This window comes from Primulina eburnea, chromosome 10 (genome assembly GCF_022965805.1).
Source record: "Primulina eburnea isolate SZY01 chromosome 10, ASM2296580v1, whole genome shotgun sequence".
In the NCBI taxonomy this organism is placed as follows: Eukaryota; Viridiplantae; Streptophyta; class Magnoliopsida; order Lamiales; family Gesneriaceae; genus Primulina; species Primulina eburnea.
The window spans coordinates 15,126-87,214 of NC_133110.1; the positions used below are offsets into that span (position 1 = coordinate 15,126).

At 38.8% G+C, this 72,089-nt stretch overlaps 3 protein-coding genes and 1 pseudogene across 4 annotated transcripts in view; 1 reads left to right on the forward strand and 3 right to left on the reverse strand.

Annotated features, from left to right (window-relative positions):
- Positions 1-8,370: 8,370 nt before the first annotated feature.
- LOC140803981 (uncharacterized) lies at positions 8,371-19,760 on the reverse strand. Its single transcript, XM_073159827.1, has 11 exons — positions 19,654-19,760; positions 18,778-19,270; positions 17,961-18,035; positions 17,408-17,461; positions 11,339-11,417; positions 11,128-11,255; positions 10,931-11,014; positions 10,639-10,722; positions 10,271-10,422; positions 9,983-10,133; positions 8,371-9,297 (listed from the first exon to the last, which is right to left on the reverse strand). Exons 2-11 carry the CDS (start codon positions 19,159-19,161, stop codon positions 8,890-8,892), a joined length of 1,599 nt encoding a protein of 532 aa, XP_073015928.1. The 5' UTR covers positions 19,162-19,270; positions 19,654-19,760; the 3' UTR covers positions 8,371-8,889.
- A 1,146-nt stretch (positions 19,761-20,906) lies between these two features.
- LOC140803982 (uncharacterized) lies at positions 20,907-32,055 on the reverse strand. The gene is made up of 11 exons (XM_073159828.1): positions 31,930-32,055; positions 31,053-31,545; positions 30,236-30,310; positions 29,683-29,736; positions 23,874-23,952; positions 23,663-23,790; positions 23,466-23,549; positions 23,174-23,257; positions 22,806-22,957; positions 22,518-22,668; positions 20,907-21,832 (listed from the first exon to the last, which is right to left on the reverse strand). Exons 2-11 carry the CDS (start codon positions 31,434-31,436, stop codon positions 21,425-21,427), a joined length of 1,599 nt encoding a protein of 532 aa, XP_073015929.1. The 5' UTR covers positions 31,437-31,545; positions 31,930-32,055; the 3' UTR covers positions 20,907-21,424.
- Positions 32,056-32,801: 746 nt separating this feature from the next.
- On the reverse strand, positions 32,802-36,658 carry LOC140803625 (uncharacterized; annotated as a pseudogene).
- A 35,208-nt stretch (positions 36,659-71,866) lies between these two features.
- LOC140803538 (protein DETOXIFICATION 42-like) overlaps positions 71,867-72,089 on the forward strand; it is a 3,429-nt gene continuing 3,206 nt past the window's right edge. For both annotated transcript variants that reach the window (XM_073159444.1, XM_073159443.1), the window contains exon 1: positions 71,867-72,089. This exon is cut by the window's right edge and continues 114 nt beyond it. The gene's annotated coding sequence lies outside the window, so the exon portion shown is untranslated.

A 72,089-nucleotide genomic window follows, 5' to 3' on the forward strand; every position in this document is an offset into this window, starting at 1 on the left:
GTCATTTCATGATATCCTGACTTCCACCGTCCCCTCGGACGGCCAAAAAAAGCTTTGATGAGTTGCACAATTCAATGAATGACATGCATGTGCCAACTCTTCGGAATGGAAAACCGGGTATCCTATTCCCGGAAAAGGTAGATTTCTTCCCTGGCAGAACCTTTCAAATTTGCTCTGGTTGGAAAAATTTCAGGTAATCGATCTCTAGTTCCAAATTCTGGTATTTCTGCGGCTTTTGCTAAATTGGGACTAGTTAGATCTTTTGACTTGAAGTTCATGCCTAGGGGTTTTCTTGTTCTCACACTAGCTTGTGAAGAAGACTATGCGTTATTTTGTACTAAGGGAATTATGCAGGTGGGACCTCTGTCGATCCGCTTCTCTAAGTGGATGCCAGAGTTTAATCTTCAGGAGGAGTCACCCATAGCACCTGTTTGGATCCGTTTCCCGGGTCTTCCCCTTCATTTATTTTCTAAGCAAAGTCTCTTTGCTTTGGCTAAAATTGTGGGGAAACTGGTGAAAATGGATGATCATACTGCAGATTCTACTCGGGGTTCTTTTGCTCGAGTCTGTGTTGAAATTAATGTGCTGGAACCCCTAGTCAAAGACGTTTGGGTGGGTTGGGGTGATCATGCTCAAGAAATTGAAGTCATTTATGAGCGCATCCCCGGATACTGCACGGATTGCAAAATGCTGGGTCATTCGACCAGTGTTTGTTATTCCCATGGAAAAAACCCAAAACCCATTCGTCCTAGGCCTGCTGACCGTGCTCCTGGTCAGTCTCCCACTTCTAAAGAGCCTGCCCCACCAGGGGGTGTTGATCCTGGTTTTAATTTGGGGACCCAGCCTCAGCTTCAGAAAACTGGCACGCGTCCCAGATGTAGAGGGAGAAAGAGGCCAGTTCGGCAGGTTCTTCCAAGAAAGAATCCTTTGAGGTGCTCTCGCATGGGCAGGATGCGGAGCCTGATCCTGTTGGATTATATTGTGTTGATACGGATCCTCCATGTGGTAATCTGGAGGATGCCGGTGTTGGGTCTTCTGGAAAGGATCAATTGGAGTCTGTCCTTGTTGAGGGTGTGATCCTCAGTGATGAGGTTATTGATGGAGGGTTACAGTTGGATGATTGTGTGGATGGTATTGGGGTCCCGTCTACTTGTGAGTTGCCTGTGTTTGGTTCTCTGGGGCCTTGCATTTTGAATCACAGTAGTCATTCCATCCCCTCTGTTTCTTTGTCTCCCTGATGATGCTTCCTCTGCGGTAGAGGAATTGGTTGCTAGGCAGGGTCCTTCTGTCAGTGAGTTGGTCTTCCGGCTGGAATCTGCTGGGGATACTGATCAGGAATTTGATCGGCATTCTGAATCGGGTGATGGCTGTAGGTCTGAAAGTCGTTTTCTGGATGCTGATATGGGGGATATTAAGAAAAGGAAGGAGAATGCTTTTCATAGGTCGCGTAAAAAACGACAGGGCGGTTCTGGTGCCCATTCTCCATGAATTTTCTTATATCGAATGTCAGGGGGCTCCGCAGCTCGGAGTCTCAATAAAGGCTACATGCCCATGTTAAAGAAAAGAGAGTCAAGATCTTGGCTATTTTGGAACCCATGATTGATCTGGATGTTCGTTTTATAACTCGTCGTTTTGGTTTTTCTCGAGTTATATCGAACTCCTCGGGTCATATCTGGGTTTTCTTTGCTGAGGATGTGATGGTTGAGTGTCTCCTTGATCACACTCAATTCCTTCACTTCCGAGTTTCTGCTACTTTTTTGCCGACCACTGTCTTTTGTTCCTTTGTTTATGCTAAGTGTGACTACATTGAGCGCAGACAGCTTTGGACTTCTTTGCTTCAGGTTAAGCCTGCTCAGGGTCCTTGGCTTGTTGGTGGCGACTTTAATGTAGTTAGAAATTCGTCGGAGTGTTTGGGTTCTTCTGGTGGGCGGTTGCTTCCCATGGAAGAATTTAATCACTTTATTTTGGATTCTGGGTTAGTGGATGCTGGTTTTGAGAGGTCTTCGTTCACGTGGACGAACAAGACCATTTGGAAGCGTCTTGATCGGGTTTTTGTGTCTGTTGATTGGGGTGACCATTTTCATTCTATTCGTGTGGAGCACCTCATTCGTACGGTCTCTGACCATTGTCCTCTTTTTGTGTCAGTCCCGGTCTTTGCTAGTGGGCCGAGTTCTTTTCGCTTTCAGAGCATGTGGCTCAGGCACCATGGTTTTTTGCAGACGGTGAGGCTTAATTGGAATTTGCTGTGTCATTTGAATGGCATGCACCGTCTTTTCGTGAAATTGAAGCGCCCCAAGAGCCATCTGAAGTGGTGGAATAAGAGTGTTTTTGGTGATCTTTTTGGCAAACTTGCTGAGAGGGAGCAGGCTGTCCGGATTGCTGAGGCAGATTGCGAGGCTGATCCTTCGGATTTGCATTGGACTAGTTTGTCCAATTGCAATGCGGATCTTGCTAGGGTTACCGCCATGGAGGCGGATTTTTGGCGGCAAAAAGCCGCTTGTAGGTGGTTAGAGGATGGTGAGAGGAACACCAAACTCTTCCACAATATGGTCAAGAAAAAAAGGGTGGCTAATAAAATCTTCCGTATCTGGGATAGTGGCTCTTGCCTTACTTCCCCTGAGCTTATTCAGCAGTCTGGGGCCGTCTTTTTCAAAACCTGCTTACTGGGGATCCTTTTGTGCTTTCTTACCCAGATTTTTCTGATTTCCCCTTGGTGATCTCGGATTTGGAGAACGCCAATATTGCTGCCCCTCCTTCTTTGGATGAGGTGCGGGCGACTGTTTTCTCCATACATCGTGATAGTGTGGCGGGGCCTGATGGTTTCTCTTCGGCCTTCTTTCAGCATTGCTGGGAGATTGTCCATCAGGATGTTTTGGATGCGGTCCTGGATTTCTTTTGGGGTAGTCCCATGCCACAGGGATTTACTGCCACCACGATCACATTGATTCCCAAAGTCATGGGTGCTCAGGCTTGGTCGGACTTTCGTCCTATCAGCTTGTGTAATGTGACTAATAAGATAATTTCCAAACTTTTATATTCTCGGCTGAAGGAGGTGGCGGAGAGGCTTGTTTCGTGGAATCAGAGTGGCTTTGTTCCAGGGCGGGTGATTTCGGATAATATCCTCCTTGCTCAAGAGCTCACTCATAGTCTTTCTCTCCCCACCCGTGGTGGCAATGTTAATTTGAAATTGGATATGGCTAAAGCCTATGATAGGGTTCAATGGTCTTTTCTGTTGGATGTTTTGAGGCATTATGGCTTTTCAGAGCAGGTAGTGTCGATGATATCTGCCTGCATTTCTCATTGCCAATTTTCAGTTAATATCAATGGTTCACTCACTGGATTCTTTGGATCCACAAGGGGTCTCCGGCAGGGCGACCCATTGTCCCCACTTCTTTTCATTCTGGGGGCTGAGTACCTTTCGCGTGGTCTTGATCGTCTTTATCGTCAGTATCCTGCGATTAGGTACCGATCTGGTTGTGATCTCCTTCTTTCCCACCTGGCATATGCTGATGATATCATTATTTTTGCCAATTGTGGGACTCGTGAGATGAACAGTCTCATGGATTTTTTGCATCACTATGAAAACTGCTCGGGGCAGTTGGTGAATGCAGTTAAGAGCGTCATTATTTTGCCTCCGAGGTGTTCTGGTCGTACTCGTTCCCGTCTCCTTCGTATCACTGGGTTTGGGGAGGGTTGTCTTCCTATCAAATACCTCGGAGTTCCTTTGTTTCGTGGGAATAGAGTTTGCTGTCTTTTTTATCCCCTTGCGCAGATGGTGAGAAAGAAGTTGGAGGGTTGGGAGCTTAAAACTCTTTCCCCGGGGAGCCGTATGACCCTCCTTATGAGTTTCCTCCTTTCGGTTCCCATTTACATGTTCCAGGTAGTCCAGCCACCTCTGGCAGTTATGGAGAGGCTTGAGAATGTTTTCAATGGTTTCCTGTGGGGATCTAGATCCTTGGATAAGAAATGGCATTGGGCGAGGTGGTCTCGTGCGTGTCTTCCTGTCTCTGAAGGGGGTCTTGGATTTCGCAGGCTCAAAGATATTGTGGAAAGCTTCTCCATTAAATTATGGTTTCGTTTTCGTCAAGGTTCATCCCTATGGGCCAAATTCATGATGAGAAAATACTGCCAGTTGGTGCATCCAGCTTATGTTTCATCTGCTGGGTTCATTTCTACCACTTGGCGTCGTTTGCTTAAGATTAGGGCTCGCGCTGAATCTAGCATTCGATGGAGAATTGGGATGGGAGATGTTAGTTTTTGGGATGACATCTGGTGTGGGGATGATCCCTTGTCTAGTCAGGTGCTGGTTAGGCACAATCGATCGGTTGCCAGAAATTTTACCGACCAAAGCAAACTTGAACGGAGCAGCTAAAGATGAAATAGTCTCATCCGAGAAGTGAATGCTCGGCTTACCGAAGCTACTTTCTGCTATCTCGGGTTTGACCGTTGACCGTTGACCGTTGACTTTCCGGTCGAAGTACCACCGTGGAACGGAGCCGATGCGATGAACACAGAACCGGTACCAACCGGACGGTGGAAGGATCAAATCGGAGTGAAAAGTAGCTGGAAATTGAGATGAAATTGAAATTTGGGTGTTTCCGGCCACGATCGATTTTTCAAAAATTGAAGATACAGGGTTCTTACCCATGACTGGACAATCAACCCGTGAAGCGGAATTGAAAAAATACGCCAGGGCGACGCCGAAAATCGAAGACGAAGAAGACTTGAAGATCGCGCCCTTCGCTGGAATCGTAGATCTAAAATCGCCGGCGACTGAGAACGTCGTTGGAGTTGAAACTGGTGCCATTGTTATCGTCTGGGGGTGGGCATCACAGATCAGGTTTATGGTTTAGGGTTTCGGGTTTCGGGTTTAGGGCTTTTTTTTTCCGGAAAACACCGCCGGATGCGGGGGAGGTTAGGCAGACCCCTACCTGTATATTCCACAAAATAAAAAATGACAGCAGAAAGAAAAGCTAAAAGAGGAGGGGGACTATACCAAGACCTCCTCAAAAAGGCTAAAGCAGTAGAAACATAAAGACAAAGTAGCCTAGGGACATAAATACATACATAAGCAAAAATAACCCTAGACTACGACAAAAAGTGCGTCAGAAACTAATCAAATACGAACAGCGCTAAAGACCACATGTTGAGGAAGGCAAAATGATGACTGCGAGATGAAAACAGAAGCCATGCAGAAACTCTCATCCCATAGCCATCACCCTGGTAAATCCAAACTGTCAAAACGAAACTAATCTGGTAATATATCTGACTAGAGTAGCCATCATCCTGGTAAGTCCAATCAGTCAAAATCAGGGTTCTGCCAACTGTACAAGAACCCATGAACCAAATACTGTACGGCTTGGAAACCACTGTGCAAATGCAGTCAAAACACAAGGAGGGTGCAAATGTCTGGGCCCACTTGCACATCTTCAATATATCTTACTAGAGTAGCCATCATCCTGGGAAGGAGTTTTGAATATCGAAGACATATAAAATATTGGAAGCTTATGTAATATTGTATTTTCATCCCTACATTTACCTAGGTTATGGACATGAATCCGTATATGACTCGTACGGATCATTTAGCTATCGGTTATCGATCATCCTTTATTATTTATGATTCATGTGATATATTATAAATAATCAGTATGTGCGTTATTATTAATATAATAATAAAGTTGCATGAATCCGACAATCATACAAACAATCATGGCATGAGTTTTTAAAATTAATGATGAGACAAAATTTTAAAATTAAAATCCCTCATTTTGGATGAGATCTAAAATTTAAATCAAGCTCATTAAAAGGATAATTTAAAAAATTAATAATTCATTTTCTTTCATCAACGGTGGTGGCATGATGAACGCTATCTGCGGTCAGTGTCTGGCTCATATTATTGGGGAGCCCTAGATGCCGGAAAGCTGTGACTTCCACTAATATATTTGATGTGAACTACGTGGAACTCCTATTACTTCGGCTTATATTATTGAGGGATCTCATTACGATCGCCCACTAAAGTTCGACATTGATGGGTCGGGCTCGACACGTGAAGAAAAACCTCCTCAAACGTGAGACAAAATTACATAAAGGTTTCAAGGAGTTGCAATTGGGCTCAACCTTTTGGAAATTGTGATTGACTTATTATTCGGGATCATTATTTCGAAATTGGCCTTCTATACTCACTAAAAAAATTGGATTTCTCGTTTGCATCTTGTACTCTTAGGCCATCTTCAACCATAGAATCTATTTTAGTTCAAATTTTGCACTAAAATAGTCCAATTTTTGCACCAAATACAACATTCATCTTCAACTCATTTACTTCAAATCTTACACCAAAAAGAATATTCTCGAAATATTCTTTTTATTTTACATATATTAATTATTATATTTTATTTAATATATTTTTAGTTATGACTAATGCTTTATTATATATAAATTTAAATAATAATATTTAAGTTTATAATTTAATTATATAGCTTTAATTAATTAATATATAATATGTATCCCAATTATGTGTTTCAAGTTCCATTTGATTATCCTTTTGAATTTAGTTATGAATTTGTATTGTTATATTAATTTTTTGTATTTGTATTAAATTATATTAATTAAAAATGATAAAAAAAAATTAGTTTTAAAATATTATAATTAAAGTAAATAAATAAATATTTTTAAAATGAAGAATTATTATTTTATAATTTTTATGATTAAATAACTAATTATTCAAATAATAAAATTAATATTATACTATTATTTAAATAATATTTATAATTTTAAATATAAATATTTATAATAAATATAAATAAAAAAATCAAAAATAAAAAAAAAATAGAAAACCCCTGCATCGTGTTTTGCACCATTTTGGTGTCGCTTTGGAGATGGCCTTATTCACAAAAAAGCACATCATCCCCCTCATTGTCAGCCTTGAAAACTTCTTTTGGATTCGTAAAGTCAGTGTCTTATAATAGATTCCATCTACAAAACATTGTTGTGTAAAGAAAATGGGACAACTTTCTCTTACAGAAATTAGAATCTCGAAAATGAATATCCACATCCTTAGTAGCATCTCAAAGATGTGAATACATGTACCAAAAACCCAATAGGTTCTTAACCTCGCAGAGTTCATACATATGATACCATCGTGCTTCCAGAATCAACAGATAATGTGGGATGTCAGTTCAAATATTTAGGTGTAGGTCCTCAAGAAGTGTATTTGTAAGCTCTAACCGAGTCAAATGAATCTTAAAACATAAAATCAAAACAGAATATATCACCTCAACGTCAGCAAAATCATCAGTCAAATAGAGCTCCCTCCTCAAATTATGACGTTGTCTTCCTGCGGATGTCTCTTCTGGAATAACATACCACCATGCCCGGAACCAATAATTACCGTCCACATCTTTCCACAAACTACTCAACCCCCAAACATCATAAATGAATACCATAGCAAGTAAATTTCAAAATTTTTACAGTTAATAAAAAAAATGTTACGTACCTTTCAATATGAGCAGCCCACATATCGCTCGAAATTAGCTTTTCCCTTGCAGTCCTAGCCCTCTTTTTCCCCCAAGGCGGCTCCGGGAACTCCACCTTTTTCCGTGATTTCCTCGCCTCCCAATAATTACATATCCAACTTCCCACTGGAACCAACTTGTCTAATTTAATATTAAATTTTAAAATAACCCAAAATTTATGTGTAACGATCTCGCGGATCTATTTTGTGTGACGGATTCCGATCTGATTCATGGAAAATATTATAGTTTAAGATAAAATATTTCTTTTAATTTAAATATGGATCATATTGATCCGTCACACGGTAATAGATTTGTGATATCATCTAACAAGAAACCTACTATTAAAAGATCATAGAGTTGTATAATTTAATTCACAAAAAAATTTTGTGATAGTCTCATGGATCAATTTATGACATGGATATGTTTTTTGACTCGACTGATGAAATAATATTAATTTAATCTTTAAAATATGATTTTTTATTCTAGATAGATCTATTCGACCGGTCTATTTAATTTATATAAAGTAGATTACTTCCAAATTTTATTATCTTTGGATAAAGTTCAATATTTATAAAATTTCATAACAAAACTGTTATTAGTTCAATTATCTTATGAGCTGTGCTATCATTTTTATCTCGACTTTTTTAACTTAAGAGGAAAAAATTTAAATCCAAATACATTGGTACCGCAATCAAACCAGAATTGAAATCAATAGGGTTATAGGGCCGAAGATTGGGTTTCATTTGAACAAAAACCGAAACAAGTGTTGATTGGATTATATACGTTGGTGGTTTAGTGTCAAACTCGAAATATCCACTGATATAAAGGTATTCTAAATAAGTTTACTTAGTTGGAATAGACTGATTATTTTTTAATAATAAATTGTTTGGTATCAGTATAATATTACATTGCATTTGCCCCGTTAAAAGTAAATCATACCTACGAAATGCTTCCACAATCACATTAGTATTCTTAAGCGCCAAAAGTCCTTTGTTCGGCTTTCCCGTCATCATTCTTGGGGTATTATTATTAACGTGTCACATTTCTTTTTCTCCAAGTTTCCTGTCAAGGCTCCAGAAACAAAAACAAATACGCCTAGCTGTTTTTAAACCATCACAATCCATACATACCACATGAGGCCTAACCGAGATTGTATCAAAACTGTCCGTCAGCTATTACGGGGTCATCGATCTCAGATTTCTCCAGGTGTTGCTCCAAGTTGGCATGTTTAATCTAGCGCATTGCATTTCACGAAAGAAACAACCATATTGACACTTGTCACTTGCTACCAGCACAAACCTCATTCGTATTCAAACCAAATCAACTTGATGATTCCTTGATGCCCTAAATATGTTGTCCTCAAGCTGTCGCAACCATTTTAGAAGATAAATGACTTTCTTGAGCTTTGAGACACCATGCCTTCACTGGAGACCGCAGTCTCAGTATGGTGTGATATAACATTAAGCTTCACGCGTTCTTTCTGCAGAGATTCCTCGTCCATGCTCTCTGTTCCTTTCACTTTAATCTTGACAGGTTTCCCAAGTTTTGATTTGTCTTTCATTCTAGAAATCTCAAGTGCTCTAGCACAAACAGGAAAGCCTTGGTCGTCCCATGAGTCCAAAATCACACCAGATCCGATGCAGGTTGAACCTTGGTAAAAGGCGGTGAATTGCCCAGCAGCCAGACCTTGATCATCTTCAGATAATTTGACTATTGCAATTTCATGGCCATTTTTATCAATTTCTATTGCCAGATCACAATTGTAAAAACCAGGACCATGTCGGACCTGAAATGGTTCAAAAGTCAACTGGCTGCGATGATATCTCATCAATTAGAAAATATAGTCCCAAGCTTGTCACAAAAAAACTCATGTATTGAAAACAGCCACTCTAAAAGAATAAATTGTCATGGACTAGTGCGCGGCCACCACTCCGCACATGTAACGGAATATACACAATAATCAACTTCAAGCTAAGAAAATCATGAGGCCAGTGGCAACTAGTTGGCCAACAAAAAGAATTAAGAAAATAACATTAAGGGATTTGATAATAGTTCACTTAATTATTTTAATACTGAACTAAATTACACATAGCTTTCATAAAACTGGCCTACTTACTAGATCACATCAAAAAATTAAACACAAAATTTAAAAAATAAAATCTTATAATGATCGAAATAATCAAATAATAGTTTTTTATTATATAATCCGACAAGGTCCTTATCAGTTAATAGTTTTCTGAAAACAATATTAATTAAATGATTCTAACATCATGGGATTATGAGAAAAATCAACGGCATTTATATTTTGGATTATATTTTATAACTCCACACGATCTCTGTTAATCCTTAAAAAGTAGTCCTGTTCATAAAACATTGACACACAACACTAGTGACTGATCTTTGATGTTCTATGAAGGGGACTGAGAACATAATGCAGATAAAATGTCCAAAAAACTGACAGAACATTGTACCTTGCATCTGAGTTGAGGGATCTGCCTTGAAGGAGAACCATTGAACCATCTCAAGGATCCTACACGAAATATGCGCCTTCTTTTGTCAGCTGAAAAGTAGTTTCTCGACACAAATACCACATTATTTTTTATGTCTTTCTCCACAACATACCTATATAATAACCAAACCAATTTTCAGACCTACTAACTTTACGTGAAAGGAATATGTTGTGCTGGTGTTACAATGTAAGCACAATACAGCACTAATCTAGGACATGAAAGTAGTAAAATATCACAGAAAAGTTATACCAAGGTCCACCAGGAAGTCCTAATCCTTGACGTTGGCCAATTGTGTAGAACCAAAAGCCTCGGTGTTTCCCAAGGAAATCTCCTGTCTCAGCTTCCAATATCACACCTTCTTCTTCCCCTATATGCCTAGCAACAAATTCACTAAACTTTATCTGTAACCAAAACACAGATGAATATTTAGATGGCAGAAATCAAACACCGTCAAAAGAGTCAGAACAGCAAGTCTGATATATAGAAATATAGCAAGAAGTTTTGTCAGAGTTTGATGAGTTAAATGGTTAAGGCTCAGACAATTTAAAGCCCCATCGGTTCTGAAGCTATTTTACATATCATCATTCACTGCCATGTTGGGTGGTGGCAAAACAAACCTTTCCAAGAAAGCATATCCCCTGTGAATCCTTTCTATCTTGATTTGGTAATTCAAACATTTTGGCGAGTCTGCGGACTTCTTCCTGAAAAATTGACATTGAAATGAATTTAAGACCTGAATATACATCTATACTAAAGCAATTGAAGGAATCATAAGAAATCTGATCCATAGACACTAATATCCCTTATATCATATTTTCCAACAAACATGGAGAAGGATAGACAGTTGCTGGCAAAAAAATGCACCAGCTTGCTCTTGCATTAAATTATTCATAAAAATCCCCAGCTGACCTTTGAAATACAACCAAGAGGGAAAATGAGTCCTTTAAGCTGGGACTGAGAAAGGTGAGAAAGAAAATAAGTTTGATCCTTGACCTGAAACATCATAATCGGGTGGTTTCATGGTCATTCAAACAGCAATGAGAATATGAAAATAATATTCAAAATGTCAGAAACATAAGAAAGAAAAAATGATGCTGCTTATGTACCATATCTTTTGACAGTTCCAAAGTACAAGGCTCGTCTTTACTACCACTATCTGGATGGACAACCTTTGCATAGTGTCCAGAGGCAACAAAGTCAAATTTCCTGCCACCAATGGCATCCACAAATGCACCTATCACCAAAAAACAGACAGCAAATATATGACTTACACAATACGGCCGAAGAGAATATCTGCTGAGGATTTAAATTACTGACCAAATTTGATTCTTGTATTGCAAAGGACATCTGGATTTGGAGTTCGACCATGTCGATACTCCTCGATGATATATGATACCTACAACATCAAACCAGAAATCAAAAATTCCTTTGCCTGGAAATCAATTTACCTTAGATATCTATATCTTAAGTTTATATTTTTCCTGTTGTCTGGGAGATAGAAACATTTGAAGATGAGAGGTGGCAAGTGTATAAACGACTCAACCGAAATTTGAATTTATGATGGGTAGATAAAACACTGCAAGTAGATGATGATTGATAAGTGCGATTTTTGCACTAAAATTATCCTATGATTTAACATAGATTAGGCTAGATGTTGAGCGGATTTAAGCATTTGGTAGTAATTATGTCAGTTTGCAGGAATCAAGCCATAGCACATAACTTGCGACCGAAAGAGAGTGCCATGGAATGGAAATGATGAGCCGAGGAAAGGAAACCAAGTCCAAGCTGTAAGAATGAAGGTGCATGACAGCAACAAGTGCGCAGCTGTGTGATGTCCTTGCGCAACCGCGCGCCCTGAGCTCCCAAGATGAAGCAAAACACAGTGCACAGCCGCACGGTTTCCTTGCGCAGCCGTGCGCACACGATGAAGCAGCGTAGCACAGGAAGAGGCGCGCTGATGACGTGCAGCTGCGCGGCCTGAAGAAGATGAATGCACAGAACAGAAAGATGCGTGCAGCTGTGCGTTCTCTGTTTGCACCCGTGCGCGACGCAGACCTGCATAACCAGAATTCTCGGATATAAAAAGACGAAGCCCTAGCCTCACAGGAAAGAGAGGAAAGCCGCGACCATGCCAGATATAGAGAGCGATGAAGAACAAAAAGCGAGGAATGAAGATGAAGAGCGCCATTGCTGTATACTTGCAGGTAAGCAAACCATGGAAACAAGTTTTTGGCGCCATTGTTGTGGAGTGTTTTATTATCATGCATACCCGAAAATATGCCTGAAAGTACTAAAGGATACTGTGCTACATGATTCATGCATAGCCTTAACTTGGTTATTATCATTGGCAGTTAACGAGAAAAACAGGGTAGCACATGAGTTGCGTGAATACATTCATGCTATGAGATGGCTGGTTTTATTATCATGCATACCCGAAAATAAGCCCGAAAGTACTAAAGAATATTGTGCTAGATGATTCATGCATACCCCTAACTTGGTTATTATCATTGGCAGTTAAGGAGAAAACCAGGGCAGCACGTTTGTTACGTGAATACATTCATGCTATGGGATGGAACATTGATGATATAAAAAGAATTGAACTCATAGCGATGGAAATAATGAAGGAGATAGTCGTGGAAGGGCAGGAGGAATGAAGGAGATAGTCGTGGTATGGCAGGAGGTTACACCATGACACAACATGATCCACCTTTAATATAAAGGGATAGTCAGGCCAACGACTTTAAAAAAAGCGCTATGTGTAAGGCAACCCACTAATTTTATTTTATTTTTTCCTGTAATTTTTGTTAGATTTTCAATTTTATAAAAACAATTACTTTATTTAGTCAATTACATGTTTTCAAGTCAATAAACTACGATATTATCAATTTCTGTAAGAGCGGCAGATGAAAGTTAGGAGTTGAACAGAACCCCATGGAAAAAGATTATGAGAGCAATGAATTATGATTTTTCAATACATTGAGGGTCATTCATGTTTTAAGTATGGGGAGTAGTTTAAAAATTGTGGAATTTTAATGTTTCAATTTGTGAAAAAAATTTGGTCGTACAACAATGAGAATAATTGCGAAAATTCGGCTTTAAATCAATTTATTGAGTCTGCGTGCATTGTTACAATTGTTTAAGAGTTCCTATCAATTTATGCACTATTGTTAGGATCATTGATACTCTCGATAAGGAGAGAACATATATTGCATGTGTGATGATACTAAATGGATGACCTAATTTTGAGACTTTTGGCGTATTGAGATGTGTGTTACAAGCACAGACGTGATCTAGGCAGTCATTAAATTTATTTGGGCCTGTTTTATTGCTTATATGCTATAACTTGACACCTGTTGAGCCTAGATGAAAAAAATACATGAGATGTGTATTCTAGAATTCATTCTAAACAAGCCATTCAATTTTTTTTTTTGTGTGCACTTGGTCAGTCCGTAGCAGAACTTCGTTTGGCATTCTTCAAGGCAAAATACGGATATTGTGTGACTTAAGGATAATTTAGGCAATCTTTGGATCTGTTTGAACCTTTCGAACCAACCAACTGCATCAAAATTACCCCTATACACTAAATCCTACCGAAAACTTGAGAAAAATAAGTCTCTTGTGCTTTGAAGACGACAATAAATCCTAGATGTTGACATGAAATGAAATTTTTGGGAGGTCAAGTAAATATTGAAAGAATTGAAGGGGGATAAAAAAAAAATTAGGGAGAAAAAAGTGTATGATTTAAGATTTTGATGAAGTGAAGAAATTCTTGGAGTCAAAGATAATAATAATTCGATAAAAAGATAGAATCGAAAGCTGAAGTAGTGAACTAAACAAAAATCTGTTCATTTTCTCTCTTTTTTTTTAACGTCCATCCTTTATTGTGGCCATGAGTCGTAGCCAATGTTCTAGATTGCGGCCTTGGCGGCCGCCTAGGCACTAGGCGGAGGCCAGCCACACCAATAAGGTGCTAGGCGGCCAGCCCAGGCACTAGGCGGGCCTGGGCGTACCTAGGCAGAGGCTGGATGCCTAGGTGGGCCTGATTTTTTTAATAACAAAAATTGGGCTTCTAAAATTTAATAATCTGAAACCCATTTAAAAAAATAACTGTTGAAGAAGCACGAATAAGAATGGGCAAAAAATGGGTGTTCGATTATGCCAGATGCATGGAGTGATAGAAAAAGAAAAAACATATTAAATTTGTGTGTTAATTGCAAGGAAGGTACTGTATTTTTAGGGTCTAAAGAGTCTTCAGACGAGGCACATACAGCTGGACTTATTTTTGAGTATGTTGACAAGTGTGTTGAACAAGTAGGAGCTAAGAATGTTGTTCAGATCGTAACAGACAATGCCACCAACAATATGGATGCGGCTAAATTGATGAAAGAAAAGCGAACTGGGATTTTTTGGATTTCATGTGCAACTCATATTGTTAATCTCATTCTTGAAAGTATTGGCAAGCTTCCAAGATTTAAAAAGATTATCGACTAAGCCAAGTCTTTTACAATTTTCATTTGCTCACCATAAGACTTAGTCATTGATGAGAAGTTTTACGAAGAAAAGAGACATAGTCCGGCCAGGAGTTACCAGGTTTGCATCAAACTTCCTCACATTGCAAAGTTTGAATGAGAAAAAATCTTGTTTAAGGGTCATGTTTACAAGTGATATGTGGGAGAACTGTAAATGGTCAAAGACAAAGAAAGAGAAATTGGCTTACTCTACTGTAAGGAGCATGAGTTTTTGGAATGGTGTGACACTTTGTTTGAAAATATTTGCTCCTTTGGTAAGAGTTCTCCGATTGGTTGACGGAGATAGAAAGACATCCATGGGATTTCTATATGGGGAGCTTCTTCAAGCTAAAGAAGATATCAAGGTGGCCCTGAACTATGTCGAATCAAATTATCAACCTATCATAGTAATTATTGAGTCAAAAACGAAGGATAGACTTGATACATTATTGCATACCACAGCCTTTTTGTTGAATCCCTACTTCTACTACAAAGATATTTCTATTGCTCTTTATGGAGAGGTTGCGGCAGGGATTTTTGAATGCATGGAAGTTTTGCATGCCGGTGAGTTTGAACTGCAAAATACAATTACTAACGAGGAATTTGCAAAATATAGAGATAAGACTAGCTTATTTGGGAAAACATTGGCTGCAAAAGCATGTGAAAAAAATGACGATACATTTTATCCATGTACATGGTAGAGTACCTACTGTGCTCACACACCCAACTTGCTAAGAGTGACATTGAGGATTCTTTCACTAACTACAAGTTCATCTGGGTGTGAAAGAAATTGGATTGTGGCCTTGGGCAAACTGCCTGTGTCAAACTCAGTGCAAAGAAGATGGCCAAGATGTGCTTTATGTCCGCAATGGTGCACTTTATGCCAAAACCATGGGGAAAACCAGGATCACTTACTAGTACATTGTTCTTTTGCGCAAGGAATATGGATAAAGGTGATGCAATAGTTGAGTTTTCAGTGGATCTTTCCGAGAAGGGCAAGAAACATGTTCATTATTGAGCCCGGATTTCCAGCAGGGGTCAAAGATAACATATTCTGGTTTTTGATCATTCATTGCACTTTTTGGTCGATATGGCTTGAGAGAAATAACAGAATATTAAAAGACGAGATTGCGTCCGCGGAAGAAGTATGGGAGTTGATCAAATTCAGGGTTGCGACTTGGACAATAAAACACAAAGCGCAGCCGCTCGGTTTCCTCGTGCACCCGTGTGCACACGATGAAGCAACCAGCACAGGAAGAGGCACACACCAGCACAGCATTGACGCGCAGCTGCGCGGCTCGAAGAAGATGCATGCACATAATAGAAAGATGAGTGCAACTGCGCATTCTCCATTCACACCCACGCGACGGAGACCTGAAAAACCAAAATTCTCGAATTTTGCGAGCTTTTCATGGATATAAAAAAACGAAGCCCTAGCCTCACACAAGAAAGAGAGGAGAACGACCACACCAAATACAGAGAGCGAGAAACGTGAGGAACGAAGACGAAGAACGCATCTTCCGAGGACGGAGTCGCAAATTCGGATTTGATCTTTAACCTTCTTTTCCTCTTAGTTTTATATTTGAGTAGTTGATATTGAGAAACATGGTCTATTATCGTTGTTATTGCGTCGTAAACTAATTTAATTATCTAGGAGACGTCATCGAGGCTATATTTTTTAATCGTTGATTTATATATTTAATTCACTTCTTGGTTTGTGTTTTCTTGAGTTAACTGCGTTCAATTACTTGATCACTAATTGAATTGTGATATTTATTTGAAGTATATCACTCTAAGAGAAGATTTTGAACAAGACCATAGGAAAATACATCGTTGGTGTTTATAAAGTCGGGCGGCCTATAACTCCATTGAAAGAATTATTGTGCAGTTTAAATTATTTGATTCAAAATAGGGATATTGAAATTGATATCAGATGATTAATATCTATTTATCACTTGGGAAAAGAAGTAGGAAGAATTGAGAATTCTTGTTTAATAAACGGGTTGAATTTATGATTATAGATGTCAATAATAATTAACTAGAGCGGAAACTAAGTGAAATCGCACCTCTAGATTCTTTCTCTTGTGGATTTCTCAGCGTTTGGTGTGCTCGACTTTATTTTATTTGTTAGTTAACAATTAAATCATATCCTTATTGAATTCTTTAAATAAAGTGCGGTTATTCTAATTACGATACTTAATATAATTTTAAATATCACTTTCTGTGGGAACGATATGTGTACTAGATCCATTACTAAAACTTGACACAGTACACTTGCGGGTAAGCAAAACATGGCAACAATGATCAATCCTAGTTTCATGGGCGTATACTGCACCTGGTACAGTAACAATCACTTTGAAGAGAAATGACTAGATAAATGACATATTTCATTTATATGGTTTGCAAGTTAAGGTCTTATTACATCCATGGATAAAGGCAGGCACAAGAACTAGTTTGAAAGCACAACTAAGCATAAACATTTGGAATTGGAAACCTATGAGGCTGTTGTTTCAAACACGAACACGTACCAGACAACCCGGTAAAGTCAGAAATCTCACCAGTCAAAGGAGAAGACAAGCAAACCAATTTGATGAGCGGCAGGTAGAATAATGAGAAGTGCAAAGTGTAAAATATTGCATTTGTTCTGTAACAGATTCTCTAATTTTATTTTTTCCCTTCCAGCTTCCTTCAACCAGCACCAAGCTGAACAAAAGGATCAGCTGTGTTTTGGGTATGCCTCAGTTCGATGGTTAAAAAGACTTTAAAAGTGGATGGCAAGGCCAAAAATGTAATCAAAATCAAGATTGAAGTGTTTAGAATCTCAGGAAATATTTATCATGACAATCAGTTGAGCTGGTGAAAGCGAGCAAATAGTTACCACATGACTCCAGTATTCATCTGTCAAATGCACAATTTCAAGAGGAACATCAACCTGCAATAAACTAAATGATTAAAATTGGTGTCATTCTAAATTAAAAACTGAGTTGAAACAATCGACCTCAAACTATATCAATAGTAGCACAAACACTGATGGGATTTGTTGGCATTGATTGATAACCGACCAAAGGATGACCAAATGTGACTTTTTGGGCCCCAATGGGATACTTCAGTTTCAACACCACGGTTCACATTTAGCATAATGAACTTATTTGATAACCATTGAAAAGTTATTCCATCATTTCTTATTAATATAGTTATACATTTTCTAGGTCAAGTAGCATATTGAATTGTTCATGTTGTTGATATAATACATCCCACTACAAACAAGGAACCATTCAAGAATGGTCAAATTTCATAAATTGTAGCCACAAGCAGAGTATTCAAAGAAGAACAAATTTATTTTCCAGTAGCATGCGAAGGACAACTTCATTTCGTTGGAAACTTGGGAAAATTCTGAAGATGCACAAATTCACAAATGGAAAAGGTATAACCTGATGACAAACAGATTTTGCATACTTTAAATCTTCTTCCCATGGGCATTCAGACCAAAAGTTCTCAAAGTCTTCCTACAATAATGTAGTGATCACAAGATAATTAGAGTTTACAGTGTTGAATATCGAGCCCAAAAGAAAATTATGATTCCAAGCTTTTCTCTGCATTAAAAGTTCTGATGTAAAATTTAGACAGTTTCTTCCTCTCAGAAAAACCCTGTTCGTCCTTCAGATGTATGAGACCATCAAGAGATTCAATCATTCTTGACCGACCAACAATACACAGGCATATCATTTACATATGGTAAAATAATGAATTTGTTTACTTTAACAGATATAACACAACTGAGCAGCAGTAACACTAAAACTCATAACAGGTTTCAGTCAAGCTTCTGTATAAGAGAACTGCTTATTATCAGCAGGTTTTATACACAATCTCTCTCTTTTTGCAATTGAGTCTATACTTAGACACTTGTATACATGGAAAACTTATTATGGTTGCATTTGGATTGAATGATTTGAATTTGAGAAAGAACCTATATTTTGAAATCCACGGCAGTGACTCTGAGTATTTGAAATCAATTCTCGTCCAAAACAAACCAATAAATTTGTTATTATAGAACCAAATGCAACCTATAACTATTTTCACGAACAACCAAGGGATAGATAATTGGATCACCCCTCTTTAATATTACAATACCTTAACAATATAGTTACAATGCCTCACACCATATCAATTACCACAATACTGAACTAGCTGACCCACCAAGACACAAGACCACCTTAAATAAAGCATAAAAAAAGAGAGAGAGAACACCTGGAACCAAATTTTAAGATAGAAAGCCGTGCAGGAATGACCGGCGGCGTGGAGAAGGCGGAGGGCGACGCTACTGTCGACGCCCCCACTGAGAAGTAAGGCCACATTGAGCGGTTTCTTGTCGGGTAAGGAACACGACAGGCATCCGGGGACAATCGTCGTAGGATTCCAGGCACAGGGAGCAATTAGCGATGAAGACAAAGATTCTGAGCTGGAGGATAAAGAAGAGAGCGGCCTAAGTGTCGCGTAGAGAGGTGGAGATTTCTGAGCAGTGAGAGAAACAATTAGCCGGATAAAAGCAGCGGTGGACATGGATATACGGCGGCGGTATGGCTTAGGTGGAAGGGAGTAGAGAGCGGAGGGGAGTGTGCTTCTCAAGAGCATGTTTGATGTTCCATTCAAGGTTTAGGTCCAGGCTTAACTATTACGAACCGTGAATAAAGTTGCATCGCACTCACATGAGACAAAAAAAAGTCGCCTTTACTTCAACAACCTGTATAAAATTGTTGGATAATTACATCAAAACAATGATGATAACGATAATGATAATATCAAAAATTACGGAATAAAATAATCAACAAGAACACGAAGATTTATATGGTTCATCTAATATAATTTATGTCCATATAGCTACCACAAATCTTTATTGTAAGGAAAAAATATTACAATTATACATCAGTCAAATAGAGCTCCCTCCTCAAATTATGACGACGTCTTCCTGCGGATGTCTCTTCTGGAATAACATACCACCATGCCCGGAACCAATAATTACCGTCCACATCTTTCCACAAACTACTCAACCCCCAAACATCATAAATGAATACCATAGCAAGTAAATTTCAAAATTTTTACAGTTAATAAAAAAATGTTACGTACCTTTCAATATGAGCAGCCCACATATCGCTCGAAATTAGCTTTTCCCTTGCAGTCCTAGCCCTCTTTTTCCCCCAAGGCGGCTCCGGGAACTCCACCTTTTTCCGTGATTTCCTCGCCTCCCAATAATTACATATCCAACTTCCCACTGGAACCAACTTGTCTAATCTCTTACTGTTTATTAAGGCTGAGTAGGTTAGAGTAACTTCTTTGGTCTGTTTTTTAAAATACCTAAAATACCCTTCACCCCACTCTCTACATTATAATTATATATATTAATAAAGTGTTAAACAATAAAAGCAAGTCAATGTAGTTTAGTGGATAAAGCCTATGTTTTTTAATCATGAAGTTGTAGGTTCAATTTTTGCTTGGGTCTTTTTTATTCTTTTTTAATTATTTTTAAGTTCATTTATCAAAATTATAAGTAGACACTCATTATTTTTTATAAATTATTTTGATCATAATTTAAATATTAAATCAAATAAATTTAAAAAACATATCGTACAAGCACGCAACGCGTTGCGTCGTTGTACTAGTTTAATATTAAATTTTAAAATAACCCAAAATATGTGTAACGATCTCGCGGATCTATTTTGTGTGACGGATTCGATCTGATCATGAAACTATTATAGTTAAGATAAAATATTTCTTTTAATTTAAATATGGATCATATTGATCCGTCACCGGTAATAGATTTGTGATATCATCTAACAAGAAACCTACTATTAAAAGATCATAGAGTTGTATAATTTAATTCACAAAAAAATTTTGTGATAGTCTCATGGATCAATTTATGACATGGATATGTTTTGTGACTCGATTGATGAAAAAATATTAATTTAATCTTTAAAATATGATTTTGTATTCTAGATAGATCTATTCGACCGGTCTATTTAATTTATATAAAGTAGAATTACTTTCAAAATTTATTATCTTTGGATAAAGTTCAATATTTATAAAATTTCATAACAAAACTGTTATTAGTTCAATTACCTTATGAGCTGTGCTATCATTTTTATCTCGACTTTTTTAAATTAAGAGGAAAAATTTTTAATCCAAATACATTGGTACCGCAATCAAACCAGAATTGAAATCAATAGGGCCGAAGATGGAATCGTATCAAAGCAATTGGGTTTCATTTGAACAAAAACCGAAACAAGTGTTGATTGGATTATATACGTTGGTGGTTTAGTGTCAAACTCGAAATATCCACTGATATAAAGGTATTCTAAATAAGTTTACTTAGTTGGAATAGACTGATTATTTTTTAATAATAAATTGTTTGGTATCAGTATAATATTACATTGCATTTGCCCCGTTAAAAGTAAATCATACCTACGAAATGCTTCCACAATCACATTAGTATTCTTAAGCGCCAAAAGTCCTTTGTTCGGCTTTCCCGTCATCATTCTTGGGGTATTATTATTAACGTGTCACATTTCTTTTTCTCCAAGTTTCCTGTCAAGGCTCCAGAAACAAAAACAAATACGCCTAGCTGTTTTTAAACCATCACAATCCATACATACCACATGAGGCCTAACCGAGATTGTATCAAAACTGTCCGTCAGCTATTACGGGGTCATCGATCTCAGATTTCTCCAGGTGTTGCTCCAAGTTGGCATGTTTAATCTAGCGCATTGCATTTCACGAAAGAAACAACCATATTGACACTTGTCACTTGCTACCAGCACAAACCTCATTCGTATTCAAACCAAATCAACTTGATGATTCCTTGATGCCCTAAATATGTTGTCCTCAAGCTGTCGCAACCATTTTAGAAGATAAATGACTTTCTTGAGCTTTGAGACACCATGCCTTCACTGGAGACCGCAGTCTCAGTATGGTGTGATATAACATTAAGCTTCACGCGTTCTTTCTGCAGAGATTCCTCGTCCATGCTCTCTGTTCCTTTCACTTTAATCTTGACAGGTTTCCCAAGTTTTGATTTGTCTTTCATTCTAGAAATCTCAAGTGCTCTAGCACAAACAGGAAAGCCTTGGTCGTCCCATGAGTCCAAAATCACACCAGATCCGATGCAGGTTGAACCTTGGTAAAAGGCGGTGAATTGCCCAGCAGCCAGACCTTGATCATCTTCAGATAATTTGACTATTGCAATTTCATGGCCATTTTTATCAATTTCTATTGCCAGATCACAATTGTAAAAACCAGGACCATGTCGGACCTGAAATGGTTCAAAAGTCAACTGGCTGCGATGATATCTCATCAATTAGAAAATATAGTCCCAAGCTTGTCACAAAAAAACTCATGTATTGAAAACAGCCACTCTAAAAGAATAAATTGTCATGGACTAGTGCGCGGCCACCACTCCGCACATGTAACGGAATATACACAATAATCAACTTCAAGCTAAGAAAATCATGAGGCCAGTGGCAACTAGTTGGCCAACAAAAAGAATTAAGAAAATAACATTAAGGGATTTGATAATAGTTCACTTAATTATTTTAATACTGAACTAAATTACACATAGCTTTCATAAAACTGGCCTACTTACTAGATCACATCAAAAAATTAAACACAAAATTTAAAAAATAAAATCTTATAATGATCGAAATAATCAAATAATAGTTTTTTATTATATAATCCGACAAGGTCCTTATCAGTTAATAGTTTTCTGAAAACAATATTAATTAAATGATTCTAACATCATGGGATTATGAGAAAAATCAACGGCATTTATATTTTGGATTATATTTTATAACTCCACACGATCTCTGTTAATCCTTAAAAAGTAGTCCTGTTCATAAAACATTGACACACAACACTAGTGACTGATCTTTGATGTTCTATGAAGGGGACTGAGAACATAATGCAGATAAAATGTCCAAAAAACTGACAGAACATTGTACCTTGCATCTGAGTTGAGGGATCTGCCTTGAAGGAGAACCATTGAACCATCTCAAGGATCCTACACGAAATATGCGCCTTCTTTTGTCAGCTGAAAAGTAGTTTCTCGACACAAATACCACATTATTTTTTATGTCTTTCTCCACAACATACCTATATAATAACCAAACCAATTTTCAGACCTACTAACTTTACGTGAAAGGAATATGTTGTGCTGGTGTTACAATGTAAGCACAATACAGCACTAATCTAGGACATGAAAGTAGTAAAATATCACAGAAAAGTTATACCAAGGTCCACCAGGAAGTCCTAATCCTTGACGTTGGCCAATTGTGTAGAACCAAAAGCCTCGGTGTTTCCCAAGGAAATCTCCTGTCTCAGCTTCCAATATCACACCTTCTTCTTCCCCTATATGCCTAGCAACAAATTCACTAAACTTTATCTGTAACCAAAACACAGATGAATATTTAGATGGCAGAAATCAAACACCGTCAAAAGAGTCAGAACAGCAAGTCTGATATATAGAAATATAGCAAGAAGTTTTGTCAGAGTTTGATGAGTTAAATGGTTAAGGCTCAGACAATTTAAAGCCCCATCGGTTCTGAAGCTATTTTACATATCATCATTCACTGCCATGTTGGGTGGTGGCAAAACAAACCTTTCCAAGAAAGCATATCCCCTGTGAATCCTTTCTATCTTGATTTGGTAATTCAAACATTTTGGCGAGTCTGCGGACTTCTTCCTGAAAAATTGACATTGAAATGAATTTAAGACCTGAATATACATCTATACTAAAGCAATTGAAGGAATCATAAGAAATCTGATCCATAGACACTAATATCCCTTATATCATATTTTCCAACAAACATGGAGAAGGATAGACAGTTGCTGGCAAAAAAATGCACCAGCTTGCTCTTGCATTAAATTATTCATAAAAATCCCCAGCTGACCTTTGAAATACAACCAAGAGGGAAAATGAGTCCTTTAAGCTGGGACTGAGAAAGGTGAGAAAGAAAATAAGTTTGATCCTTGACCTGAAACATCATAATCGGGTGGTTTCATGGTCATTCAAACAGCAATGAGAATATGAAAATAATATTCAAAATGTCAGAAACATAAGAAAGAAAAAATGATGCTGCTTATGTACCATATCTTTTGACAGTTCCAAAGTACAAGGCTCGTCTTTACTACCACTATCTGGATGGACAACCTTTGCATAGTGTCCAGAGGCAACAAAGTCAAATTTCCTGCCACCAATGGCATCCACAAATGCACCTATCACCAAAAAACAGACAGCAAATATATGACTTACACAATACGGCCGAAGAGAATATCTGCTGAGGATTTAAATTACTGACCAAATTTGATTCTTGTATTGCAAAGGACATCTGGATTTGGAGTTCGACCATGTCGATACTCCTCGATGATATATGATACCTACAACATCAAACCAGAAATCAAAAATTCCTTTGCCTGGAAATCAATTTACCTTAGATATCTATATCTTAAGTTTATATTTTTCCTGTTGTCTGGGAGATAGAAACATTTGAAGATGAGAGGTGGCAAGTGTATAAACGACTCAACCGAAATTTGAATTTATGATGGGTAGATAAAACACTGCAAGTAGATGATGATTGATAAGTGCGATTTTTGCACTAAAATTATCCTATGATTTAACATAGATTAGGCTAGATGTTGAGCGGATTTAAGCATTTGGTAGTAATTATGTCAGTTTGCAGGAATCAAGCCATAGCACATAACTTGCGACCGAAAGAGAGTGCCATGGAATGGAAATGATGAGCCGAGGAAAGGAAACCAAGTCCAAGCTGTAAGAATGAAGGTGCATGACAGCAACAAGTGCGCAGCTGTGTGATGTCCTTGCGCAACCGCGCGCCCTGAGCTCCCAAGATGAAGCAAAACACAGTGCACAGCCGCACGGTTTCCTTGCGCAGCCGTGCGCACACGATGAAGCAGCGTAGCACAGGAAGAGGCGCGCTGATGACGTGCAGCTGCGCGGCCTGAAGAAGATGAATGCACAGAACAGAAAGATGCGTGCAGCTGTGCGTTCTCTGTTTGCACCCGTGCGCGACGCAGACCTGCATAACCAGAATTCTCGGATATAAAAAGACGAAGCCCTAGCCTCACAGGAAAGAGAGGAAAGCCGCGACCATGCCAGATATAGAGAGCGATGAAGAACAAAAAGCGAGGAATGAAGATGAAGAGCGCCATTGCTGTATACTTGCAGGTAAGCAAACCATGGAAACAAGTTTTTGGCGCCACTGCTGTGGAGTGTTTTATTATCATGCATACCCGAAAATATGCCCGAAAGTACTAAAGGATACTGTGCTACATGATTCATGCATAGCCTTAACTTGGTTATTATCATTGGCAGTTAACGAGAAAAACAGGGTAGCACATGAGTTGCGTGAATACATTCATGCTATGAGATGGTTGGTTTTATTATCATGCATACCCGAAAATAAGCCCGAAAGTACTAAAGAATATTGTGCTAGATGATTCATGCATACCCCTAACTTGGTTATTATCATTGGCAGTTAAGGAGAAAACCAGGGCAGCACGTTTGTTACGTGAATACATTCATGCTATGGGATGGAACATTGATGATATAAAAAGAATTGAACTCATAGCGATGGAAATAATGAAGGAGATAGTCGTGGAAGGGCAGGAGGAATGAAGGAGATAGTCGTGGTATGGCAGGAGGTTACACCATGACACAACATGATCCACCTTTAATATAAAGGGATAGTCAGGCCAACGACTTTAAAAAAAGCGCTATGTGTAAGGCAACCCACTAATTTTATTTTATTTTTTCCTGTAATTTTTGTTAGATTTTCAATTTTATAAAAACAATTACTTTATTTAGTCAATTACATGTTTTCAAGTCAATAAACTACGATATTATCAATTTCTGTAAGAGCGGCAGATGAAAGTTAGGAGTTGAACAGAACCCCATGGAAAAAGATTATGAGAGCAATGAATTATGATTTTTCAATACATTGAGGGTCATTCATGTTTTAAGTATGGGGAGTAGTTTAAAAATTGTGGAATTTTAATGTTTCAATTTGTGAAAAAAATTTGGTCGTACAACAATGAGAATAATTGCGAAAATTCGGCTTTAAATCAATTTATTGAGTCTGCGTGCATTGTTACAATTGTTTAAGAGTTCCTATCAATTTATGCACTATTGTTAGGATCATTGATACTCTCGATAAGGAGAGAACATATATTGCATGTGTGATGATACTAAATGGATGACCTAATTTTGAGACTTTTGGCGTATTGAGATGTGTGTTACAAGCACAGACGTGATCTAGGCAGTCATTAAATTTATTTGGGCCTGTTTTATTGCTTATATGCTATAACTTGACACCTGTTGAGCCTAGATGAAAAAAATACATGAGATGTGTATTCTAGAATTCATTCTAAACAAGCCATTCAATTTTTTTTTTTGTGTGCACTTGGTCAGTCCGTAGCAGAACTTCGTTTGGCATTCTTCAAGGCAAAATACGGATATTGTGTGACTTAAGGATAATTTAGGCAATCTTTGGATCTGTTTGAACCTTTCGAACCAACCAACTGCATCAAAATTACCCCTATACACTAAATCCTACCGAAAACTTGAGCAAAATAAGTCTCTTGTGCTTTGAAGACGACAATAAATCCTAGATGTTGACATGAAATGAAATTTTTGGGAGGTCAAGTAAATATTGAAAGAATTGAAGGGGATAAAAAAAAATTAGGGAGAAAAAAGTGTATGATTTAAGATTTTGATGAAGTGAAGAAATTCTTGGAGTCAAAGATAATAATAATTCGATAAAAAGATAGAATCGAAAGCTGAAGTAGTGAACTAAACAAAAATCTGTTCATTTTCTCTCTTTTTTTTTAACGTCCATCCTTTATTGTGGCCATGAGTCGTAGCCAATGTTCTAGATTGCGGCCTTGGCGGCCGCCTAGGCACTAGGCGGAGGCCAGCCACACCAATAAGGTGCTAGGCGGCCAGCCCAGGCACTAGGCGGGCCTGGGCGTACCTAGGCAGAGGCTGGATGCCTAGGTGGGCCTGATTTTTTTAATAACAAAAATTGGGCTTCTAAAATTTAATAATCTGAAACCCATTTAAAAAAATAACTGTTGAAGAAGCACGAATAAGAATGGGCAAAAAATGGGTGTTCGATTATGCCAGATGCATGGAGTGATAGAAAAAGAAAAAACATATTAAATTTGTGTGTTAATTGCAAGGAAGGTACTGTATTTTTAGGGTCTAAAGAGTCTTCAGACGAGGCACATACAGCTGGACTTATTTTTGAGTATGTTGACAAGTGTGTTGAACAAGTAGGAGCTAAGAATGTTGTTCAGATCGTAACAGACAATGCCACCAACAATATGGATGCGGCTAAATTGATGAAAGAAAAGCGAACTGGGATTTTTTGGATTTCATGTGCAACTCATATTGTTAATCTCATTCTTGAAAGTATTGGCAAGCTTCCAAGATTTAAAAAGATTATCGACCAAGCCAAGTCTTTTACAATTTTCATTTGCTCACCATAAGACTTAGTCATTGATGAGAAGTTTTACGAAGAAAAGAGACATAGTCCGGCCAGGAGTTACCAGGTTTGCATCAAACTTCCTCACATTGCAAAGTTTGAATGAGAAAAAATCTTGTTTAAGGGTCATGTTTACAAGTGATATGTGGGAGAACTGTAAATGGTCAAAGACAAAGAAAGAGAAATTGGCTTACTCTACTGTAAGGAGCATGAGTTTTTGGAATGGTGTGACACTTTGTTTGAAAATATTTGCTCCTTTGGTAAGAGTTCTCCGATTGGTTGACGGAGATAGAAAGACATCCATGGGATTTCTATATGGGGAGCTTCTTCAAGCTAAAGAAGATATCAAGGTGGCCCTGAACTATGTCGAATCAAATTATCAACCTATCATAGTAATTATTGAGTCAAAAACGAAGGATAGACTTGATACATTATTGCATACCACAGCCTTTTTGTTGAATCCCTACTTCTACTACAAAGATATTTCTATTGCTCTTTATGGAGAGGTTGCGGCAGGGATTTTTGAATGCATGGAAGTTTTGCATGCCGGTGAGTTTGAACTGCAAAATACAATTACTAACGAGGAATTTGCAAAATATAGAGATAAGACTAGCTTATTTGGGAAAACATTGGCTGCAAAAGCATGTGAAAAAAATGACGATACATTTTATCCATGTACATGGTAGAGTACCTACTGTGCTCACACACCCAACTTGCTAAGAGTGACATTGAGGATTCTTTCACTAACTACAAGTTCATCTGGGTGTGAAAGAAATTGGATTGTGGCCTTGGGCAAACTGCCTGTGTCAAACTCAGTGCAAAGAAGATGGCCAAGCTGTGCTTTATGTCCGCAATGGTGCACTTTATGCCAAAATCCTTGCACAAACGTGTGCCTAAGCTCCCAAGACGATGTAAAACACAAAGCGCAGCCGCTTGGTTTCCTCGTGCACCCGTGTGCACACGATGAAGCAACCAGCACAGGAAGAGGCACACACCAGCACAGCATTGACGCGCAGCTGCGCGGCTCGAAGAAGATGCATGCACATAATAGAAAGATGAGTGCAACTGCGCATTCTCCATTCACACCCACGCGACGGAGACCTGCAAAACCAAAATTCTCGAATTTTGCGAGCTTTTCATGGATATAAAAAAACGAAGCCCTAGCCTCACACAAGAAAGAGAGGAGAACGACCACACCAAATACAGAGAGCGAGAAACGTGAGGAACGAAGACGAAGAACGCATCTTCCGAGGACGGAGTCGCAAATTCGGATTTGATCTTTAACCTTCTTTTCCTCTTAGTTTTATATTTGAGTAGTTGATATTGAGAAACATGGTCTATTATCGTTGTTATTGCGTCGTAAACTAATTTAATTATCTAGGAGACGTCATCGAGGCTATATTTTTTAATCGTTGATTTATATATTTAATTCACTTCTTGGTTTGTGTTTTCTTGAGTTAACTGCGTTCAATTACTTGATCACTCATTGAATTGTGATATTTATTTGAAGTATATCACTCTAAGAGAAGATTTTGAACAAGACCATAGGAAAATACATCGTTGGTGTTTATAAAGTCGGGCGGCCTATAACTCCATTGAAAGAATTATTGTGCAGTTTAAATTATTTGATTCAAAATAGGGATATTGAAATTGATATCAGATGATTAATATCTATTTATCACTTGGGAAAAGAAGTAGGAAGAATTGAGAATTCTTGTTTAATAAACGGGTTGAATTTATGATTATAGATGTCAATAATAATTAACTAGAGCGGAAACTAAGTGAAATCGCACCTCTAGATTCTTTCTCTTGTGGATTTCTCAGCGTTTGGTGTGCTCGACTTTATTTTATTTGTTAGTTAACAATTAAATCATATCCTTATTGAATTCTTTAAATAAAGTGCGGTTATTCTAATTACGATACTTAATATAATTTTAAATATCACTTTCTGTGGGAACGATATGTGTACTAGATCCATTACTAAAACTTGACACAGTACACTTGCGGGTAAGCAAAACATGGCAACAATGATCAATCCTAGTTTCATCGGCGTATACTGCACCTGGTACAGTAACAATCACTTTGAAGAGAAATGACTAGATAAATGACATATTTCATTTATATGGTTTGCAAGTTAAGGTCTTATTACATCCATGGATAAAGGCAGGCACAAGAACTAGTTTGAAAGCACAACTAAGCATAAACATTTGGAATTGGAAACCTATGAGGCTGTTGTTTCAAACACGAACACGTACCAGACAACCCGGTAAAGTCAGAAATCTCACCAGTCAAAGGAGAAGACAAGCAAACCAATTTGATGAGCGGCAGGTAGAATAATGAGAAGTGCAAAGTGTAAAATATTGCATTTGTTCTGTAACAGATTCTCTAATTTTATTTTTTCCCTTCCAGCTTCCTTCAACCAGCACCAAGCTGAACAAAAGGATCAGCTGTGTTTTGGGTATGCCTCAGTTCGATGGTTAAAAAGACTTTAAAAGTGGATGGCAAGGCCAAAAATGTAATCAAAATCAAGATTGAAGTGTTTAGAATCTCAGGAAATATTTATCATGACAATCAGTTGAGCTGGTGAAAGCGAGCAAATAGTTACCACATGACTCCAGTATTCATCTGTCAAATGCACAATTTCAAGAGGAACATCAACCTGCAATAAACTAAATGATTAAAATTGGTGTCATTCTAAATTAAAAACTGAGTTGAAACAATCGACCTCAAACTATATCAATAGTAGCACAAACACTGATGGGATTTGTTGGCATTGATTGATAACCGACCAAAGGATGACCAAATGTGACTTTTTGGGCCCCAATGGGATACTTCAGTTTCAACACCACGGTTCACATTTAGCATAATGAACTTATTTGATAACCATTGAAAAGTTATTCCATCATTTCTTATTAATATAGTTATACATTTTCTAGGTCAAGTAGCATATTGAATTGTTCATGTTGTTGATATAATACATCCCACTACAAACAAGGAACCATTCAAGAATGGTCAAATTTCATAAATTGTAGCCACAAGCAGAGTATTCAAAGATGAACAAATTTATTTTCCAGTAGCATGCGAAGGACAACTTCATTTCGTTGGAAACTTGGGAAAATTCTGAAGATGCACAAATTCACAAATGGAAAAGGTATAACCTGATGACAAACAGATTTTGCATACTTTAAATCTTCTTCCCATGGGCATTCAGACCAAAAGTTCTCAAAGTCTTCCTACAATAATGTAGTGATCACAAGATAATTAGAGTTTACAGTGTTGAATATCGAGCCCAAAAGAAAATTATGATTCCATGCTTTTCTCTGCATTAAAAGTTCTGATGTAAAATTTAGACAGTTTCTTCCTCTCAGAAAAACCCTGTTCGTCCTTCAGATGTATGAGACCATCAAGAGATTCAATCATTCTTGACCGACCAACAATACACAGGCATATCATTTACATATGGTAAAATAATGAATTTGTTTACTTTAACAGATATAACACAACTGAGCAGCAGTAACACTAAAACTCATAACAGGTTTCAGTCAAGCTTCTGTATAAGAGAACTGCTTATTATCAGCAGGTTTTATACACAATCTCTCTCTTTTTGCAGTTGAGTCTATACTTAGACACTTGTATACATGGAAAACTTATTATGGTTGCATTTGGATTGAATGATTTGAATTTGAGAAAGAACCTATATTTTGAAATCCACGGCAGTGACTCTGAGTATTTGAAATCAATTCTCGTCCAAAACAAACCAATAAATTTGTTATTATAGAACCAAATGCAACCTATAACTATTTTCACGAACAACCAAGGGATAGATAATTGGATCACCCCTCTTAAATATTACAATACCTTAACAATATAGTTACAATGCCTCACACCATATCAATTACCACAATACTGAACTAGCTGACCCACCAAGACACAAGACCACCTTAAATAAAGCATAAAAAAAGAGAGAGAGAACACCTGGAACCAAATTTTAAGATAGAAAGCCGTGCAGGAATGACCGGCGGCGTGGAGAAGGCGGAGGGCGACGCTACTGTCGACGCCCCCACTGAGAAGTAAGGCCACATTGAGCGGTTTCTTGTCGGGTAAGGAACACGACAGGCATCCGGGGACAATCGTCGTAGGATTCCAGGCACAGGGAGCAATTAGCGATGAAGACAAAGATTCTGAGCTGGAGGATAAAGAAGAGAGCGGCCTAAGTGTCGCGTAGAGAGGTGGAGATTTCTGAGCAGTGAGAGAAACAATTAGCCGGATAAAAGCAGCGGTGGACATGGATATACGGCGGCGGTATGGCTTAGGTGGAAGGGAGTAGAGAGCGGAGGGGAGTGTGCTTCTCAAGAGCATGTTTGATGTTCCATTCAAGGTTTAGGTCCAGGCTTAACTATTACGAACCGTGAATAAAGTTGCATCGCACTCACATGAGACAAAAAAAAGTCGCATTTACTTCAACAACCTGTATAAAATTGTTGGATAATTACATCAAAACAATGATGATAACGATAATGATAATATCAAAAATTACGGAATAAAGTAATCAACAAAAACACGAAGATTTATATGATTCATCTAATATAATTTATGTCCATATAGCTACCACAAATCTTTATTGTAGGGAAAAAATATTACAATTATACATCAGTCAAATAGAGCTCCCTCCTCAAATTATGACGACGTCTTCCTGCGGATGTCTCTTCTGGAATAACATACCACCATGCCCGGAACCAATAATTACCGTCCACATCTTTCCACAAACTACTCAACCCCCAAACATCATAAATGAATACCATAGCAAGTAAATTTCAAAATTTTTACAGTTAATAAAAAAAATGTTACGTACCTTTCAATATGAGCAGCCCACATATCGCTCGAAATTAGCTTTTCCCTTGCAGTCCTAGCCCTCTTTTTCCCCCAAGGCGGCTCCGGGAACTCCACCTTTTTCCGTGATTTCCTCGCCTCCCAATAATTACATATCCAACTTCCCACTGGAACCAACTTGTCTAATTTAATATTAAATTTTAAAATAACCCAAAATTTATGTGTAACGATCTCGCGGATCTATTTTGTGTGACGGATTCCGATCTGATTCATGAAAAATATTATAGTTTAAGATAAAATATTTCTTTTAATTTAAATATGGATCATATTGATCCGTCACACGGTAATAGATTTGTGATATCATCTAACAAGAAACCTACTATTAAAAGATCATAGAGTTGTATAATTTAATTCACAAAAAAATTTTGTGATAGTCTCATGGATCAATTTATGACATGGATATGTTTTTTGACTCGACTGATGAAAAAATATTAATTTAATCTTTAAAATACGATTTTGTATTCTAGATAGATCTGTTCGACCGGTCTATTTAATTTATATAAAGTAGAATTACTTCCAAATTTTATTATCTTTGGATAAAGTTCAATATTTATAAAATTTCATAACAAAACTGTTATTAGTTCAATTATCTTATGAGCTGTGCTATCATTTTTATCTCGACTTTTTTAAATTAAGAGGAAAAAATTTTAATCCAAATACATTGGTACCGCAATCAAACCAGAATTGAAATCAATAGGGCCGAAGATGGAATCGTATCAAAGCAATTGGGTTTCATTTGAACAAAAACCGAAACAAGTGTTGATTGGATTATATACGTTGGTGGTTTAGTGTCAAACTCGAAATATCCACTGATATAAAGGTATTCTAAATAAGTTTACTTAGTTGGAATAGACTGATTATTTTTTAATAATAAATTGTTTGGTATCAGTATAATATTACATTGCATTTGCCCCGTTAAAAGTAAATCATACCTACGAAATGCTTCCACAATCACATTAGTATTCTTAAGCGCCAAAAGTCCTTTGTTCGGCTTTCCCGTCATCATTCTTGGGGTATTATTATTAAAGTGTCACATTTCTTTTTCTCCAAGTTTCCTGTCCAAGGCTCCAGAAACAAAAACAAATACGCCTAGCTGTTTTTAAACCATCACAATCCATACATACCACATGAGGCCTAACCGAGATTGTATCAAAACTGTCCGTCAGCTATTACGGGGTCATCGATCTCAGATTTCTCCAGGTGTTGCTCCAAGTTGGCATGTTTAATCTAGCGCATTGCATTTCACGAAAGAAACAACCATATTGACACTTGTCACTTGCTACCAGCACAAACCTCATTCGTATTCAAACCAAATCAACTTGATGATTCCTTGATGCCCTAAATATGTTGTCCTCAAGCTGTCGCAACCATTTTAGAAGATAAATGACTTTCTTGAGCTTTGAGACACCATGCCTTCACTGGAGACCGCAGTCTCAGTATGGTGTGATATAACATTAAGCTTCACGCGTTCTTTCTGCAGAGATTCCTCGTCCATGCTCTCTGTTCCTTTCACTTTAATCTTGACAGGTTTCCCAAGTTTTGATTTGTCTTTCATTCTAGAAATCTCAAGTGCTCTAGCACAAACAGGAAAGCCTTGGTCGTCCCATGAGTCCAAAATCACACCAGATCCGATGCAGGTTGAACCTTGGTAAAAGGCGGTGAATTGCCCAGCAGCCAGACCTTGATCATCTTCAGATAATTTGACTATTGCAATTTCATGGCCATTTTTATCAATTTCTATTGCCAGATCACAATTGTAAAAACCAGGACCATGTCGGACCTGAAATGGTTCAAAAGTCAACTGGCTGCGATGATATCTCATCAATTAGAAAATATAGTCCCAAGCTTGTCACAAAAAAACTCATGTATTGAAAACAGCCACTCTAAAAGAATAAATTGTCATGGACTAGTGCGCGGCCACCACTCCGCACATGTAACGGAATATACACAATAATCAACTTCAAGCTAAGAAAATCATGAGGCCAGTGGCAACTAGTTGGCCAACAAAAAGAATTAAGAAAATAACATTACGGGATTTGATAATAGTTCACTTAATTATTTTAATACTGAACTAAATTACACATAGCTTTCATAAAACTGGCCTACTTACTAGATCACATCAAAAAATTAAACACAAAATTTAAAAAATAAAATCTTATAATGATCGAAATAATCAAATAATAGTTTTTTATTATATAATCCGACAAGGTCCTTATCAGTTAATAGTTTTCTGAAAACAATATTAATTAAATGATTCTAACATCATTGGATTATGAGAAAAATCAACGGCATTTATATTTTGGATTATATTTTATAACTCCACACGATCTCTGTTAATCCTTAAAAAGTAGTCCTGTTCATAAAACATTGACACACAACACTAGTGACTGATCTTTGATGTTCTATGAAGGGGACTGAGAACATAATGCAGATAAAATGTCCAAAAAACTGACAGAACATTGTACCTTGCATCTGAGTTGAGGGATCTGCCTTGAAGGAGAACCATTGAACCATCTCAAGGATCCTACACGAAATATGCGCCTTCTTTTGTCAGCTGAAAAGTAGTTTCTCGACACAAATACCACATTATTTTTTATGTCTTTCTCCACAACATACCTATATAATAACCAAACCAATTTTCAGACCTACTAACTTTACGTGAAAGGAATATGTTGTGCTGGTGTTACAATGTAAGCACAATACAGCACTAATCTAGGACATGAAAGTAGTAAAATATCACAGAAAAGTTATACCAAGGTCCACCAGGAAGTCCTAATCCTTGACGTTGGCCAATTGTGTAGAACCAAAAGCCTCGGTGTTTCCCAAGGAAATCTCCTGTCTCAGCTTCCAATATCACACCTTCTTCTTCCCCTATATGCCTAGCAACAAATTCACTAAACTTTATCTGTAACCAAAACACAGATGAATATTTAGATGGCAGAAATCAAACACCGTCAAAAGAGTCAGAACAGCAAGTCTGATATATAGAAATATAGCAAGAAGTTTTGTCAGAGTTTGATGAGTTAAATGGTTAAGGCTCAGACAATTTAAAGCCCCATCGGTTCTGAAGCTATTTTACATATCATCATTCACTGCCATGTTGGGTGGTGGCAAAACAAACCTTTCCAAGAAAGCATATCCCCTGTGAATCCTTTCTATCTTGATTTGGTAATTCAAACATTTTGGCGAGTCTGCGGACTTCTTCCTGAAAAATTGACATTGAAATGAATTTAAGACCTGAATATACATCTATACTAAAGCAATTGAAGGAATCATAAGAAATCTGATCCATAGACACTAATATCCCTTATATCATATTTTCCAACAAACATGGAGAAGGATAGACAGTTGCTGGCAAAAAAATGCACCAGCTTGCTCTTGCATTAAATTATTCATAAAAATCCCCAGCTGACCTTTGAAATACAACCAAGAGGGAAAATGAGTCCTTTAAGCTGGGACTGAGAAAGGTGAGAAAGAAAATAAGTTTGATCCTTGACCTGAAACATCATAATCGGGTGGTTTCATGGTCATTCAAACAGCAATGAGAATATGAAAATAATATTCAAAATGTCAGAAACATAAGAAAGAAAAAATGATGCTGCTTATGTACCATATCTTTTGACAGTTCCAAAGTACAAGGCTCGTCTTTACTACCACTATCTGGATGGACAACCTTTGCATAGTGTCCAGAGCAACAAAGTCAAATTTCCTGCCACCAATGGCATCCACAAATGCACCTATCACCAAAAAACAGACAGCAAATATATGACTTACACAATACGGCCGAAGAGAATATCTGCTGAGGATTTAAATTACTGACCAAATTTGATTCTTGTATTGCAAAGGACATCTGGATTTGGAGTTCGACCATGTCGATACTCCTCGATGATATATGATACCTACAACATCAAACCAGAAATCAAAAATTCCTTTGCCTGGAAATCAATTTACCTTAGATATCTATATCTTAAGTTTATATTTTTCCTGTTGTCTGGGAGATAGAAACATTTGAAGATGAGAGGTGGCAAGTGTATAAACGACTCAACCGAAATTTGAATTTATGATGGGTAGATAAAACACTGCAAGTAGATGATGATTGATAAGTGCGATTTTTGCACTAAAATTATCCTATGATTTAACATAGATTAGGCTAAATGTTGAGCGGATTTAAGCATTTGGTAGTAATTATGTCAGTTTGCAGGAATCAAGCCATAGCACATAACTTGCGACCGAAAGAGAGTGCCATGGAATGGAAATGATGAGCCGAGGAAAGGAAACCAAGTCCAAGCTGTAAGAATGAAGGTGCATGACAGCAACAAGTGCGCAGCTGTGTGATGTCCTTGCGCAACCGCGCGCCCTGAGCTCCCAAGATGAAGCAAAACACAGTGCACAGCCGCACGGTTTCCTTGCGCAGCCGTGCGCACACGATGAAGCAGCGTAGCACAGGAAGAGGCGCGCTGATGACGTGCAGCTGCGCGGCCTGAAGAAGATGAATGCACAGAACAGAAAGATGCGTGCAGCTGTGCGTTCTCTGTTCGCACCCGTGCGCGACGCAGACCTGCATAACCAGAATTCTCGGATATAAAAAGACGAAGCCCTAGCCTCACAGGAAAGAGAGGAAAGCCGCGACCATGCCAGATATAGAGAGCGATGAAGAACGAAAAGCGAGGAATGAAGATGAAGAGCGCCATTGCTGTATACTTGCAGGTAAGCAAACCATGGAAACAAGTTTTTGGCGCCACTGCTGTGGAGTGTTTTATTATCATGTGATGCCACCCGGGTCGAACAGTGGAGTCGGGTCGGTAACTCTACCAGGTAAGCTATCAAGAATACGGGAAGAAATATGAGCTAAGACGGCGGACTGGGAAGAAGATTCTTCGTTGACCTTTGAAAAATCTGCCAATAAGAAAAACAACCACGTGAATGGGCGCCGGAGGGGGTCCCCGGCGTGGCCACTCCGATGCTTAAGTCAGCAGGGTACTCAAACAAGAAACCAATGTAGCCAAGTGATGGCTGTGATATTGGTGTGCAATAAATGAGTGTTAAATGTTCATTAATATCTGAATGAAGGAATAAATGCAAAACCTGGTATTTATAGTAGAGGAAATAATGATGACCTCGTTTTTTGGGACGTGCGCATTAAATATACTAGGGCGGCTGATTACACCCTATTGTTCTGACGTGTCAAATCATGTATTGGTCATATCTCATCTGTCCAGTCACTCATTAATGTTAATAGGTCGGCCGCGTGTATTTCAACATCATTAAATGCCTCCCTCGCTTCGAGATGTCAGAAGAGAAGTCATACCAGAACTCTGGTGCTATGTCCTGAATCAACCACTCGAGAGATGGGCTGTCCTGACCCGGGCATCGCTCATGGGCCTGACCCATGACCCTAGCATTCCCGGGATCAACTGCCCGGGACATATTGGGGTATCATCACTCCTTCCTTAAATAGTCGGGCTAGAGTCTACTCGCTGTCCCGATTAGTCCCTTGTGCCCGGTCAGGAAAGCCATTTTGATACACCTTCTGGACTGAGCATAGCTACACAGACGTCGGTGTATGGTGAAGACTCGCGATGTACATCAATCAATCATACCTCCCACGTTTTTATGTTTTCGAGGATGATTTATCGCAATATTTCGATAGGCGTGTACGTCTTTTCAACTTTCTGGTGCAATTCCCAATGTCCGTCCTGACCGTCTATGTATCCAAGGATTCGACGGTTGTGATTAGCCCCTTGCTATTATAAATATAGCAACATCTTTTTTATTTTTTCCAAGTTACCATTAAATAGTTGGTCACAAGAGTCAAATGGCGAGCTCCAGTAATCCGTCGAATTCAGATATGGAAGAAGTCTCGTGGCGATTAGTTGAGAAGAAGAAAACCGAGATAGAAGATGAAGTGTTCCATAAGATTGTTCGTTACTGGGAGAAACTTCAGAAATTACAACTTCTCCACGAGACCGGAGAAGCTAATGCTTCTAGACTGGTGGTAAAGATGGAGAAGTATCGGGAATGTCTGAACGTGACTGAAGAGGTGAACATCTTCGAGGGTGATTACATCTACCAGCTGATGTTGCTTAAGGAGATGAAAATCCTCTCGGGCATTACAAGCACCGAGGGCTTCCTCAAGTCTTCCCCAAATGAGCTAAGGAAATGGAAAACCATGTGGATACTCTTTGTAGAAGAAGAATACTCCGCTGTAATTAGTAGAAATGCTAGCAAGTGAATAAAGTTATTCTTCTGTTTCATCCTTGCTTTGTATTTTTAAGATCTGGCATGAGTCTTTATTACTGAATATCTGCTGAACAAACCAAACAAAAGTATCCCCACGGTAATGGTTGATCACCGGCTTTGCTTTGAAACATTACGTTGGGCCCTGACAATCTCTTAGAGAGGATACGAAGCTCCAAGGTTTGTGATATCCGGGTAGTCAGAATGATGCATGCATTATCATTGAATATTATCTCGGGAAACCTTTCATATTCGGGGTCGTTTTGATAACTGCATCCGCCTTTTGGTCTACCCCACGTAATTTTCGAGGCCCTTAATAATCGCCCACGTGCACTGGTCTTAATGGCTATGATACATTCTCCTTCCCAATAAATGACGGCATGCTTTAATTAACCTTAGGCTCTTCACATTCCCTCATCCCAAACGTCTTTTCCTCCCTTTCCTATAAATAAATTGGTGGATAAGATGCACCCATACCAATCAGAACAATGTCGAGCTCCAGCGACTCCAGCACTTGCAGCAGTGCCATCTCTTCTGTTGGTGTGCAAAGTCAAATCCCAGCGGAGTTACGTCCCTATGTAGAGCTTTTCAAAAAGAATGTCGATGAGTACATTCTGGCCAAAGTCGTATGTACCTGGCATAAGCTTCAATTCATCGGCCTTCTTTATTTGAACGGCACAGTCCTCACTCGTTCTCAAAGGATGGTGACGAGGAAATACAGGCGGGAACTAGGGGTATCCCGCATTGAAGAGTTGCTGACTGACCAAAACCTGCTGCATGCCATGTTGTGGAAGGAATGGCGGCATCTAAATAAGGTCTCGAGCACTGATTCCTTTGTCAATCTTGGCATTCAAGAAGTTACTGACTGGATGGATGAGTGGAAAGGTCGAGTGGCCACTGAAATTTCTGTAATAAGACGCCGACCATTCCCTTAATGAAAATTTAGACAATTAATTCCTGCGTCTTCTTTTAATTCCTTGCAAATGTTTTAACGCCAGCTAAACTAATCATCAATCCGAAAACCGAAAAAGGTAGGCCTAAACATATCCGAACGTCGGGTCCCATGCTGTCCGGGCCTTTTAGCCGGGTGATGGGATCCTCTGCTCCGAGTTACCTCGTAAGAGGCCGGGACTTGGCATGTTTTCTTTCTTGATTGTGATAAAAGGATTCTATCGGGGCGTATTACCTCTTTACCTTTTTCACGCATGGATATAAAAGAATAGTCATATGATAAATCGGTATGTCCCAATCTGAGTATAGTGGGTATTCCTTCGATAACTTTAGTTCTTCCGGGATCTGAATAAGGCCGAGATATGGCATTATCCCAATCCCTCTCTTCGCTTTTCAGTCAATCATTGCGCAGTCATAATGATAGAATTCTGAGGACGTGTTGTCAGAGCCCGTACGTATTCTCAGCTACCATGGCGCCTCGATTTGAGCAACTGTCTTTTCAATTTTCCCGCCGAATGATGCCGCTCAACTTCCAAGGCTAATCTAGCCCGTCCAATCTATGCCAGATCAACGGCATAAATTCCATCTTACCCTTATATATAGCGATCCATCGCTTTTTCTAAAAATCACTTGCAAATTTATTCTTCGGCGAAGCCTTGCTTGTTTTCTTCCTCGATCTTCTCTGTAGATTTCTCCGGCGATCTCTCCGACTATCAACCATCACCCTCAATTCCTCTCAGTAAGTCTCTCTTTTCTGTGTCTTATTTGCTTCTTTTCCATCATGTCCAATTCCACTTCTTCTACCTCGGGCAAAAATGCTAGGGGCCTATCGGAGGACAATTCTCCCACCCCTTCTGACCAGTCTGTTCAGATTCCGAGGGGTATTCCTACTATCCCCTCTCGATCCTTGTCCAAGAAGACTGCTAAAGCGTCTTCTTCCCGACCCCTGGGCTCCCCGAGTAGAGGGAAGGGTAAAATAACAGGGCCCTTCTGGTTTTCTACGGTGTCTTCCACTCTCCGTCCGGGTAGTTTAGGAGACATTCGGTCCCTGGGGGCTATTCCTTCTACTTATGACATTAGGATTCCCGGACCTACTGACCATCCTGATACTCCTCCCCTCGGATACCACGCTTTCTTCCTTGAGCAGCTTAGGAGCGGTCTCCGTTTCCCGGTTCATCATTTCTTTGAAGGAGTTGCTCGATTTTTTAACCTTCCTCTTAATCATCTTCATCCCAATGCTTTTCGTATTATGGCAGCTACTTTTGTTTTGTTCCGCATGAAACTTATTCCCATTAACTCCTCCGTCTTTCACTATTTTTATTCCTGTCGATTTAATGACGGGGTTTTTTCTTTTATGGCCCGGATGCACTATCGGTTTTTAACCGACATCCCTTCTTCTTTGAAGGGATGGAAAACAAAATTTTTCTTTCTGAAATTTCCGACTCTCCCCACCTGTGCTTTGGGGTTTCTTCCTTCCATGCCTAAACAACCTGAGCTTCCCCGAGATTTCAAACTTCTTCCTCCTTTTACCGATGCCTGGGATGCTTTAGGAAAGCAATCCTTCTTATCTTCAGTGCTGATTGGGTCGAACAATCTGGCCTATTACGGGATCGGGTCCCGGCCTGAAGACCCTGTAGATCAGATCATCGACGAGTTTGATCAACCCGGGTCGCAGGCGGGTAAATCGCTTTTCTTGGCTTTTTTTTTTTTTTTTTTTTTTTTTTTGCGACTTTACCTTGCTGACCCACTGTGTTCTTGATGTAGCCGAAGAAGACATGATCAAAGCAAGCTTTCTAGAGGCTGCTGCTCAGAGGAAAGCGGAGCAAAAGAGGATTAGAGCGGAGAAAAGGGCGAAGGAAGCCCAGGAACAGGAGGAGCGCCGGGCCAGGGAGGCGGCCGAAGCTGGTGAATTGGAAGCACGCCGTGCTAGGGAGGCAGCTGAAGCTCAAGAAACAGAAGAACACAGAGCCAGCGAGGCAGATTTGGCCCGGGAAGCAGAGAGTAATGCCCAAGCAGGGGCCAGTTCTCCCAGGGTGGGGCCTATCTCTTCGGGAGGGGAGGAAGACTCAACTTCCCTGAACCGTCGCAAGAGGAGAGCCACCACGGAGCCACGGGTGGAGACGGTAGTGGTGGAAGATGAGCCCGAGGGGATGACCCCTTCCCCTGCTTTGGCTGATCCTTCTACAGGCACTTCGGCGACAAGGCCTCTGGTTCTACCCAATATTTTTGGGGATACCATCAGTTCAGATCTACTAGGAGTGATCGGGAGCTTCCTCCGACCTGACGAGGTGGCACATCTTCAGGGAATGCACCCTAATATGCTCCTAAGCGAAGGAGCGGCCCGGACCTTCTCGGTAAGTTCATTTTTTGGGTTCCCTCTCCCTTGCTTCTTCCTTTCTCCTGCAAATTTTCCTGACCTTTTCATTACCAGGGTTTACAAATGTTACTTCATGGGCATGAACGAGTGGCGAAGATAGCCAAGAGAGCTAATGCCCAAACCAAGGCCGCTCAGGGAGCGCATGGTCAGCTCCAAGAGGAAGTAAGCCGGATCAGGGAAATTCATGAGAATGTCCTGGCCCGGGAGAAGGCCATTTGGCAACAGCAGATGGATCTGCTTCAGGCAAACTTATCTGTTGTTCGGGCGGAGGCGCAGTCGGCCAGGGCAGAAGCAGAATCCTCCCGGGCTCGTGCCGAGGATTTCGAGGCGATGGCTGCTGAGGCTAGAGAAGGGATGCTGGCTGCCAGAGAAGATGCAGAATACCACCGGGTCCGGGCTGAGGACTTTCAGGCGGCAGTGGCTCTTTTGAGGAAGACCCAGACAGAGCAGATGTCACACTTCCTGAAGTCTTCGGATTTTAAACGAATGCTGGCCAGAAAAGCTTTCCCGTACTTTGAACAAGGCTTTAACAAGTGTTTGGAGCAATTCGAGGAAGCTGGCCTGGTTCCAGCGGATATGGAAGATTTCCCAGATTTGGAGAAGGCTGTTGCATCTCTCCCAGACGATGACAAGGAAGATATGGATAAGCGGGACCCTCCTGCGGAATAAACAACTCTCTTTTTTTTTTTTTTTTTTTTTGTAACCCCTTTCCTCTGATCTATGTATGCATGTTTCTTTTTTTTTTCGATTTTGCTCCCTTTAGAAAAATTTCGTAATTTCGATTGCTAAATGAGATACGGTTTACCCGGGTTGGGTATAAGTCCTAAAAGATAATCCGGGGTACGGGTCCATCCGGCCAGGGTACGGGTCCCTGGGCTTAAAAGATTATCCGGGGTACGGGTCCACCGGGCCAGGGTACGGGTCCCTGGACTTAAAAGATTATCCGGGGTACGGGTCCACCGGGCCAGGGTACGGGTCCCTGGACTTAAAAGATTATCCGGGGTACGGGTCCACCGGGCCAGGGTACGGGTCCCTGGACTTAAAAGATTATCCGGGGTACGGGTCCACCGGGCCAGGGTACGGGTCCCTGGACTTAAAAGATTATCCGGGGTACGGGTCCACCGGGCCAGGGTACGGGTCCCTGGACTTAAAAGATTATCCGGGGTACGGGTCCACCGGGCCAGGGTACGGGTCCCTGGACTTAAAAGATTATCCGGGGTACGGGTCCACCGGGCCAGGGTACGGGTCCCTGGACTTAAAAGATTATCCGGGGTACGGGTCCACCGGGCCAGGGTACGGGTCCCTGGACTTAAAAGATTATCCGGGGTACGGGTCCACCGGGCCAGGGTACGGGTCCCTGGACTTAAAAGAATTCTTTCGAGTAATTTCCTTCATTCAGTGTAGAAATAATAGATACAAATGTTTCTTAAGCATAATACTTCTTTAAATGAAAAGCATTCCATGGTCTTTTAAGAACACGTCCTTGAGGATCTTCGAGATAATAGGCCGTACCAGAACTGACTTTTCTGATTACTTTGAAAGGCCCTTCCCATTTGGCTTCTAGCTTCCCCACATCACCCACCGGTTTAACTTTTTTCATAACCAGATCTCCCACGTGAAAATCACTTCTTCGGACGTGCTTGTTATAGGATTTTATGATCCTGTTGCGATAAGCTTCCATCCGGATGACCGCCCGATCTCTTTTTTCTTCCACAAGGTCGAGCTCCAGGGCTCGAGATAAGTCATTGTTGCTCGAATAGGATTCCACTCGAGTGGAAGATTGCCCGATTTCTACTGGCAAGACTGCTTCAGATCCATAAACCAGACCATATGGGGTTTCCCGAGTAGATGTCCGAGGAGTAGTCCGATAAGCCCATAAGACGCTGGGTAATTCTTCTACCCAATCTTTTCCTTTCCCCTGCAACCGGGCTTTCAAAGCTTGCACGATGATCCTGTTGGTTACCTCTGTCTGGCCATTGGCTTGAGGGTAGGCTACTGAGGTAAAAGATTGCATAATCTTCATTTCCTGACACCAAGAGGTAATCTTTTTTCCTTGGAATTGTCTGCCATTGTCTGAAATCAATTTCCTGGGGATGCCATATCGGCAGACAATGTTTTTCCATAAGAATTTCATGATTTCATCCTCGGTGATTCTTGCCAACGGCTCGGCTTCTACCCATTTAGAAAAATAATCCACGGCTACCAGGAGGAACTTCTTCTGGGCGCGAACTGGCGGAAAGGGACCCACGATGTCCAATCCCCATTGGTCAAAAGGGCATGATGCGGAGATCGGTTGCATGTTAGCAGTTGGGCGGTGGTGGAAATTAGAGTGATGTTGACAACCTTGGCATTTCTGGACGAGCCGGGCAGCATCTTGGTTTACTTGGGGCCACCAAAATCCTGCTAAAATAACCTTCCGCGATAGAGCCGTTCCCCCGAGATGTTCCCCACAACATCCCTCATGTATTTCCCGAAGGACATACTCTGTCTCTTCCCCCGATAGGCACTTGAGTAAGGGGCCCTGAAAGGATCGCCTATATAAAACATCATTTAAAAGGGCAAATCGGGGTACCTGCTTCCTGATCTTTACAGCTTGGGTCCGGTCTTCTGGAAGTTTTCCCTCCTTTATATATTCTATGAGAGGAGTCACCCAAGAGTCTTCTCTCAGCGGGGGTGTTTCTTCTTCAAGCGAAGATACGAGCTTCGAACAATAGAGAATCTCCCGGGTGCTTACTTCTGTCAAGGAAGCCGCCAATTTAGCCAATGTGTCGGCTTCGGTGTTTTCTTCCCGGGGAATCTGTTCGATACTCCAGTCTGTGAAGGATGACGCTTGAGAAGTGATAAGATTCAAGTACTTGAGCATCTTTTCATTCTTAACTTCGTAAGCTCCCTTAATTTGTTGAGTAATCAGCTGGGAGTCGGAATAAATGATGATTCGGGATGCCCCAATCTCTCGGGCAGCACGCAACCCTGCCAAGACAGCTTCGTATTCTGCTTCATTATTCGTGACCCTAAAGTCAATCCTTAAAGCCAATTTAATCCTTTCTTCGAGTGGGGAGATCAAGACGACCCCCACTCCGCATCCTGCTATGTTTGAAGCGCCATCAACAAATACCCTCCACACTTTTTCTTCCTCGGGCTGGATCATTTCTGTTAAGAAATCTGATAGCGCTTGTGCTTTTATTGCAGCCCGGGGTTTATACTCAATATCGTATTCCCCGAGTTCTACAGTCCATTTGATCATCCTCCCCGAGACCTCTGCATGAGTCATAATTCTGCCGAGAGGAGAATTAGTGAGGACCACAATGGGATGTGATAGGAAATACGGTCTCAACTTTCGAGCAGTCATTACCAAAGCTAGAGCAATCTTTTCTAATTCACTGTATCTCATTTCGGCTCCGCGAAGGGCGTGACTGACATAGTAGACAGGCTTCTGATCGGTCCCTTCTTCCTTGACGAGCACGGAACTAACAGCAATTTCGGTGGCTGAGAGATAGACCCACAATTTTTCTCCGGGCTCGGGTTTTGCTAAGACAGGCAATTCAGCCAAGTGTTTTTTCAAATTTTGAAAGGCCTGCTCGCAGTTATCATCCCAGCCGAATTTCTGTGCTTTCCTCAGAACTTGAAAGAAAGGATAGCTACGGTGTGCAGATCGGGAAATGAAGCGTGATAAGGCTGCAATTTTCCCTGTCAGTTTTTGCACATCTCGAACCGACTGAGGAGAGGGCATATCCATGATGGCCCTGATTTTTTCTGGGTTGACTTCGATTCCTCGATCCGTGACCATGAACCCCAAGAATTTGCCACTCTTAACCCCAAACACACATTTGGCCGGGTTAAGTTTTATCCTATACTGCTTCAAAGTGGCGAAGGTTTCGATCAGATCATCGATGAAATGGGTGACTTCTCGGGTTTTAATCAAAATGTCATCCACATATACTTCAATATTTCGGCCTATCTGTTTCTGAAAGACAAGATTCATCAGTCGTTGATATGTAGCCCCTGCATTTTTTAGTCCAAAAGGCATTACAACATAGCAGAAAGTTCCCCCAGACGTGACGAAACTAGCTTTGTCTTGATCTTCTGTAGCTAAAGTGATCTGATGATATCCCTGATATGCATCCAAAAAACTCAAGATTTCACACCCAGAAGTGGAATCGACTAGCTGATCAATCCGAGGGAGTGGGTAACAATCCTTCGGGTAAGCTTTATTCAGATCTCTGAAATCTACACACATTCTCCATTTCCCAGCAGACTTTGGGACGAGAACTACATTCGATAGCCAAGAAGGGAAATGGACTTCCCTAATTTGTCCAGCCCTCAGCAATGCTTCGACCTGTTTTTCAATTATTTTATCTTTCTCCGGGCCGAAATGTCGTTTTTTTTTGCTTAATTGGCCGGGACCCTGGGAGGATATTTAGTCTATGCTCGGCCACTTGGGGCGAGATCCCGGTCAGTTCCTGCTGAGACCAAGCAAAGATATCGGCATTAGTTTTTAAACATTGCAAGAGTTTTACCCGGGTGGTGGCGCAGATGTCCCGAGCTATCCGGATAGTCTTTCCCGACTCGATCTCCACCGATTCTTGCTCTTCTTCCGTCACAAAGTGTACTTCCCCTTCCCGGGCTTCTTCCTGGTGTTCTTTCCCCTTCCCTTCCCTTCTTGCCTTCTTCTGATCAATTCGGACTGTTTCTCCATAACATCTTCGAGAAGAGGGCTGGTCGCCCTTGACTTCTCCGACCTGTCCTTTCACTGGGAATTTGATCTTTTGGTGGTACGTCGAGGCCACTGCTCTCATTTCATTCATGGCTGGTCTCCCTATGATGACATTATATGAAGATGGGGCGTCCACCACTGTGAAAGTAGTTATGACAGTTTTTCTCAAGTCTCCAGTGCCCAGAGTCAGGGGTAGAGCAATTTCCCCTTCTGGATACACGGCGTGCCCAGCGAACCCGAACAGGGCGGTTTCCACAGTTTCCAGCTGGTATTCATGCAGATCCATTTGGATGAGGGCATCTTTGAAAATAACATTGACAGAGCTCCCATTATCCACGAAAATTCTTAACACGTCATAATTGGCGATGCGGGCCTGAATGACCAGCGCATCATTGTGAGGTAAACTCACTCCTTGGAGATCTTCTGGTCCAAAGCTTATAATCGGCTCGTTTCTTCTTTTATTATCAACTTCTAGACACTCCCTCCTACCCCTTGCCTTCCTTGCCCGATTAGAGTCGCCATCAGTAGCTCCCCCTGAAATCATTTTGATTACTCCTCGACTCGGAGAAGGATCCTCTCCTCCCACTGGCTTGATTCTCTCTTCCCGGGTACTCGTTTCTCCTCCTCGTCTTCCACTTGAAGTGCTCATCGTTCTTTGGGGAATATTCAGCGATGAACGTCTGGACAACCAGGGTGGTTGTTTAGATCGTTCTCGTGGTGGGTGAGGCGCGGACACGGGACGTCTATTAGCATTTCTTCCTAGGACTCGGCACTGATTAGTGTCGTGAGCACAATTTTTATGAAGGGTACAGTACCTTTTTTGTTCTGGCTTGGAGATTCTGACCTCTGAACGGGGAGGAAGGACTTCATTTGACCTGCACTCTTGAATCTCTCTGTCCCGAGCCATCTTTAAAGACACATGGGGAAAATGACCCCCACCACTTTTCTTAGGAGCTCTTTCTTCAGTTTTGTAAGTCCGATCTCCTCTTGCTCTTTTCAAGGCCTCTCTTTTCTGGTTTTGCGCTTCTTCCATATTGATGTATTTTTCCGCTCGTGACAGGAGATCCTCAAAATTTTCAGGCAGTTTTTTGGTTAAGGATCGGAAGAAATCCCCTTCCCATAACCCTTGCATAAATGCGGTGGTTTTTGTCTCAGGTGCACAGGTCGGCACATCAAGGGCCACCCGATTGAATCTTTTGAGATAAGCCCTCAGGGTTTCATCTTGCCTTTGCTTTACTTCGAATAAACTGAAGGCGGTCTTTTTGTACTTTTTACTGCTGCTAAATTGATGCAAGAACACTTTTTGAAAATCTTCAAAGCAACAGATGCTTTGTGGCGCCAACCCTTCAAACCATCTCTGTGCAGAATCGACCAGAGTGGTAAGAAATACTTTACATTTGATTGGGTCCTCATAGCAGTGCAACATGGCCATATTTTCGAAACGCGCCAGGTGTTCCTCAGGGTCAGAGCTTCCATCATAATCTTTGATTTTTGCCGACTTGAAATGCCCGGGAAGTGGTTCCCGGACGATGATGTCAGAGAATGGGCAGCCTTTGATTACGAAAATACCGCCCTTGGAGACAGCCTGCCCTTCCAATGCTTTCACTTTTTTTCTTAATTCTTCCAATTCTCCAGCGATAGTGGGGGATTTAGAACCTGCGCTTTCCCTTTCTTCTTCCCTTCTCTCTTCCTCTTGTGCTTGCTTACGCTGCTGTTCATGCTGACTGGCCTGGTGAGAAGCAGCCTTTTTGGCGTTAGCCATGTTGACAGCATCGGTTATGATTTTCTTCAATTCTTCGGGAGTCAAATGAATGGTGGGTTGAGGATCATTAGGGGGGGGACCACCTGCGCCAGAGAGACGTGTATTGTTTTCCTCTGGGGCTCGAGAGGCGTCTTGGTTTGCTCTCCTAGTAGGAGCCATATCCACGTCTTAGGACTCAGATTTCCCACAGACGGCGCCAATGATGCCACCCGGGTCGAACAGTGGAGTCGGGTCGGTAACTCTACCAGGTAAGCTATCAAGAATACGGGAAGAAATATGAGCTAAGACGGCGGACTGGGAAGAAGATTCTTCGTTGACCTTTGAAAAATCTGCCAATAAGAAAAACAACCACGTGAATGGGCGCCGGAGGGGGTCCCCGGCGTGGCCACTCCGATGCTTAAGTCAGCAGGGTACTCAAACAAGAAACCAATGTAGCCAAGTGATGGCTGTGATATTGGTGTGCAATAAATGAGTGTTAAATGTTCATTAATATCTGAATGAAGGAATAAATGCAAAACCTGGTATTTATAGTAGAGGAAATAATGATGACCTCGTTTTTTGGGACGTGCGCATTAAATATACTAGGGCGGCTGATTACACCCTATTGTTCTGACGTGTCAAATCATGTATTGGTCATATCCCATCTGTCCAGTCACTCATTAATGTTAATAGGTCGGCCGCGTGTATTTCAACATCATTAAATGCCTCCCTCGCTTCGAGATGTCAGAAGAGAAGTCATACCAGAACTCTGGTGCTATGTCCTGAATCAACCACTCGAGAGATGGGCTGTCCTGACCCGGGCATCGCTCATGGGCCTGACCCATGACCCTAGCATTCCCGGGATCAACTGCCCGGGACATATTGGGGTATCATCATGCATACCCGAAAATATGCCCGAAAGTACTAAAGGATACTGTGCTACATGATTCATGCATAGCCTTAACTTGGTTATTATCATTGGCAGTTAACGAGAAAAACAGGGTAGCACATGAGTTGCGTGAATACATTCATGCTATGAGATGGTTGGTTTTATTATCATGCATACCCGAAAATAAGCCCGAAAGTACTAAAGAATATTGTGCTAGATGATTCATGCATACCCCTAACTTGGTTATTATCATTGGCAGTTAAGGAGAAAACCAGGGCAGCACGTTTGTTACGTGAATACATTCATGCTATGGGATGGAACATTGATGATATAAAAAGAATTGAACTCATAGCGATGGAAATAATGAAGGAGATAGTCGTGGAAGGGCAGGAGGAATGAAGGAGATAGTCGTGGTATGGCAGGAGGTTACACCATGACACAACATGATCCACCTTTAATATAAAGGGATAGTCAGGCCAACGACTTTAAAAAAAGCGCTATGTGTAAGGCAACCCACTAATTTTATTTTATTTTTTCCTGTAATTTTTGTTAGATTTTCAATTTTATAAAAACAATTACTTTATTTAGTCAATTACATGTTTTCAAGTCAATAAACTACGATATTATCAATTTCTGTAAGAGCGGCAGATGAAAGTTAGGAGTTGAACAGAACCCCATGGAAAAAGATTATGAGAGCAATGAATTATGATTTTTCAATACATTGAGGGTCATTCATGTTTTAAGTATGGGGAGTAGTTTAAAAATTGTGGAATTTTAATGTTTCAATTTGTGAAAAAAATTTGGTCGTACAACAATGAGAATAATTGCGAAAATTCGGCTTTAAATCAATTTATTGAGTCTGCGTGCATTGTTACAATTGTTTAAGAGTTCCTATCAATTTATGCACTATTGTTAGGATCATTGATACTCTCGATAAGGAGAGAACATATATTGCATGTGTGATGATACTAAATGGATGACCTAATTTTGAGACTTTTGGCGTATTGAGATGTGTGTTACAAGCACAGACGTGATCTAGGCAGTCATTAAATTTATTTGGGCCTGTTTTATTGCTTATATGCTATAACTTGACACCTGTTGAGCCTAGATGAAAAAAATACATGAGATGTGTATTCTAGAATTCATTCTAAACAAGCCATTCAATTTTTTTTTTTGTGTGCACTTGGTCAGTCCGTAGCAGAACTTCGTTTGGCATTCTTCAAGGCAAAATACGGATATTGTGTGACTTAAGGATAATTTAGGCAATCTTTGGATCTGTTTGAACCTTTCGAACCAACCAACTGCATCAAAATTACCCCTATACACTAAATCCTACCGAAAACTTGAGAAAAATAAGTCTCTTGTGCTTTGAAGACGACAATAAATCCTAGATGTTGACATGAAATGAAATTTTTGGGAGGTCAAGTAAATATTGAAAGAATTGAAGGGGGATAAAAAAAAATTAGGGAGAAAAAAGTGTATGATTTAAGATTTTGATGAAGTGAAGAAATTCTTGGAGTCAAAGATAATAATAATTCGATAAAAAGATAGAATCGAAAGCTGAAGTAGTGAACTAAACAAAAATCTGTTCATTTTCTCTCTTTTTTTTTAACGTCCATCCTTTATTGTGGCCATGAGTCGTAGCCAATGTTCTAGATTGTGGCCTTGGCGGCCGCCTAGGCACTAGGCGGAGGCCAGCCACACCAATAAGGTGCTAGGCGGCCAGCCCAGGCACTAGGCGGGCCTGGGCGTACCTAGGCAGAGGCTGGATGCCTAGGTGGGCCTGATTTTTTTAATAAAAAAAATTGGGCTTCTAAAATTTAATAATCTGAAACCCATTTAAAAAAATAACTGTTGAAGAAGCACGAATAAGAATGGGCAAAAAATGGGTGTTCGATTATGCCAGATGCATGGAGTGATAGAAAAAGAAAAAAAATATTAAATTTGTGTGTTAATTGCAAGGAAGGTACTGTATTTTTAGGGTCTAAAGAGTCTTCAGACGAGGCACATACAGCTGGACTTATTTTTGAGTATGTTGACAAGTGTGTTGAACAAGTAGGAGCTAAGAATGTTGTTCAGATCGTAACAGACAATGCCACCAACAATATGGATGCGGCTAAATTGATGAAAGAAAAGCGAACTGGGATTTTTTGGATTTCATGTGCAACTCATATTGTTAATCTCATTCTTGAAAGTATTGGCAAGCTTCCAAGATTTAAAAAGATTATCGACCAAGCCAAGTCTTTTACAATTTTCATTTGCTCACCATAAGACTTAGTCATTGATGAGAAGTTTTACGAAGAAAAGAGACATAGTCCGGCCAGGAGTTACCAGGTTTGCATCAAACTTCCTCACATTGCAAAGTTTGAATGAGAAAAAATCTTGTTTAAGGGTCATGTTTACAAGTGATATGTGGGAGAACTGTAAATGGTCAAAGACAAAGAAAGAGAAATTGGCTTACTCTACTGTAAGGAGCATGAGTTTTTGGAATGGTGTGACACTTTGTTTGAAAATATTTGCTCCTTTGGTAAGAGTTCTCCGATTGGTTGACGGAGATAGAAAGACATCCATGAGATTTCTATATGGGGAGCTTCTTCAAGCTAAAGAAGATATCAAGGTGGCCCTGAACTATGTCGAATCAAATTATCAACCTATCATAGTAATTATTGAGTCAAAAACGAAGGATAGACTTGATACATTATTGCATACCACAGCCTTTTTGTTGAATCCCTACTTCTACTACAAAGATATTTCTATTGCTCTTTATGGAGAGGTTGTGGCAGGGATTTTTGAATGCATGGAAGTTTTGCATGCCAGTGAGTTTGAACTGGAAAATAAAATTACTAACGAGGAATTTGCAAAATATAGAGATAAGACTAGCTTATTTGGGAAAACATTGGCTGCAAAAGCATGTGAAAAAAATGACGATACATTTTATCCATGTACATGGTAGAGTACCTACTGTGCTCACACATCCAACTTGCTAAGAGTGACATTGAGGATTCTTTCACTAACTACAAGTTCATCTGGGTGTGAAAGAAATTGGATTGTGGCCTTGGGCAAACTGCCTGTGTCAAACTCAGTGCAAAGAAGATGGCCAAGCTGTGCTTTATGTCCGCAATGGTGCACTTTATGCCAAAACCATGGGGAAAACCGGGATCACTTACTAGTACATTGTTCTTTTGCGCAAGGAATATGGATAAAGGTGATGCAATAGTTGAGTTTTCAGTGGATCTTTCCGAGAAGGGCAAGAAACATGTTCATTATTGAGCCCGGATTTCCAGCAGGGGTCAAAGATAACATATTCTGGTTTTTGATCATTCATTGCACTTTTTGGTCGATATGGCTTGAGAGAAATAACAGAATATTAAAAGACGAGATTGCGTCCGCGGAAGAAGTATGGGAGTTGATCAAATTCAGGTTTGCGACTTGGACAATAAAGCTAAAGGGTTTTAATCACTTCTCCATTTCAGATATTGTTAGGGACTGGAAGTTTGTACTGTCTTGAAGATTGTTTCTAGTTTAAATTTATGTCGCGGATTACTCCTCCGTTACTTCTGTAACACTTTTATTTTCATGGATATTTTATAATATAAGTAATGTTTCATATCAAAAAAAATTTGTGTCCGATTAAGAACAAGTTGTTGAAAATTTCGGAGAAGAATGAAGTAAATTTGTGATGACACATTAGACTATTTCATTGTGAATTTTGGAAGAAATCTGAATTCTTTTTTATTTTATTTAGATGACACATTAGACTATGTTGAGAATATTTTGAAGTTATTTTAAATTTGATGTTATTGTGTTAAAGTTCTAGTATGTGATTTATTATGTTTTGATTCCATAGAATCTGATTAACGGCCCTTAGCCCCCGCTCAGGCGGCCTAGGCATTAGGCGTTGGGCTAGCGCCCAACTAGCGCCTAGCGAATTTTAGAACCTTGGTCGTAGCCTCACATTATAATCTTAAAAGACCTATTAACCAAGTAATAAGTATCCAATATACGAGTGGAAAAGAGATTTTAAAACTAAGCTTATGGACATTTCAAGAGCATTGTCAACAAGTACGAAATTTGACCATTTACAATCATGATAACATGTTACGCTTTGGTACGACTCTCTCGACTATCTTTTGAACAAAATTTTATCCAAAGGTCCATGTGATCTATGTGAGTGGATGGTAGTGACACTTAGGTTGAAAATTCTATTAATCTGTGAAGTACACGAGCAGTATGAATCTATTATTATATAGGGCGGAAAGATGAAATTGGCGATTCACACACTCACGTGAATTGTTGAGCAATTGCGGATGGATCGGATTTGAAAAACTTGAAACGTGATCTCAGGAGACCTGTGATAATTCCTGTGTCCCATGACTTGAGTCACCTGTTTTTATTCCGTCCTTTTGTGTCTAGGTTATCTTTTCTTCTTTATTTTGCTTGAGACTAGCAAACTTTAAGTTTGGGGGATTTGATAAGTGCGTTTTTTGCACTTAAATTATCATATGATTTAATATGGATTAGGCTAGCTAGTTGTTGAGTGAATTTACGCATTTTGGTAATAGTTATGTCGTTTGCAGGAATCATGCCATAGCACGTAACTGAGTGAAAGAGAGTGGCATGGAATGGAAACAATGAGTCAAGGAAAGAAAACCAAGTCCAAAATGTAAAAATGAAAGTGCATGACAGCAACAAGCGTGCAGCAGCGTGATATCCTTGCACAAACGTGTGCCTAAGCTCCCAAGACGATGTAAAACACAAAGCGCAGCCGCTCGGTTTCCTCGTGCACCCGTGTGCACACGATGAAGCAACCAGCACAGGAAGAGGCACACACCAGAACAGCATTGACGCGCAGCTGCGCGGCTCGAAGAAGATGCATGCACATAATAGAAAGATGAGTGCAACTGCGCATTCTCCATTCACACCCACGCGACGGAGACCTGAAAAACCAAAATTCTCGAATTTTGCGAGCTTTTCATGGATATAAAAAAACGAAGCCCTAGCCTCACACAAGAAAGAGAGGAGAACGACCACACCAAATACAGAGAGCGAGAAACGTGAGGAACGAAGACGAAGAACGCATCTTCCGAGGACGGAGTCGCAAATTCGGATTTGATCTTTAACCTTCTTTTCCTCTTAGTTTTATATTTGAGTAGTTGATATTGAGAAACATGGTCTATTATCGTTGTTATTGCGTCGTAAACTAATTTAATTATCTAGGAGACGTCATCGAGGCTATATTTTTTAATCGTTGATTTATATATTTAATTCACTTCTTGGTTTGTGTTTTCTTGAGTTAACTGCGTTCAATTACTTGATCACTAATTGAATTGTGATATTTATTTGAAGTATATCACTCTAAGAGAAGATTTTGAACAAGACCATAGGAAAATACATCGTTGGTGTTTATAAAGTCGGGCGGCCTATAACTCCATTGAAAGAATTATTGTGCAATTTAAATTATTTGATTCAAAATAGGGATATTGAAATTGATATCAGATGATTAATATCTATTTATCACTTGGGAAAAGAAGTAGGAAGAATTGAGAATTCTTGTTTAATAAACGGGTTGAATTTATGATTATAGATGTCAATAATAATTAACTAGAGCGGAAACTAAGTGAATAACTTTTTCATGAAATGTACTTTGTTGTTTGCTGATAGCTGCTCGTACATGTCCAATAAAATGGACATCATCTCTTCTGTGGTTTGTGCATCCGCCCCGTTATTAGGGTCAAATCGTATCACACCTAACACATGTCGGTCAAAGAGCTCACAATCATCATCCTCCATCTTTTTTTGGTTTCTTTCCTGATAGAGGTTAATGTAGCTTCTTGCTATACAGATGATCTCTGATCTGTAACCACCAAAATAAAAAATTTGTTCCGTTGAACTTCTTGATTCTCGGTCCCAATCTATCATCTAATTTCAACGCTTCTCTAGACTCAGCAAAAAATCTTAAAAAAATTTATGATGTGGAAGATCAGACAAAGTTGCAACCACAAAGCTACTCATAATTTTAAGAAATACAAGTCTCTGATACCAGTTGTTGGGTAATTACACCAAAACAATAACGATCATTATGATAATATAGTACCAAAAATTACGGGATAAAATAATCAACAAGAACATAAATATATATGTGATTAACCCAATATAGACTACATCCACGGAGCTATTACAAATCTTTATTATAGAGAGAAAATATTACAAGTATATACAAAACACTTTATATCTCATAATCTCAACCTAGAGTATAACCTTGAATATATTTTCTCTAACTCACAAGAAAACCTGTTGCGTATTTTCTTGATTGCTCGCAAGCGCACGACGTCAAGTTATAGTAAAATGTATTTTTAAGTACGAGTGTCGATCCCACGAGGAGTGTATACTAAATTTATATCAATTCTTGTAATTAAAATAGTCTAAACTTTATTTAGAAAATAAAGATGAGTTTTGTGTATTGTCTAACAACTCAATTACGATTACCCAATTAAATTAAACACCGAATGAGAAAATATACTGAGAGAGAGTATCTAGAGAAATGATTTAACTGAGTATCAACGATAATAATTCTCGGATGCAATTACAATTTCGAATTCCAATTATTTAATGGCCAAGAACACTTAATTGTTCCATTCCTCCTTTCTCAAGTGACGAATAAAATGTACCGATCAAACTTCGATTTTATTATTCCTAATCAGAATCTAAGTTTAATAGGTAGATGCAAACAATGTTCTTACCTAAGCCTCGCTAAAGTTATACGCCTTCCGAACGCTATAAACATTTAACGATGTGTTTCTAATGATCTATAATCATATTCCCTCTCCCGAGTTGTAGAATTAATCTAATCACACACAATTTATGGCCAGTAAATTGCAGTATAATAAACACGAAGAAACACAAATAAACGAGAAAAAATTCAATTATGTAAAAACACCGATTCAAATTATCGTATCCACAAAGCTACGTCATTCTCTAGACTGGAAGATTAGTTCATGACGAAATATAAATAAACACAATGCATGTTTGAAGATTCAGACATTGAGTTACACGAAAATATAAAAAACGAAAGATAAAAGACAAATCCGAAGTGTCGTCTCTGTGTCCAGATCCGTCGTTCTTCGTATCTGCGATCAATCTTCGCGTTCCGGATCTTCGTCTCTTGATTTCTCCAGCTCTCCGAGGTGTTTTCTCTACCAAAACGGCGATCCCCTAGACTGACCTCTTCTAGTTCTTTTATGTCCGCCACCGGGCCTCAAGTCGAGGCCCATGATGTTTCTTCTCGCCGCCGCTAGCGCCGCGGCGCTAGTTATGTAGCGCCTAGGCGCCCGTCAATTCTTTGCAGTAGCGCCGCGGCGCTCGTCTTTTAGCGCCTAGGCGCTGATGTCTCGGCAATTCTGGCGCTGCGGCGCTGATTTCTGGCGCTGCGGCTCTCTTCTTTTCGCCCTTTCTCGCTCCAAACTTCCTCTAATTAGCTCCAAAACAACCAATAGTTGTTATCCCCTGCACACAACAAAAACAACAAAAACAAAGCATAATTCTGTTCGAAACTAACATAATTCAATTGAGTTCAACATATAAATTAAGTGCAATTCATAGCACCTAGGCGCTTTCTTCTCGGCAACTCAAAGCTGTGGCGCTTGTAATATAGCGCCTAGGCGCTTTTCTTGCGCAAATTCTGTCCAAATTGAGTCCTTGCCTTGCCGCATTTCAAATTGTACCTACATCAAAACACATAAATCAATGTCACATCTTCACATACCAAATTAAATAAAATCAGAAAACGTAAAAGCAAAAATAACACTGAAAATAAAAATAAAATAAAATAAAATGAAAGCAATAAAGAGATACTGGTTGGGTTGCCTCCCAACAAGCGCTTGGTTTAACATCGTCAGCCCGACTGTCAACAGTTTATTCAAGGTGGGTCGTGAAAATTTTTGGATGCTTTGATCTCAACCCTTTGACCTTCAACATCCATTGTCAATATGCGTTGCTTCAAGTCGATGATGGCCCCAGCAGTAGCTAAGACTGGTCGTCCTAAAATGGTACGAACATTCTGACTGTTCCCCATGTCAAGTATCACAAAATCTGCTAGAAGCCTAAATTTATCGAGCCGAAGCTCAACATCTTCCACAGTCCCCAACGGTGTCCTGATCGATCTATCTGCCATCTGTAAGCTCAGTCCTGTGGGTTTCATCATGCTCAGTCCAAGTTTCTCGTAGAGAGAACTTGGCATTATATTTATGCTCGCCCTGAGTCACAGATAGCTTTTTCCACTGATTTACCCCCTATTTCACATGGTACGATAAATTCTCCGGGGTCTTGCATCTTCTTCGGAAAATTTCTTGGGCACGCCACCACCTCTTCCTGCTCTGCAGACTGAATGTTAGTGTGTAAGGTCTTGAGATCTTCAAGACCTTTTTTCTTTTGAAATTCAGCCTTTAATTGTAAAAATCTTTGGGGATAGGGAAGTAAAGAAATATCGATGCATTGTTCAAAATCAGAACTCATACCTTTCTTACTTCGGACTCTTTTGGTTGGAGTTGGCTTTTCATCCTGGACAAAAGTGGGTTTAACCTTTTTTTCTTATTTGCTTACCACTCCAATCTCCTCATGTTGTATAAAAACAACATTCACCTCTCTTAGATTTGGGTCTGCAGTCCTTTGTACTGCACCGGATGGCTGAGACGCGAGTTGCTTTGTTATCTGCCCAACTTGTGACTCCAGGATTTTCAAGGAGGCCCCAATATTCGCCATGTGTGTCTCTAGGTTGTCGAGCCTAGACTCGGTCCTAGCCATTCTCTTGCCAGATTCAACAACGAAAGTTCCAACCAAATCCTCAAATGATGGCTTCCCTTCCCCATTTGATGTGTTGAACCCCGGTGGAGGATTCAACACATTCTTATTGTTTGCATAGGAGAAATTCTCGTGATTCCTCAAACCTGGATGATAAGTATTAGGGGGAGGGTTACCTCGATAACCTCCAAAGCCACGATTGTTGATGTACTGAGCTTCCTCCACAACTGGCTCTTCTTCGGCAGTCACCAGTGCTACATCAGACGTAGATTGGCCCGCTTTGTTCATTGCTGCAATCTGCGTGGTTAATGCCGAAACCTGTGCAGTAAGTGATGTGATTGGATCCACGGCATAAACTCCAGCAGTCTTCTTTATTCCCGACCTCTCAGACGGCCATTGGTAGCTATTAATAGTCATCTGCTCAAGCAAGTCATAGGCTTGAGCAGGGGACTTGGCAAAGATCGTGCCACCTGCCGCTGCATCCACTGTTGTCCGTGTCTGGCCATTCAATCCATTATAAAACAACTCAATTTGCACCCAGTCTTCGAAACCATGATTCGGGCACCTCCGCAACAACTCCTTATACCGCTCCCAAGCTTCATACAACTGCTCGAAGTCTGTCTGTCTAAAAGTGCTGATCTCAATCTTTAATTGTGCAGACTTCGCAGGCGGAAAATATTTAGAAAGGAACTTCGTCGCCAGCTCTTGCCATGTCGTGATGCTCCCTAACGGCAGTGATTGGAGCCATCCTCTCGCCTGGTCCCTGAGAGAAAATGGAAACAAGCGCAATCTAATAATATCATCAGAAACACCATTTATTTTTACCGTGTCCGTAATCTCCAAAAATGTTCTGAGATGTAGATGAGGATCTGAAGTAGCAATCCCAGCGAACTGGTTTTGTTGAACCATATTGATCAAGGCAGGCTTCAGCTCGAAATTGTTGGCATTTATGGTCCCCCGAGCAATGCCAGAATAATGTGCATTGATCACTGGTCTGAAGTGATCTCTGATCGGTATAGCCTCTGGCGGCATATGTCTGTCATTTTCTCTGTTCTCAGCCATCGCTAAGATTTCTTCCCTTCTAGCTTTTCTTAGCCTCCGTGCAGTTCTTTCGATTTCCGGATCAAAAATAAGCAAATCAGGGCTGTGCGATCTTAGCATACACTGTCAAGCAGAAAAAATGAAAAACTCAATCAATAGAAATAATAAAAAATAAAAGCTCTAAATTAAAATCTAGACTAATTGGTAACAATACTAATATAAATTCAAATTTTACTCTCCCCGGCAACGGCGCCAAAAACTTGTTGCGCGTTTTCTTGATTGCTCGCAAGCGCACGACGTCAAGTTATAGTAAAATGTATTTTTAAGTACGAGTGTCGATCCCACGAGGAGTGTATACTAAATTTATATCAATTCTTGTAATTAAAATAGTCTAAACTTTATTTAGAAAATAAAGATGAGTTTTGTGTATTGTCTAACAACTCAATTACGATTACCCAATTAAATTAAACACCGAATGAGAAAATATACTGAGAGAGAGTATCTAGAGAAATGATTTAACTGAGTATCAACGATAATAATTCTCGGATGCAATTACAATTTCGAATTCCAATTATTTAATGGCCAAGAACACTTAATTGTTCCATTCCTCCTTTCTCAAGTGACGAATAAAATGTACCGATCAAACTTCGATTTTATTATTCCTAATCAGAATCTAAGTTTAATAGGTAGATGCAAACAATGTTCTTACCTAAGCCTCGCTAAAGTTATACGCCTTCCGAACGCTATAAACATATAACGATATGTTTCTAATGATCTATAATCCTATTTCCTCTCCCGAGTTGTAGAATTAATCTAATCACACACAATTTATGGCCAGTAAATTGCAGTATAATAAACACGAAGAAACACAAATAAACGAGAAAGAATTCAATTATGTAAAAACACCGATTCAAATTATCGTATCCACAAAGCTACGTCATTCTCTAGACTAGAAGATTAGTTCATGACGAAATATAAATAAACACAATGCATGTTTGAAGATTCAGACATTGAGTTACGCGAAAATATAAAAAACGAAAGATAAAAGACAAATCCGAAGTGTCGTTTCTGTGTCCAGATCCGTCGTTCTTCGTATCTGCGATCGATCTTCGCATTCCGGATCTTCGTCTCTTGATTTCTCCAGCTCTCCGAGGTGTTTTCTCTACCAAAACGGCGATCCCCTAGACTGACCTCTTCTAGTTCTTTTATGTCCGCCACCGGGCCTCAAGTCGAGGCCCATGATGTTTCTTCTCGCCGCCGCTAGCGCCGCGGCGCTAGTTATGTAGCGCCTAGGCGCCCGTCAATTCTTTGCAGTAGCGCCGCGGCGCTCGTCTTTTAGCGCCTAGGCGCTGATGTCTCGGCAATTCTGGCGCTGCGGCGCTGATTTCTGGCGCTGCGGCTCTCTTCTTTTCGCCCTTTCTCGCTCCAAACTTCCTCTAATTAGCTCCAAAACAACCAATAGTTGTTATCCCCTGCACACAACAAAAACAACAAAAACAAAGCATAATTCTGTTCGAAACTAACATAATTCAATTGAGTTCAACATATAAATTAAGTGCAATTCTTGCACTTATCAAAAACTCACACTTTTAGAAGAAGAAAAACACTCTATTTTTCTTTGTTTTCTATTTTACAATGCTGAAAAGCTTGTTGGGATGATCTAAATGAAGTGGTAAGCTACCTATTTACATATGCAAACCATGGTGTGAACTCATATAAGATTTTCCATCAAATATGACAGCTTTAGTCGAGAATGATTTGCTGCATGTTTTGTTTGAAATTTGTGCCAACTATGTCATCATGTTATCCACCTAACAAAAATATCACAGCCAACGTCCAAGATCCACTATCTAGTATGAAGGAAACAAAATTCTATATTGTTAAATAATAATAATAATAATAATATAAAGAATTTTTAACTGATATCATATTTCAAAGTATACTCTAACTGATTCAATTGAGGTAGTTGTTCCCTTGTTTAATTTTTAATTTTTTTTAAAAATTATTTTTGAAAAAGTTTTTTAAAATTTAATTATTTTTAAAAAAAAAACCCGTAAATCTTGTGTTATCTACATTTTGTTCTTCAAATTCTTTAATTTCTGTGTGTGTTGGCATTGATTCATTATTCATGCTCTGAGGTTGCAAACAAGAAGATGTATTTTGTATTGCATGTTCTTAGGCCGTCACCTTGATCAATACATTCAAACGGATTCTAACTCAACAACTGGTATTAGAGTCAGGTTCTTAGAAGTGAAACTCACATGATGATGGCTAGGAAAATCGACATAAAGTTGCACGCCATATTGGTTCAACAGAAGGTTGATTCTCTTAGAAGTGAAACTCACACGATGATGGATGGGAAAACCTTCTATTAAACTCTGGCGCAGGATGATGCACACCATGTTGGTTCAACATATGGTTGCCAAGGCTCTGGAGAGAAATAACAAACTCTCAAAATTTCTATCAGAAGAAATGAAGCCACGGATAATGGAATTTTCATTTAGTACATTGACACTAAGTCTCATCAGAAAGGACGGCTGCGGGTATCTATGCAAAATTATAATCTCTCTATATTGCCAAATCACTGCAAGTTCAAATCTGTGTTAAAGGAAAACTATTTGGCTTCAAGATGATCGAGTGGTGTGCTGTCGTTGACCCACCAAAATTAAATTACTACTCTCTAAATAAAATTAGTGTAATGATGAGCGGGGTCGAATCCACAGGGAACGGGAGATTTATTTCTTTCGAGCAAAATGTAAATAAAGGGAGTTTTTGTATGTGAATTAAATAAAATACTAAACTAAATTTATCCACGAAAAGAAAATAATAAATTAAAATGATAATTAATCAACTAAAATAAAATGAAGAATTTAATATAAGAAAGATCTGATTCAAGGGAGTTCTACTATTTAATCATATCACTGTTCATCGGCAACTAAACAATTTATTCAAGTGATTACAAGCAATTAACCTTAGAATTATAGGGATATCCGCTAAACTTATTGTGTTTTCCTAAATTAATTGACCGAACCCAGCATCCCGTCAAAACTCATCAATAACCAACTGGGCACGATAGTGTTCCATATTAATTAACGATAGCTTTTAGATATGTGAAAACAATTAATCTTGAAATCTAACAATCGAGATAGCTGCAATTGATAAATCCAATTTTGTAGATTTATTTAGATTAAATATATTATGATAGCACAACAAATCTAATCTATGCTACTCGTGCACCAATCATTCATGACAATTACGGATCACTGAATTTATGGTTAGCAGTAGAAAATCATATATCGAATTAATTTGTCAGATTAATCGATATTCGATATTCATATAATTAAATCATAAATAAACAAATACAAGGAATAACAAGAATATTAAATCTAAGAACGAATACCTTACAATGATAAATTAAATAGTAAAAACAACCCTTAAATCAAACTAGAAAATTAGCCAAGCATAGCTTGGTTTACAATCTCCATGAAAATAAATATAGAAAAGAAAGGTGCCAGAGCCGTGGAGAAATCGGAGAGAAAATCCTTGAGTCCTCTTTTCTTCTTCTTTCACGTGTGTTGTTGGAGATTGGTTGGAGAGAGAAAAATCTGATTGTGCCGTCTCTCACTTTTGAACGTAGGTTAGGTTTGAAAGAAAAGGAAATCTCCTTATTTTTGGGTCCAAAAAAGTATAAAAACCCATAAAATCTAAAAATGAATCCTAATCATTAAAATCTAAAAGGTATTAAAAAAGTATCCACTAAGAATATAGAGTTTTTTTTTTTGGAAAAAACTCTATCTTCTATTTATTCCTTGATATGAAATTTCTTCAACTCTTACTACGCAGCAGAGGAGCTGTCCCAAGGCGTGATCACGCCCTGTCAAAAAACATCTTCTGAATTTTTCTACTCCACTTCTTCCACTAAGATCATATTGACAACTTTAATTGTGAGATATAATCACCCTTTTTAGCCCAGATTTATCGCGAAAGCCGAAAAATTCCTCCTACAACAAAATCACACAAAAATGTGTCAGTTAAGCATGTTAGAAGTGGTAACAACGAGATACATGACAACAAAAAATGCAACTATTATGAGCCTATCATCGAGTCCAAGACAATTGAAGAAAATTTGGATGAGTTTACCAGACTCATCATAGACTTAAAGAATATTGGGATAGAAATTGAGGAAGAAGATAAAGTTATCTTGGTGCTTTACTCTCTGCCTAAATCATTCTCGTTATTTGTGGATACGATGAAATATGCCAAAGAATCACTAGTCTTCGAGGAGGTGCAAAAGTCATTGAAGGCAAAGAAATCACATAATATGTTAAAGAATGACTCTAAAGATATAGATGATAGCCTCCGTATAAGGGGCAAACCAAATAAGAGGGAAACAAGAATAAAGAATAGAAGCTGATACAAGTCAAACACGAGAAAATTGAATTGTTTCTCATGTCCCAAATAATCGCAAGTAAACAATCGAAACTAGAACGGACCTTCGATGAACTCGCCTTTGACAATCCGCGTAAGAACGATCGACAAACACCACAAAGCATAAACTTTGATAAGCTTGATTTTTGATACAAAGCAAGAAGCTTTTGTTGTTGTTTGAGAGAAAACTCAAGAAAAAGGTTAATTCAATCAATATTGTAAAATATTTTCAAAATTTCGTCCATATATTTTAATAAAATAAGAAAAGATTTGAAATATAGTTACCTAAACAACTTTGACTCTAAACTAGGAATCTTGGAATTCTTCTCACCGACGGCGCGTTGGGACGATAATGTTTGGCCGCCATAGCGCCAAGGCTTCTGGACTGGGCGTGATGGGGTGGTCATGTTTGGCCGCCCTAGCGCGAGACTCTCTGGAATTCACCGTCTTGGGTAGTACATGGCGCACTGAGGCTGTAATATTTGGCCACCCTAGCGTGGGAGCTTCTGGTCCGGGGTCATTCTCTTCATACTTTAGCCCTTGAACCACGTTATCGAACTCCTGAACTTAATCTCGTGACTCACGAACCCCTCGGGACTCGGTTCCTTACTTGCAATTCAATGCTTCCTTGATTCTTTTCAGTCGTCTCCTCTTGATTGGTCCCACCGGCAACTCTAACGGGTCCCATGCCTTCCACACCTTCGTCGAAGCTTGGCCTACCATGATTGCATCATCAAGGAAGTAAGATTAGTTCCAGATTTGAAAATAAACTTAATCTCTTTAGGTATCCTTGACCAGACTGGATATACCTTCAAGGCCGAGAGAGGAACATTGATAGTCTACAGAAGTGCACTAAGTATGATGAAAGGACAAAGATCAAATGGACTATATGTCCTCTTAGGGAACACATTTGTAGGCTCAACAAGTGCAGTTGAAGGACAACAAGATAATTACAGGATGTGGCATATCAGACTAGCTCACATAAATGAGAAAGGTTTTCTTGAACTGCATAAACAAGGCTTACTTGGAGAGAAGCTACTTAATCAAATGGAATTCTGTTAAGATTGCATAAGAGGAAAGTCTAGAAGGATTAAGTTCAATATGGGAAAACACACATCTATTGTGCATATGAATTATGTTCATTCAGATCTCTGGGTCCACCAAGAATACCATCGAATGCTAGAGAAGGGTACTTCATGACAATGATTGATGATCATTAAAAGAGAGTATGCTTACATGCTCTGAAGAATAAGTGCGAGGAATTTGAAAAATTCAAGTAATGGCTCACACTTGTAGAAAATCAAACTAGTAGAAAGTTGAGGACAAACAATGGACTAGAATACTGCTCAAATGAGTCCCATAATTCTGTAAGAATAAAGGATATCAAGGCATTTTACAGTATCTAATACTCCCCAACAAAATTGTCTAGCCGAGAGGATGAATAGAACCATTTTGGAAAGAGTTAGATACCTCTGTCACATTCAAGGGTACCAAAATATTTTTGGGCCAAGGATGCCAATAAAGTTTGTCAACTAATAAACAGAATCCCCTCGATTCCACTTGGATTTAAGACCCCAATGGAGAGTAGTGGCAAAGGGGTTCTCTAAAGTGGAAGGAACATATTTTCATGAAGTGTTCTCACCTGTTGTTAAACATAGATCAATCACGGTCTCACAAATCTTTATATGTGAGACGGGTCAACCTGCCGATATTCACAATAAAAGTAATACTCTTAGCATAAAAAATAATATTTTTTTTATGGATGACCCAAATAAGAGATTCGGCCCATGAAATTGATCCGTGAGATCGTTTCAAAAGAGTTTTTGTGTTTTTTTAAAATAGGGGTTCTAAATTCTCGTGTGATCTAAAATAATAATAATCTCTTTTTGAATATTTAATTACAAGTCCATCAAAATTAACATTTAGAAAATAAGATAATATATCATAGCTAATGAACGATTTTTCCAAAAAAACTACAGAAAATATTATCATTTACGAATAATTAAAAAGGTTAGTGGCCCAAAAAAATAGATCTTGTTGAAAATAATATATTTAACTATTGAAAAAGTAATAGTTGAATATTTGAATGTTGAAAATAAGAGTTGTAAAGTTAGAAATTTGTGTGTGATGATGTAGGTAATGATGTATTTTATTTTTGGATTATGTGTAATGAAACTCTATAAATAGATCTCTCATTTGTGAAGAAAATCACAATTGAGTAGAGAGAAAAATATTATAAAGTGTGTAGTTTGGTAAATTTTGAGAGTTTGAGATTTTTACTTTTTACCATAAATTTTTACTTTTTCACAACACGTTATCAGCACGAAGCTCTAAAAGTCCAACATACTTTTCCAAGCTCCAAACAGAAGAAAAAGGTAACAAAAGTAATTATATTTATTTTACTGTTATTTATTTATTGTGTATTTATTTAATATACAATATAATGTTATTATTAGAAATAATAAAAATAATTTTTTCATAAACTTGTTATAAATCCTGGGAGGATGTTAAGACGACATCCCACACTCCCGGTAAGGGATACGACAAGTATAAAAGCCTATAAGGTTTTTAAACAAAATAAATTATGACACTCATTATAATATTATGATATGATATACATATTTATTTAAACATGTCTAATATTATATATACCATATTATTACCATAAAATTATACAAATACATACCTTTATTTTTTTGTACACCAACGGTTATAAATAGTAAAAAAACGGCTAGTTTTTGCCCTATAAATATGATATCACAAACACATTCAATCACTCCAACTTTCTCTTCTTCTCTAAAAATTATTCATCATCAAATTTTTCGAAGAAAAAAGAAGATGGCTTTCTCAAGGATAATTTTAATTATTTTGGTTATCATACTCACGAGTCTTGTATTTATCGGAGAATATCCTCCTCGTGCGTTTTCTTTATTTTTACAAATACTTGTACTTGTTGTTTATCCGTTACTTTGTATTGCAATATTTATTAACTAATAAAATGCATCGTAATTTTTTTTAGTACCACCATGTCAAATTTAACAAAGCTCGAATTTATTGCGCTCGACATCACGGGAAAGAATTATATGCCATGGACTCTAGATGTAGAAATGCATCTTGAGTCATTGGGTCTAAGCGAGACCATTAAAGAAAATGGCATATGCACGTCACAAGAAAAGGCAAGAGCCATGATATTTTTGCGTCGACATCTCGACGAGGGATTGAAATGTGAATATCTGACTGAAAAAAATCCCATGGCTTTGTGGAAAGGATTAAAATAAAGATTTGAACATATAAGGGAAGTTATACTTCCGACCGCCCGGGATGAATGGAATACACTGAGATTCCAAGATTTTAAAAAAGTCAGTGATTACAATTCGGCGATGTATAGAATAATCTCGCAATTAAAATTTTGTGGACATGAGGTCACAGAATCTGAGATGCTTGAAAAAACATTTTCCACATTTCATGCATCAAATATTACTCTACAGCAACAATATAGAGTACGTGGATTTGGGAGATATTCTGAGCTCATCGCATGTCTTCTTGTGGCGGAAAAGAACAACGAGCTATTAATGAGAAATCATCAGTCCCGACCCACTGGATCAACAGCATTTCCCGAAGTAAATGCTGTAAGTAAAAATGAATTTAAACCTCGGAACCAAAATCAAATTCAAAGATAAGATTTTGGGCGAGGTCGAGGTCGAGGTCGTGGACGTGGACGTGGACGTGGAATTGGTCGTGGTCGTGGACGCGGCCGTGGTTTTGAAAATAATAGAGATAGTTATTTTTATAACTCATCTCAAAAGAACGTCCCAAACCATCCACAGAAAAGGCATCATGAGAATACAAGTATTAATGAGAATCACTCAAAAAGATATGAAAGTTCTTGTTACAGATGTGGTACTCCAGGACATTGGTCCAAAGTTTGTCGAGCCCCTGAGAATCTTTGTAAACTTTATAAAGAATCATTAAAGGGGAAAGAAAAGGAGACCAACTTCACTGAACGCAGTGACCGTTTGAGTGATTCAACTCATTTTGATGCTGGTGATTTTATGAATGATTTCTCTGGGAATGATCAATATGTTGGTGGGATAGAAATGAACAATATCGATGCTGCAGATTTTCTCAATGATTTTTCTGAAAATGAACAATATAATGGTAGAATATAAATGTACAATAATTTATTTTTCATGTATTCATATAATAATGTTTTATTGTATAATTATGATATGTGTTATATTTTGCCAGTAATTTTATTTCATTGCATATTTTTTTGAAGTTCAAATATGGAAAATGCTATGAGCAAAGCTGAAGTTTGCATACCCGATAGTGGTACAACGCACACTATCCTCCGAGATAAAAAATATTTCTTGGAACTAAAACCAACAAAAACAACGGTGAATACAATATCAGGTCCTGTAGACTTGATTAAAGGATGTGGTAAAGCACAATTTTTGTTACCTAATGGTACAAAATTTTTGATCAAAGATGCTTTATATTCACCACAATCGAAAAGAAATTTGTTGAGTTTTAATGATATATATTCCCATGGGTATGATACTCAAACAATGAATGAAGGGAATGAGAAATATATGTGTCTTATCACATATAAATCAGGAAAGAAATATGTGATTGAAAAACTACCAATGCTCCCTACTGGATTGCATTATACACATATAAGTCCCATTGAATCAAACATGGTAGTTGATAATTCTTCGATATTAACCAATTGGCATGATCGATTGGGACATCCTGGTTCAACAATGATGCGAAGAATTATAGAAAATACACATGGTCATCCACTGAAAGACCAGAAGATCTTTCAGAATAATAAGTTTCAATGTAAAGCATGTTCTCTTGGAAAACTTATTATAAGACCATCACCAGTCAAAATCCAAACTGAATCACCAATGTTTCTTGAACGTATTTAGGGTGATATTTGTGGACCAATCCATCCACCATGTGGACCATTCAGATACTTTATGGTATTGATTGATGCCTCCAGCAGATGGTCACATGTATGTTTATTGTCAACTCGAAATGTTGCATTTGCAAGATTACTTGCTCAAATAATAAAATTGAGGAATCAGTTTCCCGATTATACAATCAAGAAAATTAGACTTGATAATGCTGGTGAATTTACTTCCCAGACTTTCAATGATTATTGTATGTCTATGGGAATCATTGTGGAGCATCATGTTGCTCATGTACATACACAGAATGGATTGGCTGAATCATTGATTAAACGTCTGCAAATGATTGCTAGACCAATGATTATGAAAACAAAGCTCCCTATTTCTATATGAGGACATTCAATTTTACATGCTGCTTCATTAATTCGCATCAGACCAAGTGCATATCATAAATACTCCCCATTGCAGCTTGCATTTGGTAAAGAACCAGACATTTCTCATCTGAGAACTTTTGGATGTATGGTGTATGTGCCTATTGCACCACCACAACGAAAGAAAATGGGACCTCAAAGAAAGGTTGGAATTTATATCGGTTATGATAGTCCATCAATCATTCGATATCTTGAACCTCAGACAGGCGACGTGTTCACAGCACGTTTTGCTGATTGTCATTTTAATGAGGAAATCTTCCCAATGTTAGGGGGAGAACAAAAACATACCGAAAAAGAAATTACATGGTATGTATCATCATTGTTACATCTGGATCCAAGAACAAAACAATGTGAAAAAGATATACAACAAATTGTACACTTGCAAAGAATAGCAAATCAAATACCAGATGTATTTGCAGACACAAAAGGGGTAACTAAATCATATATACATGCTGCAAATGCCCCTGCTCGAATTGAAATTCCAAAGAAACAAATGGAAGATACTCATGATGTCATTAAACGCCTGAAGCGTGGAAGGCCAGTTGGTTCCAAGGATAAAAATCCTCGAAAAAGAAAATTCATAGAGAAACACGATGATCACAAAATAAAGAATGATGTTTCTGAAGAAACACATGATGATCACAAAATAGAGAATGATGTTCCTGAAGAAACACATGATGATGCAAATGTTCTGTCAGAACCACAAACTGACGAGAATCATGAAATCTCTATCAATTACATTAATACTGGAAAAATATGGAACCGAAAAGATATAGATGAAATTGATGATATATTTTCTTATAATGTGGCAATCAACATCATAAATGATAATGAAGATCATGAACCAAAATCTTTTGGTGAATGTAAAAATCGGCAGGACTGGATAAAATGGAAAGAAGCCATCCAGGTTGAATTGGATTCGCTAAATAAACGTAATGTTTTTGGACCTATAGTCCTTACACCTGAAGGTGTAAAACCTGTTGGATACAAATGGGTTTTTATTCGAAAGCGAAATGAGAAAAATGAAATAGTAAGATATAAAGCTCGACTTGTTGCACAAGGTTTTTCTCAAAGACCTGGAATTGATTATGAAGAAACGTATTCTCCTGTGATGGATGCAATTACGTTTCGGTATTTGATTAGCTTGGCGGTATCTGAAAATTTAGAAATGCGTCTTATGGATGTTGTTACAGCTTACTTATATGGATCACTTGATAGTAATATATATATGAAAATCCCTGAAGGATTTAAGATGCCTGAAGCACAAAGTTCAAAACCCAGGGAATATTATTCTGTGAAATTACAAAGATCATTATATGGGTTAAAGCAATCAGGTCGAATGTGGTATAATCGACTAAGTGATCACTTGATGAAAAAGGGATATGTAAATAATTCAATATGCCCTTGTGTTTTCATTAAGAAAACAACATCCGGATGCGTAATTATTGCTGTATATGTTGATGATTTAAACATCATTGGAACGAATAAGGAAATTCAAGAAGTTGTGTCATACTTGAAGGAAGAATTTGAAATGAAGGATCTTGGAAAAACCAAGTATTGTCTGGGTTTACAAATTGAACAAAAAGAATGTGGAATGTTTGTTCACCAGACAAATTATACAGAAAAGATCCTTAAACGTTTTAATATGGATAAAGCAAATCCTTTAAGTACTCCAATGGTTGTTAGATCATTAAACATAGAAAAGGATCCATTCCGTCCATGTGAAGATGATGAAGATATTCTTGGTCCAGAAGTACCATATCTAAGTGCCATCGGTGCCCTTATGTACCTTACAAATTGTACAAGGCCTGATATATCTTTTGCCGTGAATCTGTTGGCAAGATTTAGCTCATATCCAACAAAGAGACACTGGAACGGAATTAAACATATATTCCGTTATCTACGAGGAACGACAGACTTGGGACTTTTGTATTCAAAAGATGCTAATCCAAGTATAATTGGTTATGCTGATGCTGGATACTTATCTGATCCACACAAGGCACGTTCCCAAACTGGATATGTATTTACTCGTGGAGGCACTGCAATATCTTGGCGTTCACAGAAACAAACGCTCGTAACAACTTCATCAAATCATGTCGAGATTATTGCACTACATGAAGCAAGTCGTGAATGTGTGTGGTTAAAATCAATGACCCAACATATCCAAATTTCATGCGGATTATCATTCGATGAGAAGCCTGTGATACTATATGAAGATAATGCTGCATGTGTTGCTCAAATGAAAGAAGGATACATAAAAAGCGACAGAACTAAACATATTCCTCCTAAGTTCTTCGCATTCACCAAGGAGCTTGAGAAGAATAAATGTATTGATGTTCGTCACATTCAATCAAGTGAAAACTCATCAGATCTCTTCACAAAGGCACTTCCTACGTCAATATTCAGAAAGCACATATATAATATTGAGATGCGCAATCTACGAAATTTGTGAAGAATTGTTCATGTCAACATCAGGGGGAGTTTACGTGACTGCACTCTTTTTCCCTTACTATGGTTTTTATCCCAATGGGTTTTTCCAAGTAAGGTTTTTAACGAGGCAGTACAAAACACGTAATGAAGACATCATCGTACCATGATCATCATCACAAGGGGGAGTGTTGAAAATAATATATTTAAATATTGAAAAAGTAATAGTTGAATATTTGAATGTTGAAAATAAGAGTTGTAAAGTTAGAAATTTGTGTGTGATGATGTAGGTAATGATGTATTTTATTTTTGGATTATGTGTAATGAAACTCTATAAATAGATCTCTCATTTATGAAGAAAATCACAATTGAGTAGAGAGAAAAATATTATAAAGTGTGTAGTTTGATAAATTTTGAGAGTTTGAGATTTTTACTTTACCATAAATTTTTACTTTTTCACAAGAGATCTTTTGCTTTTGAATGTCTGTTTAATTATTTCTCCATATATACAAACCCAAAGAAAGTAAAGATAACTTACCCGTTATCAGAAATGGCGGTTGGAAGCACGACACGTGACATAATACGGACTTTGACCGAAAAGGAGTTGATTTCTCTTTATTATCATGAACCACATTCCATTCGGTTTCAAGCAAAATAGTAATATTAAGTTAAATACAAATTAGTGCATAACTGATAATTATGTATTCTCTTTTTCAATGAGAAATTTTTGAAAAAATTAAAATTTTGTGTTCGGTTCTCATATCGTTAAGCATTTATCAATTAAGTTATCAATTAATTGAAATAATATACATATATCGCCAACACATGTCAAGAAAAACGAACTTAATTATTAGAAATGTAAATTGCTCGTTTAATTTTGTGGAGAATCAAATATTTAATTTCGCTTTCCTCTTTCCATACCAAAACAACACATGTCACTCGAGAATTCAAGAAAATTGTCGCCTGCAAAGTTGGTAAAAATTCCCCAAGGAACCCAATTCCCTGTTTCGCGTATGAAAAGCATGGACCAGGTTCCAAATGGGATTGTAGAAGAACGAACAATATATTGTTGGAACCTATATGGTAGCACTTCGAAAGTCTGAAATTGATTCACGAAAGCCTTTAATTTGATTTTATCTTGTCTGAAACTTCAGCTGTCTGAATAACTTTTATAAGC

Coding starts and splice junctions, on each gene's coding strand:
- LOC140803981 (XM_073159827.1), bottom strand. CDS start 19,161: ATGCTCTTGAGAAGCACACTCCCCTCCGCTCTCTACTCCCTTCCACCT. Junction 11,015..11,127: donor TGGAACTGTCAAAAGATATG/GTACATAAGCAG, acceptor ATGATGTTTCAG/GTCAAGGATCAAACTTATTT. Junction 10,423..10,638: donor GGATATGCTTTCTTGGAAAG/GTTTGTTTTGCC, acceptor TTTTGGTTACAG/ATAAAGTTTAGTGAATTTGT.
- LOC140803982 (XM_073159828.1), bottom strand. CDS start 31,436: ATGCTCTTGAGAAGCACACTCCCCTCCGCTCTCTACTCCCTTCCACCT. Junction 23,791..23,873: donor CAATACAAGAATCAAATTTG/GTCAGTAATTTA, acceptor TTTTGGTGATAG/GTGCATTTGTGGATGCCATT. Junction 23,550..23,662: donor TGGAACTGTCAAAAGATATG/GTACATAAGCAG, acceptor ATGATGTTTCAG/GTCAAGGATCAAACTTATTT.